The following is a 54,042-nucleotide window of genomic DNA, read 5'->3' on the forward strand; positions in this document are numbered from 1 at the left end:
GACTGCACTTGTGCGTGAGGGTGTGATCAACATGTCACTGATGATTTTTGACTCCAATCAATTTTAAAATAGATTTTATCTCTTTTCTCTTATAATTTGGTCCTTTTAAACAAATAAAATAGATACATATTAAATAAAGAAACAGAACAAGCAACGTATCCAACTATACATATTGTTTAAACAATACACGTAATAAAATGTTGAGTGCTGGCAACATAATTTGATTCGGAGGTAGGTACGGCGCACTAACATTATATTAGAATTTAACTATTCAAGCAGTGCAAAATAGTTTAACAAAATGGTTTTACTGCAACTCGGCTGGAGTGGTTGAAACTTACGATATTTGTCCGGTGCATTAGCGGAATTAGCAATCTCATATCCGTGGAACTAATACATATTTCTGGTGGTTCACTAGCCGGGTATTAATCAGTTTGAGCAGCGAGTACTTGCCAAATTAACTTATACTCACTGATATTCTCCTCGGCTTTTTATCCTCATGTTACCGTATGATTAGCTAACATAACTAACAAAGACTTATAATTAATTTATCGTATTTAATTAAGATTATAAGATGTTTTATGATACTTACTATAATACCGACACCATATTTAGAGGTATAATGTATCAAAATTAAAACAAACAAGTAGCCGGGAAATATAGATAAATCGAATTTAAAAATGTGAAATATGAAGCACGAAGAGCATAAAATCCGAGCGTATCAAATAAATTGATCGATCCCACGGGTTAAGCTCCAGTTGCCGTCGTAATTTGGATAAGCAAATGACTATTAATAGGGGTAATGAGTTTACTATTAAAAATAAATCATGAATAACATTTTATCATGGTGTTATCACGGTCAATTATTGTTAATAAATTTCATGACAAGTTTTAAAACGGCTACAACGCATATTGCAAAAAAATGTCAGCCAATAAATACTTTAAATACTAAAAAAATCAACGTCTTTAGGTGTTCCAAATTATAAAATAACACTTAGGATACACATGGAATTATTTCTCTGTAATTCAGAATCATATTAAACTATCGCTAACTTCATTATTAATTTTCGCGCTTTCAAAACATTTGCGCAATTAACGTCATAAAGCTTAATCCCGTGCGCAAACAAATTTATTGATCATGACGTAAACAAGATTCGGCTTGATCTCGTATTCAGATGCGATATATCGGACACTAAATCATGAACTCATTTGTTTCCATTCACTTAACGAACATTGTGCGTCGATGGCCAGTCGTGTGTTCGATGAAATCAAATAATTGCTTGCGGGGATTTCATTTTGGCTAGCTATTGTATTCTATTGTTTTAGAGCGGACCCGTAGTTACGTTGCGTAAATGAGTAGATACAATTTACAGAAAAAAATAATATCATAAATTAAGCTAATAGGTACGATTCATAAAGAACAATTTGTTAAAATAAACAAAAGCCTGAGCTTGTCACAGGGACATCAACGCATAATCACGTTAATTAAATAACACAATATTACCAATTTATGTTAACGAAACAGCCTTTTACTTCCGTATTTTGTAAAATCTTCAAATCACCAGTAAAGTCCAACTGTAATCCCCAAGTTTCCAATTATTTCTGTCGAGGGCAGTAATTAAGCAGTATAAAGTGGTTGGCAACCGTAATCCAACCACTTTTGTGATATTTAAACGAGTTTCATTACGCTTCGGTTATAAAAGCAGAGCTATTACGAGAAATGGACTGGAAACATCACGCTCGACTTCGAATGACCGTAATTGTCGACGCTCAAAATAAATATGACCGTCGCGACTCTTTGATTTTTCCAAATATAACGTAATCACCCATACTAGCAGGGCACAAACTATTATCTATTTGAGCTCATCAAGGAAATATTGATGTTTATATAAATATAAAAGCTCTATTGAGTATGATAATTTCATTTTATGTTCAAGCTTTTTAAAAATAATGATCTGGTCATTCCGATAATTATAATTTTGTTACATTTTATAATCAATCAAGGTATATCTGCTTTTTGTATCACAATAATATTTTAAATAAAATAAAAACAAAGTTATAAAATAAAAGCATTTAGCAGGTGACCCACAATTACCTCGCACTACGGTGTGGTCACATTGAGGCATTAGCAGCAACAATAAACATAAATATTTTTGCCCCGTTATGGCGCTGTTGGGCCAGTAATTAAATTCCATTGAATCGCACAAATCTTCACCCTATGACCGCCACGTTCACAGTTTTCGCATCCCTTGAATAGCAATTATAGCTAACTTGAATTTTTAAAGGGTGCCATTCTAATGCGTAATAAAAAATATATCATTCGTCATTATTTTATGTTCTAAGTTATGTAAAATGAAAGGGCTGAAATGAATAATAACAATCAATTTGTTTCAAAATCATAAAATAATCGATTTTATTATTTTATATTTACTAAAAAAAAATTATAATTAATCTATAGAAAACTTAAAAAAAAGTGGAACACTACCAAACAAACGTAGTGCTTATTATGTAAAACGTAATATTTTAAAGGTTTGGATTAGCTATTATGATGTTTCATGTTTGTCATCATTATGTACAGAACTCATTTTCCAAGCCCACAATATTTGCAGGAGGTTTTCTTTCCCGAAAGTTATCATCCCCACTCGTTAGCGTCGCCTCCTTATTATTTTCAGCTACCTACTCCAAATGACTTGTTCTTTTTCTTATGTGTAATTGAAATATATTGCCGTAATATCCGTCGGACCGGAACTCCACCTCTCGAGCACATCAGCTTGAGTTTTCATTACTTGGAGAAGTGATTTTTTTCATGAGACAGAATAATTATTCATTTTCGTACCCCTAGCCGAGTGGAGGTTCTTCAAAAGTTCTCTCGAGTGCCGTGACCCCAAATATTGAATTTTAAATTGAAGCCGCAGTACACTTTTCTATGTAAATAAAAGAAATGTGATAGGCATACCTTCCCGTTTTATTTTCGTAACTTTGACTTTCAAAATTTCATTGAAAGTAGGGTCAGATTTATGGGTGAATTTGTAAAAGAAATACGTGTACGTATTTTTTTATAAAATTCTATGACGTTGGCAAGGAAACATCTAACAAAGCGACCACGCGAACGTGCAGGCCACATCCTATTTTCAAGCTCAATCTGATTTATTGTGAAACGAGATATCGACTTATTTGAAAATTCGCCTCTAAAGTTGTTTGAAAACGAAAAGATATATAAAACAGATATTTTAAGAGATCTTACGTCGCATAACAATAGAATCAGCAAATTACTATTAATGTAAGAAATCTGCATACTATCAGCAAAATTACTGTAAATATATCGTGTTTGAAGCTTTCGTGAGTTCAATCGTAAAAGTAATTACAGTAAAAGGGGTTGTTTAAAATAAATGCGAGACCAGCGCTTGACGCAGTTGGTGGTAGACGTGGGTTCGCCTAATGGTAGGGTAAAACATTCTAGTATGCTAGTTATTGGCAGTTATCCATAACTCACGGAACATCTCGTGACCATACACAGAACAACTCCAAGCCGTAATAAATTTGATATATTTTTTACGTTTGCATAACTTTAATGTAGTGAATGATTTTTATAACTGTAATTACAGCTTAATTTTATTTATGTTTATATCAAATTGAAATGGATTGAACAATACACCTGGAAAACAGAAATTACGTTAGATAATACATTCACAAATTATTATGTGTACACTACATTTATTTATTATGTACCTATCTTTATATAGTATATTATATCATTAGATATCATCTTTCATCAATATGATCGCTATTGAGTTATCAAATTAATGCAAAGACAAAGGCGAGTTTTATAATCAATTTTCTATAAGCGTGAGATGAAAGCATTGAAAGCAGTCGTTTTTATTGGTATACGTCACCGGGAAGGGGTAGACCTCGGATTGATGGATGAGTTCAGCGGTGACAGCAGCAAACCCGCCGTGACAAGCATCCTTAATGCTGACGTAAACATATAGCTTATCATTATCCACCAATCTGTTCGAAGTATGATCTCGTTTAATCGCTTTTAATTCTGTAATTTCATTTTGACTAACAGATTTACACCGCGCGTGTTTTATAAGATTTATAAAAGTTTTTCGCCAGCAGACCATTTGACTTGTAAAATAAGTCTTCATTACATAAAACAAAATAAAGCTTCACGAAAGTAAAAGGCTGGCCAAGTTTTATTGTCTTCACAACTCGAAAAGTAAATTACCCGTACAAATTCGCTCAGCGCTAAATCTGGGGCTTATCAGAGGGCTTGGCTGAGATCCTTAAATTGAGAAAGAGCTATCGCGACGATTCCGAGGCCTCGGGGCGTCGACACCTTGCTATGACTGCTCAGATTAAAAAAGTTTAATTACTACTTATCTATTAGGAAACGGCCACTTCTTATATTCAAAGAGCGCAGCTGATATTCCTCGGAAATAGGCCAAAGTATTAACTGAGTTCTATAAATCCAATGAGAAAAGTGAGAAATAATACCTCGGAGAGTTTAACTTAGCTTGTAAAATATACTTCAAATACAAAAGCACAATATCGAAGCTAAATCATGTTAGTGGAAGTTTTTTTATTTAGTAAAAGTATCTATTTATCAGTATCAGTATTTATCAGTTATCTAACGCCGTGCATGTTCCATTCTCGAAAAAATCGAAAAAGTAATATAAAGATATTAATAAAGTTCTCTAAATAGGAACACCCATTACCACCTAACTTTAATTTTTAATTTATTCCATTCCGTAAATCAACACTCGGAACTAAGAAAATTGAAAAAATAGTTCGAACGCACTATATTTCCTAGTTAGAATTCGTTATATACGAATACATATAAACAAATCACTCAAATGGGGAATTTGGGCATACAATGGAAATCAATAACAACAAGTAAGAAGTGTACTTAATAGGATTATAACCCCAAGCCTCTTAACATCTCGTAATTTACACCTTAATAAGTTTTCCGATTAAGCCCGTAGATGTTTATAATGAAATGCCTTTAACTTCAAGAGAAATGTTTGTTATTCCACATTATATTGACTTTAAGAAAATATACAACTCATACATACTATACTAATCCGTTTATAAAATATTTACGATGTAAAGTAGGTTATTTGAAATTAAAGAATGTAGGTAGATAAAGATATAATAAATTTTAGTATAAGTGAAGGTACCTATTTTTATATGGCTCACAGCCAATGTGAGTGACCTTTAAATGATGTAAACGTATTTTTATATGGAAGCTTTTCAGTGACATAATATATAATTATTGAACCAAAAAAAATCTTCCACCTTTGTTCAGATAACTAATTGAGAATAAGTAACCAATTTTCATTTATTTTCAACAAATACAATCATATTCTCATAGCCAAAATATTAAAAGTCGATTACAATCCTCGTTAACATAACATTATAATGATTAGTCATGGATAACGAAAATGTAATTATAACTCCATAACCATTAACCAGTGCGATTAGTAGTGTGTGATCGAATGACGGGCGGCGCATTTACTCGTCGGATTATTAACAGTTATCGGGCTCAATAAGATTAAATCTGTGTAATTTGCATTTTACTATGATGACACGGCCCTTGAGCCGTAACTGATAATACGGATTTATCAAAGATTAAGTTACAATAATTCTGAATAGCCTTAAACCCTTAATCGCTTGTCGTTCCCTCGCATTGTAAAGGAATTTTGATTATATACGACCGTCATTTAAATTACAACAACGGAATTAAAACGGTTCGTTTCTTCGATATTTTTATATGTGATATTTTATTTGTGAATCCGAATATAAATTATTGCAAAAAAATACAATACAAAATAAAATACAATACAAGTGATGAATGAATAGATATCAATACATAATTTGTTTGTCCTACCTCCTCAGAAAAACGTCAGGTTAAAAGAATTAATTTAAAACAAATGTTTAGAAATGTTTTAAATATTTATTTAAGAAACAGTCCTATAAAAATGTTAGTCGTTATTTGGACAAGCACTTCATTAAGAAGAGCAAATAAAGAAAGCGGACTAAACATTAATACTCACCAATACGAACGCAATAAATCAAATGAAGTTAATTTATAACGCTTTAACCAGACCGTGTGATGATTCGTCTCACATTCTCTCAATTTACGGCTTGTCATTTGCTTGAACGGTCATCATCCTCAGTGCTTTATGGGGTTTTACTTTATCTGGTTACACTGCACCAATTGGATAGAACATGACACCTAAATAATTTAAGTATAGATGAAAATTTAAACTAAAATTATTTCTTTATACATGTATTTCTCTATTTGAATTAAAAAATAAACATATCCATACTAATATTATAAATGCGAAAGTAACTCTGTCTGTCTGTCTGTTACTCAATCACGCCTAAACTACTGAACCAATTTGCATGAAATTTAGTATGGAGATATTTTGATACCCGAGAAAGGACATAGGCTACCTTTTATTGTGAAATATGTACCACGGGCGAAGCCGGGGCGGACCACTAGTTACCTATAACTGTCAATAACGGTCAAATATAGTGTTTATTATTTATTCAGTAGGTGAATAGAACCCATGAAATAGTTACCTACCTATCTTCGCAAATCCTATACAAATTAACATGCCGAATGACAGGCGAATCTATCTATGCGACATACACTGGAATTGCTCTACCCTCAGCTCTACCTTACTAAAATTTAGTATAGCCGTAATTTATTCAATGAAAAATAAAAATTTATTTCCAAATTCGTATGACAGAAAATGTTCGTCATGATAGTATCATAATTGAAACGAGTGCATGAGCTCACGCTAGCAAAGTTGCGTGGAACAGCCCGTGCACCAACTTTATAAGAACTAAATTTTAGGAAAACTATAGTTATGAGTTTAAGAATTAATTATACTACATTATACAGCAAAAGTTCAAATGAGTTTCAGATGCTTCTAAACGAAACGTTTTCATTTCATATAAATATATTTAATTGCTTAAAGTATATTGCACTTATTTTTTATTATATTAGGTAAATGTGTTTCTTTAAAAAGTAAAGAACTTATGAAAATTCATTAAGTTGTTGGTCATAACTAAATCAATACTTAATTATTACAAATATTAATATTGTTTAGGTTCAATGTACGTGTAGTTTACTCAACGAGTATATTAAATTAAATATTTATAAATCTTTATTTGATTGAAATAGAAGGTCTAGAATCTAGATAATTCGGTGAACTAGAAGCTAGAGCGCTGAAGACAAATTGAATTTATAAATTCACGAGGTTGTGACCAAATATAACATTTACACATACGAGTCTTCTCGAAGGTACGAGAAACGCCTAATTGGGATAAATATTTGTCAATAACGTTTGATATATATATTCAAGGGACGACCATCTCAATTATAAAGTGAGCATTGGAAATTGAATATTAGGTCAGTAATTAATAATAAAATGAGGTTCTGCGGAGCCTGAAATCTATTAATTTGGCCGTAAAGCTTGGCCATTACAGGCGAGTCGCCAATTATTCCAGTCTCCCTCGGTAATTAAATTCTATGATGTTCGCCAATCTAAGACAGACGCCGTTTACGATACTCAAATTACAGTTTCATTACCCGTAAAAGATATAAGTGAATAAAAACTCGGTTACGATTATTTAACTCCGAGAGAATTCATTACGGACGCTTTTTAAGTGTTTTAATAAAATAAAGTTTATGGGCTTCAAATTGCCATAGACACAATTCATTGTTTTATGAGTTAATTTGTAAACTAGAATTCAGTTTGGTATAAACACCTCGATAGATTTTTCTTCTAAGATTTGCGTACAAAATACCAATCTATTTGTTTTGTATCTTGCTGAGCCATTATGAGTAAGATCATAGAGTCCTTGATTGGATCCCTTTTTTAAATATTAAAAAATGTGACGGTTTGACGTGACATCAACCCTTCTTATTCGTTAAAAAATCGATCAATGAAACATATGCAAAATGCATCCATCCTGACATGGAACTGTGTATGACTGTAGGAATAAGACAATTATTCGACTTACTTTTATAGTTTAGTGTAATTTAATATCAAATAACTCCCTCATTAAAAATAAATGTACCTATAAATAAATCAAATCAAAGAAGTACAGGTTGCTTGTAAAGGTTCGAATTATATCCTACTCAAAACCACTCACTTATGATTCCAATCGATTATTTTAAAAGGGCTAATTTGTGTATAATAAAAAAGACAGGGTAATTCTAAAATAATTTATTTAGTTTTGCGCTCTTTTATAAAACAATAGCTTATAAACTATCTTAACAAAGTTTATACAATAAACAAAAGTTTATACGTATTTAACTACGTTTAGCGATTTCTATACGGCATATTTACAATTTACAATATTTTTAATTTTATATGCAAATAATTTATATAAATTATCTGCAAACAAATAGGGTCACGTTATATAATACACGTTTAGGTTTTGTATAAGTTTTCTTCTATTTCACAACGCACACAATGTTTACATGGGTATCAGTTCGTGATTAATGACCATCAACGTTAATAATTAATTAATGTATGTTTATTAAAGAATTCTTGGTAAAATATTCCATACATGGTCGTACTACATGTGTAAATAAGTAACGTTAATACTTCTCAAATATAAATGCCTTTCATGTCTTACAATAAATGTACATACCAAATAAATCATAAAATACATATTTCATTGATAAATCATATTTAGTATTGATTCTTATAAATAATTAGAAATTGGTCATACACGCAACATTGTTTAAGAAAATTAATATACTTGCACCTACATATATATTTCAAACGTGTTTCTCTTAGAATAAATGATTTAAGTATAATTCCTATTTCTATACAATTAACATTTATTGCATAATAGTATAATGGCATGGTTTGCTATTCTATTCGATATAATTTTTATAATTGAAGCATATTTTAATATTAACAATTAACATATTATAATTTTACAATGAAACCAATGTTTAATACTGTTAAATTTTCTATTCACTGTATTTTATTGCTTTATTTTCGACTTATTATATATCCTTATATTATACACCAACTCCTCATAGCATACACAAAATACTATATCAACTTTGATGATCCTATTAAGCATGCTTCACAAGGCACTATTCTAGCGAGATTATCAATAAAACTTAACCGAAAACAATGGGAACAACTATTAAATTCGGTTTAAATCTTCGAACTGGGCCTAAAATTACATTTTACGGCGATTCAATCAATAACATGGAGATAGTAAAACAAAATATAAAACTTAATTTAAAACGTTACTAGATAAATCGAAAGTCGAAACAAATGTATCACACACAAAAATTTTAAGTAATTACTTTATGTTTAGAACTACTTTTATAGTAAATGCTGCTGCAGTCCAAGCAGATGCTTGGAAAATAAGCTTTAAACAGATTATATCTTAAAGCTAAATTGGCGTTCATATTGCTCTCTCCTTAATCAGAATTTCGGACGCAACACACGACTTTCTATAGGCTCGTCTAAGTAATTGCTTACGTAGGTACTTGTAATGAAAAGGTACTCGTGTTGGTCTTTTGTACATATTCATCCATAATATATTATTAATTATATTTTTAAGGAATAAATTGTTACGTGAATACGAATACGCGAACTGATATCACAGCATTTTTAGTGATTATCACCGTAATAATTGTTTACAAATATTTACAATTTATCGTTTCAACATAAATTTTAAATTTAATAGTTTTTAATTTTAGGAATAAACCATTTGTGGGAACTATTAAATGCTTGTTATATCTCAAACAGATTTGAAAACATTCCGGAGCAATTATATTTATCTATAGGTAACAAATATTTTTTTAATAATTGAAATATGTACATACTTATATGTATTAAGGCTTCCAAACAAAGATAAATATTTTCACTGTAATAATAATATATAAATTTAAAATACAAAAAGTAATGATATTAGAAAGGATATAGATCACCGATAACTCTACAAATTGGAATACGATCGTATTTCTGTTGTAACAGAAGTCAAACAAATATCAGTGATCCATCATCAAACGCAGTCAGCGGAACGACCGACAAATGTATTTTAACTGATCATTCCCTTACCAAATTATTATGCTTCCCCCTGGTAATTTCACAAGCATAAGCTAATAAAATGTTCGAGTCATTCCATCCAAAACATATTTATTTCTGTCAATTACCATATTTCGATTCGGGAGAAATGAGATCGGTTTCCTTAAGCAAACTTTGTTGTCTGATCATTATTCAAAATAAAAATATGTAACTGTAATCTGTAAGTACGAGAACATAAAAAATACCTATATATAACTGCAACACAATTGCATTGGAAAATAATCCGTGATGAAACATTATAAATTAAATACTACATAATATGTGTTCTTTCAATCAAGCAATTTATTAACCCCCACGTATATTCGTTTATAGTCTGTATATAATGCGAATACTTTGATTGTAGGCAATAAAAACAATGACTCCTATCACCGCAGCGAAGCTACAATCTCGTTGCTCATAGTATTCTGTTGACTTGATGAGTTCATATTTTTAGAACATTGCTGAAACCATAAAATTGATTAAATACATTTTTAATAACAATTAACAAGTTGGTAATTAAAGCAAAAGTAAATGTAACTGACGATTACAGAAGCTCACAACCATTCCAAGTATTGTTTAGGAGTAAAAGAGCTTTTAATTAATATAACGATACTATAACAAGTTTCTGTGTTTCGACTCAAAGTTTCTAACAATAACGTCATACCGAAAATACTGTTATATCAATTACACACTTTTGGTTAATTTCATCCGGGTTTAGCTTTGAATGATAAATAAAAGAAATTTAACTTTGAGAAATTAATACCTTGATACTTGAAAATGATACCTAAGTAATAACTTTTTGATTAGCTTTTATACTTTGTATTAATGTAATATTTTCTAAAGATCACAAAATGGCCCACATATTGGCGCATTACTAAGAGCAGTTGCGAACAAAATGCGTATGAAATACTCACCATTTGCCGCGACTCCCAAGCTTTCATCGCACTCTTATACTTCTCAAACTCGTGACACCAATCAGAGTACACTTGTCTGTACTCCTGTGATTTATTTGGCTGCGTACATCTGAGCAGACAACATGTAACTTTTAATTAACAAAATTTACTTTATCCTACTCGAGACTTGGGAAAGATTTTAAATTAACGGAAAATTTTTTACGCAAGAAGGAAGGAATTTCGTAAGTGCATATGGTTTATTAACATCGACTGTAAATAGCATTTCTCAAAGGTATTTCTGTAGCGTTAATTTCAAAATGTTAGTATGAATGTAATTTTAATATAAATTGCTAAGCAGAATTATTATTTTTGAACAGGTATAACCGGTAAATAAATAGGTAATTTATATATAAGTTGAACTTTTGGGCAAGACTTAATTGGAGTTTGATAGTGTTCGAAGAAATTACCTGTGAATATCTATATCTAAATTATAGGAGGCAACGAGCGTCGGGCCGAAGTAGCATTCATATCGGCCTCTATCAGAATCAGTCACGGAAAGCAACACCAAGCCGCGCTCAGAAGTTAGCAGAACTCGCTCCCAACTGAAACGATTTGAGCGCTTTAGATGTTGTTACAAGCTAATTTTGTTTTGAACGCTCCACAATTTTGGTGCAAGTTGTGCACGTTAAATTTGCTGAATTTATGGCTGTAAGGTAACATGTTTTGTAGATTAATTAACATTGTATGTCAGCTGATGCATCTAATTAAATCTTACTTTGTCTTTCGAGATACTATGTAATAAGTTGCTAAATAAACACTAAATGTACTGTACATTAATCACACACATATTCAAAGGCACATACTTGTAAATTATTTTGTATCTTCCTCTTTCCCGTGAATGGTGATACCACGCCACATTCTGATCGCGCAGAGCTTCAGGCGTCTTCCCAAATGCGGCTAGATGCACACTTTGTCCATAACCAACCCTTACAGTTTTCAACGGGGCGCTTGCCTCGCATATTGATGGAGTGGAATTAGTAGCATCATGTAGAAGGCCCAGGGTGTAAGGCCGACATGCTCCTACTTCCTTATCCCAGCCACAATAAGGATCCAATACGCAACGCACGCAACTGTCATACCTGTTTTCAATTTAGTTTTAATTGATTTAATCAACAGCAATTATGAGATAAAAGGCTGTTCTATATATTTTTATAATTCCAAAAATTAATATAGAATCATAAGGAGGCTAACAATAAATCACACAATACAATTGCTTCCAATCTTGTTAATTATTACACTAAATTTGAAACTATAGTAGTTAAAAAATATACCTGTGGGCACAGGCACGTAGAGGCAGTTGCCTCAGTCTGTTGTCTGTGGCCAGATAAAGCGCGTGAGCTTGCCTGGAGAGCGCGAGCGCCCGCACGGGCTCGTCGCCCGCCGCGCGCCATATATCTACAACGCGCGATCCGCCGCCGGCCCACTGAACTATTTTGTAAACTTCGCCCGCACCTTACAAGAAAAGATATTTTTCTATAAAATCTCAAGTTGTTTATTTTGTTTTAATCAATATTCTAGCTAGACCTCAATCCTCATACTCTTGTAAGTTGTTCTGTTATATTGAGATTTAACTAAAAGTTACAGATGTCATAAGTTGGTTTAGATTATAGGTCCTAATTTTTTGTCATACCTAATACATATTTTAAAACGTTCCTACAAAATTGCATAAACACCATTGCTAAGATCTGTAGATTGATAAAATCCTCGGAACGGTCAAACCTATAAGATCAATAAATCCATACTTATAAGCCAGGTGTAGTTAAATAAAATGAAATCGATTCACTACACTTTCTATTTGCTTTTATTATTCAGTAAAGCTCAGAAAATAAAACTATTTCATTTAATCTAAATAAATGGTGCATAAGTAACAAGGAGTTATGTTCCGATTTTCGCTAATGTTTTACCCCAAATCGATTAACTCACTAGTGCCAGCGTAGAACACGGTGTACGTGATATCATCAGCCAGCATATCAACAGTCTGTCTGTCGACAACCAGCGTCGTGAGCACCAGGTCACGTTTGTAGAAGGCGGGCGAGTCGCCATCATGCCGTACCGCCGCGTCCATTAGCGGATGTGACCTGCGAGAGAATCAGCGAGGTCATCTTTGTCTTTGGAATAAAATCTTCTTACTACCATTAAATTGCCTTCAAACGAAATAGTTTCAAACTTAAAGTTTTTTTTTTTTGTATTTCGTTCCACAACAACTGACCTATCTTGATTTTCAAGACATTAAAGTCGGTTAGTTACCTTGTAAATTTAAACGCTCTAGCCAGCTTTGTTCTACTTTGATCCTTATCATTAAGTCAATATTAGTAGTTGACGTCTTGCATACATGGTTGAGTGCACATTATAACCTCATTTTCAACATAATTTAGGTACATTTTCGTACGACATTTCCACGTCACGTCAACACCATTCGCCATTAATCCATTACAAAAGCAATAATTTATTTGAACTAATTTAGTGGCACGCCGTCAATTAAGACGTGGGTAGGCGTGTGACTCGATGTGACCCAATTAAGGAACACACGCGGCAAAACTAATGTCAGGTATAAAACCTTGTTGAGATTAGTCTTGTGGGGATAAAGCTAAATGCTCCGTTTTTTCATTAAGCATGTTTCAAGGGAAATTTAATCTCATAAACAAGATAGCATCGCTAATATTTTATTTAGCATTAGCGCAGACAATATACCTAATACTTTGTTTTACTTTCGCCATTCTTTACATATTTTCCTAATATAAACTGCTTTATAAAAATAAATCGTGGAGAATGTTTGCGCAAATATATTTATCTATAGTCCCTTAACACAGAATACTGAAAAAGTTAACTTTGTATTAAATAACATAGAGATACAAAACTTAAGTAATTAAATTTTTAAAACCTTAAGGAGATAATTGCCCAATCTATTTTCATTTGGTTGATTAAAATAATCAAAGACAACATCTTATCTTAAAACCCATAATAAAAATACAGGTTCCTAATAGCAGCATTTCTTAAAAGACGTACCTGATAAAATTCAGGACATTATCTGGTAAGGCCTCAGTGTTGTTGACACAAGTGCCGGGTCGGGGCTCCGGCACCCTCGCACGGAGGACTGGCAGCCATGCCGAACTAGATGTTGCCTGATAACAAAATTTAAAAACTATTAAAAAGATAGTTCCATATGATATGGTGATATCATAATAAAAATTACCTTCCTACATTTTTGAAACAACCTTTACTACTTTTTATTTTAACAGAATATCTGAAGACTATTTTCCTTAAAATAAGTAAACATAGAAATGGTTTTACCGCATTGAAATGCAATGTTAAACATAATGATTCAAGTAAAATGTTTGCATGAGTAATGTAACGGTAATCTTAGTCATTAACATTTGCACAAATATGAATACTTTGTTCAAACAAATCCGTGGTAATGCAAAAACCGGTCCTTCCTCGTAAGTTGAAATTATAAGTCATAATAAAAATTCTTGCTTTACACTAAAGCCTACTAAAATACTTATACATATATTATTTTATAACAGAATTAAGTAGATCAATTATTTTTACCGGAAATTAATCTATAGGCTCGGCGGCATCCTTTACATATCATGGCTCTAGCCTCTATTTTTATAATATAGGAGAAAAAAATAGGAACAGATTGCGTCATATGTTCAAAAATCGTAAGTATAAGGGCTCATTTATGTATTAGGTTTAAAAATTTGGCATCAAACATTTTTTCATTTCAAAAGTTATGAAATATAAAATTCCGATTTTTGTTGCCACTGGTGTGATGAATAAACTGTGTGAACCTTATAACATCTATTATAGCGACTGTATGCTTCATATAATAACTCACTTGTTCTTTAAATCTTCCTGCGAATGCTTCTTGAATATTTTCCATGGTATAGGTACAGATTGCAGACCCGACGAGCCCATCACTGGCGCCCGTTGTAAAGGTAGCATAGAATTTTGTCGGATCACCCGGCATTTGGTACACACTTTCTATACAAAATATAAATAAAATTTGTAATGAGGTGTGTTAAATCAAGGTAATACCTACATATACTTAATGTATTTCTATATGATTCTAATAATATCTGAACTGTAATATCATGTCAAAACAGACAAATACGTTCACTGAAGTAAAAGTTCAAAATCGGATTTTAAGGAAATAAATTCCTAAATGTCTTTTATACTAAAAGATCTATACATAGTCTGCTCCAGTTTACTCTTTATGACGGTGTAAGAAAATTCAATTTAAACAATGTAGCTTTCTTAGTTCAACGAAAGAGCTATAAACTGAGTTTACGTTAACTTGAACTTATATTATTTTTGTACTTTTAAAGTGAATAACTTACGTATTTCATCAAAGTAGAATGGAAACTCTCCAGGTATGCTACAGTTGAGCCTGGCTTTTAAATAAGTGGCCCAATTTTGGCTCAATATGTGCTTGCCACCAGTGTCTTGTTTGCATACTCTTGCCACGCGGGAGTAAACAGCTTTACCGCAGTTCATGAACTCTACGGCAGTTTCCCGAAAAAAGAACAAAACATAGTCCCCAACATCGAACGATCCCACAAAATTGGTTTCTGAAATAAATGGAAATTTAGATAGGCAATCACGTTTAAATGTCTTTGCAGATCATGAATTCACAAAGCACTTTGTGGGTTAATTACGAAACATGTGAGTTACGATTGCAGTTCTCACTACATCGACATCTTTTACGCTCGCAACACAATTGATGACTCGCTCAGTATGAGCGCAATAATGAAAGCGATGAAAAAGCTTAAAGCGATACTCACTGTCCAACCATTTCGAGTCATACTTCAATGTTCTCTTAAAATTGAATCGCTTTTGACCCGTTCGAAAATCGAAGAGGTCGTTTCTGAAAATGACTGGATCCGCTTTCGTGAACTCGGCGTTAGTGCCCGCGTAGAGCGCTGGCAGGCCGCCGGGGTTGCCCTTCGTGACCCACACTGCAGTGCTGTTGTCAGCCGGGTCATAGGGGCACTTGGCCACGCCGAGCCCTACTCCTGGCACGTACTCGTGGCGCGGGAGGTGTGTTAGGTTTAACTGTGCGGAACAAAATCGTCATATGGCAGCCGTTTATTTGTCACGAGTTAATAACCGAAACGAAACAATTTGGCACTTGTATTTTTTACAATTTTAACTGATAGACGAGCTTGTATGTAGGTTAGGGTTTCGGTTATTAAACTTTTATTGTAGTTTGTAGCCTCAATCAAACTATACTGTTAAAAAACAAACATGCTACATTAATTGAGATGCGCGATTGGACATATATTTGTGCCTTAAAAGTTATGTATGAACAACGAGTATCATTTACGCTTAAGAAATTAAACCACAACTAAACATGCCGCAACCTCGATATTTTATACCAAGCACGTTACAAAATGTGTAGTAATATTAGAAGCAATTTACTCACATAGACCACCCAGTCTTTGGGACTATGAGCGTTTGTACCGCACACGTACAACCGCTCTCCGTCGCCGAGAGGCTGTAGCACTCGTATGTGGTTTCTACATTCAAATGGCTCTGATTTGCCTTTGCTCACACACCTCGCTACATTACTTGCTTCTAATAATAATGCATCTCTCTGAAACCAAATTACACATTAGAAAAGTTTATCTCGAGTATATTCATCTTCCTTATGAAAAGTCAGCTAACACATTACGTGAGTACATGAATCCGGCATATTGGGAGTTGAATATTTCATAAAAATTTTGTTTATATCTGTTGGAAAGCCGACTCAAAGTTTCAAACAAAATTTCCCTTGTAAATCCGCTGGTAACATTTCAGTATAAATGGACGAGCATAAATCCTCACAGTAAAAGAGAGCCCTCTTAAACTTAGATATCATAAGCGTGTGTTTTTCCCCTTTTGCGAGTCGTTTACTTTATGAATTCAAGTTCTAGAGAAGTTGTAAAACATACTAACCTCACAATGTGACTGACTAATATCTGTCATATTAAGCCTAAATATTCGGTCCCTGAAAACAAAAAATATACTCAGATGAATATTCATATTCTGTAAGTATCAGTCTTGTGTTTTGTTTTCTTCATAATGTATGTTGTTACGAAAACAAGAAATATAACATTCTATAAATGTTACAATAATAAAGAACACATTTTTCTTTCTAATATATTTTATTGTATCATTATACCTATGTCCCACTCTTCCTGAAGCCTGAGCTAAAGTATTTACTTAGTCATTTCAATTAAATTACATTATTTATATATATTACTCACATAGCACCGACGTATAATGTATTTCTCTCTTCATTGATATATAAAGTGCGATAAAAAAGGTTACCGCAGGCGAATTCTCTAATGTGATCTGAAAATAATGAAAAAATATTATGTATGAGTCAAAGATAAATTTTCACGTACCTAAATAAATATTTATTTGAATTTTAATAAACATTCTAAAGGTCTAAAATAAAATCTATTCAAAATGTCAAACGCTTGTTTGTGCTTACGATTACCCACAGCTACGAAAAATACATGACGTTAGGTACTTTATAATTACTGAAAGTGAAAATGATAGTTCTGTAACGTATTATTATTTTCTGTCAATAACGATCACACGTTATTTTTCAAACTTTTAAATGTAAAGCAATCAAAGTAAAATGCCCCGTGCACATATGAAATAATAAGTCTGGTTGCAATTTCAATGAGTATCTAATTACGAACGGTTGCAATAGCCAGTGATTATTGGCAGGAGCGAACACGCGAGCTCTCGTGACCGGCTCATAGCTACAACGACCACTACTTAAACATATTAAACTTCACCAAACCGATATTCTTTAAAAGTTAACACTATCATTTCGATTATCTAAAGGGTCCATTATTCAAATTATACCTTATTAGGAGCCGTGTTGTCTCTCTTCTATTTAGGACATTTTATGTAATTTGATAAGTTACGCGGTACATAATAAATTTGTGATATAATTGAAATAATTCTTGATAAAGTTTCAAGTAGGTATCATCAATAACGTAGATAATTATTGGTTTGAACGGCACTTCATAAGTCTCAATTTTGTGCTTCTTGTTAATGTTTTCACATTTATTTTCACTATGAGTACTTTACAAAACAACACCTAATTTGGATAAAGATAGATACTATAAAATAATCTGAGATAATGAATATTTTTGTGTGGAGTATGAATTCGGAAAGTTATTTTATAAGATTATATACATAAACGTATAGATACTATTTTTTTTTAATTAGTCTCTTTGTTTAATTATAAATTGTCAATCGACCCTAAATATAGATACCTAATGAAAATTTCGTCATACATCAATTTTTACAGCACCAAGTATTGTCTACGTACATTGAACTCCTAACAATTTATTTAAATAAATAGAGCTATAACAACAGTAGGTACAATACGACAGATTGATGAGTGTTAAAACCAATAAGAGTGGCTAAATACAATGGCGATTACAGAGCTAATGAAGCCTTTGTTTGAAAATCTAACGAACTGTATAAAGTCATTTATTTGAACGAACATGGCGCGACCGATACAAGCGATATATTTATTTGCGGGTCTTTATAGCGTAAATAATATTATAAAAGATACATTATCTCGCCAGACTATCCATTACTTCATCATCCATACTTTTATTCATAAAATGATGAAGGTCTTCATTTCGCAGATGTCGATGTCGATTTAACACATGTAGATATATATAGGCAGGTATACAATTTGTTCATATTTATTGTGCGACATTTATCACAATAATAGAGTCATTATTTCTTTTCTCATCTCCTCCCCTTTATTCTGAAATTTAAATAAATCTATCCTGTATATAAATCTATTACATAAAAACAGTATACCCATGATTAAAGCAAACAAATTATTATTTAAATTTTCACATTGATCAGTTTTATTTTCCATAAATTCAATGACTGCAAACGGTATTATGGCGTTGGTTAAAATGTAAATCCATAGTAATGAGGTGAAGTATCGCGCGACGCTGGCACTGACGGCCGCATTATGTAGATAACATCGGACGCTAAATACCGCAACAAGTAAACTGTCGAAGCCGACTGCCGACTGTTTGGAACTGCCATGCTTACCGCTCGTTTAAAATTATTTCCGAAATGGTTTTATTAAAAATTCTAGAGACCGAATGTTAAAATAATGATAATTTCCGTAGCTATCATTTTTAAATAGCTGGGGCTTATGATATTTGAGCTGCAGTCTACAGGGATGTTATATCTTTTTATATTTTACTGCAATTTTAAAATTTGTGGAAAAATTCAATGAATTTATATCATCTTTACCTAGGTAGGTACTTTTTTACTTTGGGTTTTGATTGAAATAATCAATATAGCCATACTAATTTTGTAAATGAGAGTTTGTTTGTATTTAAGATTAATTGAAGGATTTAATATTTAATTAAAATAGCATAATATTTTTTTATAAGAACTGGTTTCGTTGAATTTGAAAATGATAAAATATTCGTATTCTTTTTGGATAAAAATTGGAACAGTGCATAATAAGAATTGGACGCAGAATTCCGATCGCATTTTCTTATACAATGGTCCCTTGATTGTTTCGAATCTAGTCGCGATTCGTTGCAATGCGCCCGGTCCACAATAGCAGTAAACTGTCCCGAGCACTTGCCAGCTCGGCTCGAATACTCGGCTCCAAAAGGACTACAAATGTTAGTCAACATTATACTTGCACATGCTGCAGCTGTTTTAAAACTATCTTATTTGTTTTGCAACTCGCATCCACTCGGTATGCCTCGCCACAATTGGTATTACAAGCCCTGCAATTAAAATGTCCCAGTTTATACTGTATTGTGTATTCTTAGTTTGCTATTTTATGTAGCTATTTCCTTCATGAAGCGACTCTCATTTAAAGTTATCGCCGTATTCAAAGCTTTGATTCATATGAATTGCAACATGAATTTGTTACGAAATTTTCGTTGATTTTTACAATGTAATGTTAATTTTAATGAACGTTCTACATTCATTAAATTTATTGCATAACATTAATGGATTATCTGTTAATATGTAGGTAATATTAAATAGAAACTTTCTATGTGATTCATTTTTTGAATTGTAAAGACTTAAGTCCATGCTTAAAAACTTATGAGCTTACTACGACTGAGCCGTACGTTTGTCTTTGATCTTAGAGAAAGTTAAAATATTGTGACCGTATTTGCAGAGCTCACAGAGTCGGCAACTTACACAGTGGAATCCCACTGTACACTCAAAAGAGCAGCGAGCAAACGTTTGAATAGAGATCGGACAAAAATGTCCAGTAGATGACTATTTTCCTGACCATAAATCTGTTCTGGAATGAAAATAATTGTCTTAATCAAATTTTTTACTAATTGTATTAAAGATTTTAATTTACAATATGCAATTGGCCGAAATTTTATTTGTATATTATCCTAAATGTAAGTACTTGTAAGTAAAAGAAATATTATTATTTGTGACAATGAATTACCTAATACCTAATGATTAATTCATTGTTCTAATATTATTATTCGGTAAATTCATAAAATATAAGCATGATAAACTCATCACAAATTTTCGGTGCTGATTTAGTTGATTTGTGTAAATATTTTACCGCCTTCAACAAAATTGAATGCGTTTTAAAATAAACAAAAGTTAATAACGATGAAAGCGAAACATGCTTAATCAACTACAGAGTGATCTGCACCAATTCTTTAAATGAAATCGTATACTTTTTTAAATAATTTCTAGCAATTTTAATTGATTTATTGGCAATCTAATAATGCCTTATATGACATAGAATTGTTTTAATTGCTCTCCTGGTGCATTGCAAATATTTTTAAATTAATATGAATACCTACAGCTTGTGTTGATGTTGATGATGTTACCTATATTGAAACCAATCAGGAAATGTATAAATACAGAAAACATATAAAAAAACTAATTAAGAACACTTTAAGAAAAAGGAATCAGTGCAATAGATTTTCATAAAACGAACGTGGTTTTAAATGAAAATACATTGCAACCTCTGATAAGAATAAATTTAGTTTGGGTGAGTTAGGTCATGTTGGTGTTGTTTGCACGTGCACCCGAGATGCGGTGGCAAAGATATCCTGACCGTCTTCGCGTAAATCTGCCTTGTACATTGGCTGCACAGATAATATGTGGTACGGAAACACTATGTGGTTACTTTCGTTTTGCACTCCCAGCTTTTCCACATTGATTTATTGTAACCACAGACATTTGCGCGCCTTTTTAGCGACGCTTTTGTTCTGTAGTTTTATTTTTAAAGTATAATGAATGTTCTACACGTAGTCGCAAGTTGGTTTTATTGTAACTGAATGCAACGTAAAGTGGTCTGCGAATTATCGATTTATTTTTAGAATTTATTTGGTACAGAGGAAGTGTAATAGATAAAGCGCGCTTATAGAAAGACGAAGAGTAAGGCAAAACTGCACGATGCTACATTATTATTGCCAATAAATTTATGCGACGTTATGTTTATGCGAATAAATTATTCCAAAGTTGAGTAATGTATAATAATTTCTTATACGTGACAACATACTCATAGAAGATGATTAGAGGTATGCACTTTATCTATTAAGGAGAATCCTGTGCCTCCCAACTAATAGAATTTTTAATCAAGTTGCTTGTGGCGGCGCCACCACGCCACGAGCACGCCAGATTAATGTAATTGGACGACGCCGTCACAAAGGCAAATTGTAATCCCCCTCTTTCATTATATATGTCCGTAACAAGGCACCCAGACTATGTGTCGTATTTTTTCATTCTCATCTACATTTCCGTAAAGCGCGTTTCACCTATCAACAAAAATAAATCTTCCTCTCAGAATAATGTAATTCAGCGGCGACCATTGAGTATTCATTCACTTGTTATGGATATTTGACCAAATGGTGCTTGAATGCTGTCACAGTGACAACTTTCCGAGCTTCCCCTTAAATCGGCCGATTGCGGCATGGTCGTTAGGAGCTCGAAGTGTCGGGACAATTAAGTTGAAGCGGCGATTGTGAGCGGTGCCAAAGCGGATGTAGGTCAGTAAAGCGAAGTGGACCTGCACCGTGCACTGTTGAGAATCCGAAATAGTACTGTCAGCCTCCGCTGTCCGTCCATCGTTCTCGTTGGCTCGCGTAATCGTGTTCCTAAGAACTCACTGCGTCAACTTCTAGTAATGACTCGCAATTTTGGAGATTACCTTAATTTGTTTCTTTAGGATGATAATTTAAACTGTGAATATTTTTATCTAAATACATAAACTTCCACTTTTTTACCTACGTAAATTTATACGTTAAAAATCTGCCTTAAAGAGCTATGCAATAAAATGTGGACATTATGCCAAATGTCTTTTTAACACGTAATTTTCGCCGTAGAGACATAGTCATATAACTTTTATAATGTAAATAACGAGTCATTCTTTGTTCTTGCTCACGTGCATACATAATAGCGAAACTAGTTTTAGCGAAGTATCTCTTGCAGAGCATATAAGCTCAGGTAAATTGTGCTCTAACACCCTGCTATAAAGAGTATTTATGCTAAACGAGACTATAAAGTTGCTACTTGCCAGTAAGAATATTTTGGACGCTGTAAAATATGAGTGCGGATGCCGTGAAATGAGCTTTCAGTTTGAGTATCACACATAAGCGGTCCTGCTTTCTTCTGTAATTACCTCATGCATGTTGTATGTTATAATGTTTCTTGTCGTAAGTTATTATAATAGTTAGATGAAACCAGATTCTTCAGGATTTTCAACGGTAGTTATATCGTCCGTTCTGTATCGTCATTCTACGTCGCTCAGTTGAAGTTTGTTCAACACTCTGAATATACAGGCTTCCAAGAACATCCACTGGGGCTAACAGCCAGTCAAGCAGTCGGGTCGAGGAGCCTTCCTTTGCATTGGAGAAATATTATCTTCCTTTTCAGAACACTAAATATTGTCAGTTAAAACATTTTGAATTTATGGCTTAAATTTTGCACACCAACAAGCACATGATCTTTTTTCTTAAAGAAAGAAGACAAATTTACGAAATTCGACGAATCATATTTTCTACAAACTTTTGAAATGCTTATTAATAAGCAATACCAATTTATTTTGTATATTTTATACAAATCCTATCCGACTTAACGAATGATAATAACATTTTTTAATAGGGATTGAGCGTTTTTACCTGTCAAAGATGTCTAATAATCCCTTTATCAAAGAATATGTTAAAGCCGGTCATTATGCGTCGGAGACATGGGAATTTATCGGTAGCAAACACTTCGACTGATATTTACTTTAAAACCAGTCGTGAGTAAAGAAGAGCACTTAACGATAACGCCGATAAAGAATTCATATCTTTATTATTATTCGACAGCTCTCACTGTTATAGGAGGGTGTATTTTTTTTATTTAAGATACATAATAATTTATGTTATTCCCTATATTTTTCTTATATCGAAATTTGCCCACACTATATAAATTATGTACTAACCTACCTAGAAAAGTGCTTCTGTTGATGACAATTTAAAAAATATAAAAATATTTTTTATAGTAAATGATACTCTAATATTAGGAAATATAATAAATCTAATCAGTAAAAAAATATTTTAGTGACAATTTCACATTTTCTAGGAATTCAAGCCAACTTTATAACAATGTGTTAGAGCAGCGTCTGATTAGCAATGTTCGCTCAATGTATTTTTGAGCATTACTATCTTGACGGATACTTTTTTAATTTAATATTTCCACTAGCTGCAAACATGATAAAATAGTGAATACGGGCACCGCGCCGCTCCCACGTGGGCAGCCAACCGTGGCACTGATACCCCCAACGTGTCACCGACTCTCAAATAATAACTCTACCCACATTACCTGCCTTCTGCACTAAAGGAATCGTAGACCGTACAACACACACACAATCAAACCGTAATGAACATGTTTACATGCGGGCGCCACACGTTTATTTCAGCCAGCTTTTCCTCCGTCGTGAAATGTAATGCAATAAACATCCTCTACACAAAAGGTTTAATTCGATGTACTTACACTTTTTGCAAAAATAACTGTCTCGACTGAAATTTAAACATTTTAAATCTGGTTCAACCCGAGATGGAATGTATTGAAACAAAGTTTCAAGTCACGTTTTTCGATATTCAGCGTAGGACGTATCCATTTTCGTACAGACTAAATGTTTGTAAGAGCAGTGAATTTATTAGAGCTATTTTGTTTTAAGACAAAAAGTAGAATGCGTATGACCACAATATAAGTTCTAGCTTTTCTTTGTTTACTTTTTAAAAGTTCCGATACAAACAATTATGAAGTATGGAATAATTAATTTTATTGATACTTAATCATGATAACAATAAAGCCTAGCCACTCACACTCAGCAAATTCTATATGATTTCTGTTGTGTGTGTGTCCGTTACATAATATATTTCAATAGGTATACCTCTATTGAAACACAATTGTTCTATGTACTCATGTCTCATTACAATTGGCATGCAAACCAATAAAAACTTATTCGTGCTCGCTAATGAACTGATTGTACTTATTTAGCTTAATTTTGCAACAGATATTTAATAATAATAATATAAAGGATAGATTATAGAAAAATATACTCAACATGAAAAACTTTTAGTAGAAATTATAGGTGTCACAGAAATAAATAACAAGGCAGAATATTTGAACTTGGCAGCTCTAAGTATTAGGTAGATACATTTCGTAATTACCCTTGCGTACCGTCTACAGACTCACATTTCACATTTCCATTGAATTATCCCATGGGAAATTGAATAAAATTAGATGGTGTACGTTTATTTGAGGTATGATAAGATATTAATAAAAGGAATTGCATTTGAGCACAAGTAGTTACACTCAGTTCAGTACCTACCTGATAAAATAGCTCACCAATATGACATATATTTGAATCATAATAAAGTTGTTTCTATTGATACGTCATTGATAACAATAGTACTAAATAATGATCCCTTCTATATTACATATATAGATTCTTCTTCTATTCTTCTATGTGTTCCTCATTTTTAACTCAATTATTTGGAGATGTAATATATTTCTTTTGTATCTCGTTAAAATTCCACTCGTTAACAGTTTTAAAATAAATGGTGATGAAGATACGTTTCCGGGGATGCAAAGTAACATAAATTACATCAATAAGCACGCATGATGTAAGACGGGGGATGCCCGCGAAATGGCGGAATTCCATCCACCGTAGATACGCTACTGAATACAAAATTCACATGTACTCCAATTATAGGAAAACGATTTGGTACGAATATTCTTGGCAGACTTGCAAATTTCGGCTCGAATCAGCAAAACATATTTATTTAGTTAAGTATTGGGAAGTCCCGGAACACTATTTCTATCAACTTCCGCTTGAAGCCGCTTGAAGGATAGATCATAGAATAGAATTTATTGCTACATAATACATATATGTATTTGCCAATAATGTACTCAAACCCTTTCTTAGCTCATTAAAAAAATAATAGAAAGGTTGATATAAATTAAATGGAAATATGAGTCCAATAAAATCAAGCATTATATCGCCGGTAACATAGCTGAATGTAATTTTAAAGTTAGTTTTAACGGACGTCACGCACATGAAACACATATATATGATGGGCCTGTCCATGTATTTAAAGCGAGTTGTAATTTTAATTAAAATGCCATAACTTTTCCCAGCCAGTTTGTTTTGTTTACGAGGTCATTTTACACTCCTCAGCGATCACAAACGAGAATTAAAAATTACAAGCGCCTTTGCTACAAAGTAATCATAAAATATATCAATGGTACTTTGTTGATCGACGCATTTATTTTCCAGCATGCCTAAAGTGGTATCTATATATATACAAATATTATAAAGTTGTAAAGTTTACGAATTTGTGAGTTTGTGACTTTGTAGGTTTCATTTTTGGATCTACGGGACTGATTTTAAAAATTATTTTTCCAATACAATGCCACGCTATATTTTGTGTGGCTACATTTACACTGTTTTTATTCCTGTTCTACCGATCATGAAATATTTTACTATGTGTATCCTAAAGTCTACACGGATCTAGTCAGGGCTATCAGAAAAATAAATTAAAAAGCATAAGTATATAAAATTGCATAGTAGGTATAACAGTTTCGACATGTCAGTTTTGATCCGAAGCTTTGATGTTTGATACATATTAAGTATATATAAAAATGAATCGCAAAATGTGTTGGTAAGCGCATAACTCGAGAACGGCTGAACCGATTTCGATAATTCTTTTTTTATTATATTCGTTGAAGTACGAGGATGGTTTTTATGTAGAGAAAACGTAAATATGTACCACGGGCGAAGCCGGGGCGGACCGCTAGTTAAGTATATAGTTAAAACATATATTTGGAATCAACATTTAAAATTTTAATTTGATTACAATTATATATTTCCTTTTTTTCTAGCGCAGAATAAATAAGTTAAACAAACAATTCCCGTCGTAATTGCTGTTCGAGTGTCCAGATTTTTCGGAGCATTAAGTCGCTGGTTTAGCTCGCAATAAAATTTACTGCGTTCGTAATCCAACAGTTAAAAGCTTTTAAAAATCACTACAGTCGACTACCGAATACTTTTGAATTAAAATAACCCACTGGGTTATAAGAGAAATGCCGGGACATACCTACCTATCTGTTTATCAAAACTGAAAAAGTAACATACCAAGTGCTAATCCAATTGTAAACTTTTCTAAATACAAGTTCGTTGAGTAATATTTATTTAAATTTGAAGTAGGGGTCGTAACAAATTCTCAAAGACCTTTAAACGACGAACTGCATTTGTCAACAGTGGATTGAAAAAGGGGAGCTCGGGGCTAAGTTGAAATACACGCCCTCGCCTTTCTGCTTTTTAATAGTGTCCGACCGAAACTGGTTTCCAGGCCGAAACCGAAACCGAAACCGAATGTTCGGCCGTGGCTTCAGTTTCGGCCGAAACCGAAACCGAAACCGAAACTCACGTGGTCTAGTATGAAATTTCTAAAAATACTGAACTTTGGTGCATTTTACCTATTATTTTGCCTTAATTAGGGCATGAAAGGAAAACACAGTATATTAAATTTGTTGTAATCATTTATTTAATATAAAATAAAAAAATAATATTTTTAAAATATTAATACATAATAACAAATTTAATTTTTATTATTTTTTCAAATTAAGTTCTCGGTAAAATCAGTCATCTAAATCAAATCAGTAATTGTTGCTGTTACTTTAAATACTAAGTTTTGGTATTTTGAGATCTTTCTCTTTATTATAGAGTCTTTAATACTTTGGATTGGTATTTGTACTTAGAAGAATAATAAGTCTCTTTTAGGTACCTCTTATATAAAAATAATAATTATTAATTACTATTACACCCAGTTCCAAACTCAACATAGATAATCAAAAATTGTTTCCACCAGCGTGGGTCAACCAACGCTTTGACAGCGTCCGTCAAAGCGTTGCCGAGGAAAACGAAGTTAGGCGAGCGTGAACGTGTGTGAACTAAGTTCACTGAACTTGCGAAATAAGTTTCGGTTTCGGCAAATGTTTCGGCCGATTTTGGCCGAAACCGAAACTGCGGCCGAAACTTGATTTTTGGCCGAAACTCGGCCGAAACCGAAACCGAAACCGAAAGTTCGGTCGGACACTACTTTTTAATTAGCTCCAAATATATTTTTTAACTCTTAGAGAGGATCAAAATAATATGTTTATTAAAATAATGACTATTTTAGCTTCAATCAACAGTAGCAAATAAAACATCATTTAAATGCATTTTAAATGTTTCGTTCTGTTCTGTGTGGCGTCTCGTTTGATAAAAATATCATAGGAGAAAATATTTAAATCATCTATCTTTCAAATTTAAAAATTTACATTTAAATTAAATTAGACGTACTTATCGCTACTACTGACACCTGTTTGTAATTAAAAATTAAAGAATAAGTATTATCGTATGTAGGTATAGGTACAATATAGATTTGTGGAACGTATTTTTCATTCGTTATTAAAATATTCAATATTTTTACTGGGTACAGAAACATTCAGGTTCACCTTTTAAATATACTTACATATTGATATCAAAAATCAAAACTTGTTTTAATTAATAATTATATATTAACTTTTGTTTAAATATATTTAGATGCGTGCTGTTCTCATTCGGTCATCTGAATTTCGTAATAAATTAGTATGGTTAGGTTAGCAGCCGTGTTGTGTATGAATCATTGATTTATAGCTTTAACTGGTGTGGAGATAAGAACATTCTTAGTACCAACGCTTCAGAAGATAGATAATTCAATATTCAAAGATACTCCAATTCACTGAATAAATATTTTAAGGCGGAAGTATTATGTGGGTAAATCTTGTGCGGTTTTAGTAGGTATTATAGATATATGCACAGAATACCACCGAACTTTAAATACATTGCAAAGTCTGGTCACGTACAAAATCCGACACTTGGCACAGTTCACATTCCCGCCACACTCCAACGCGCTTTTCTTATAATAGAACTTTAAACTTTTAATTACACTTATTCCTCGTTAAGCACATAAATTCTGTAATTTATATATGTAATTTCATTGTTTCAATTGTTTGGCGACTTTAAATATTTGATTGCTTCAAGAAAAATCTGTTATTAATTAATATTTTATTCAATGAATTCTATCTACCTATTGCTAAAAGTTCTTAAATATTTTATATTTAGCTAGAAAAAATCATTTGATATATTATTAAAATGAACCTACGCACTATTATAATTTTTTTATGATTATTATAAAAGACCAGTTCAGTTGTGAAAGGAAAAATATACTTTACCGATTTTATTAAACGGGCGAACAAATGAATGAATTAGCATTTACAAATTCATCCAATTAGTAAAAACAGGCAAAAAAATCTCCTTCTATTTGACTAAATTTTAACAGAAGCAATAAGAACAAAACTGACAAATTTAAATGAAACTGAGTCGAGGTCCAAGTGGGACAATTTCTAAAGCGATAAAACGGGAAAGAAGCAGTATTTAAATTGAATACGCCGTAAATAAATGCCAAATGAGACAAAGAACTTTGAGGGAATTTGCAATCCAAACAAGAATAAAAAGGAGAGACGTATCTGAAATTAATTATATACGGATAAACTAGGCGACCCGTGTATTAAATAAGTGGATGAGTTTATGGGTTAACGTTAAAAAAGAAAATTAATGTAGCAATTTGTATGGCAATTATGATATTTCATTTCAATGTAATTCAATGAATGCAGTAAAGTTGCGTCATTCTTTTTGTTGACAACGATCGTTATATGCATCTCATTCTCCAGAGGTTAGTACAATGAATAAAGCCATAACTTTATTATCCAGCTAAACGTGGATAATAATTTATTATTCATTGTAATCTGATATATTTATCACCCATCATCTGACATCCGACGATGAACTCAATTCATTCGGGAAAAACAACAAAAAGCTTTTATAACTTCATTTCAAGTACATTAACTGAACTAACTTTTGTAATATTATTATTTCTATTTTTGATGCATGGTTAAATTAATCATTTTATTATTTTTGGTAATACATATCTACAGTAACTCTTCCAAAACCAAATAATATTAATAAATAATAGATAATATTCATTTGCATGCATCATCTTTTTAATAGGCACTTTATTTGATGGATTGCTTTAATGTTTTTTCTTATTCTAAACAAAGTAATAAGTTTGGCCATTAAACGGACCGAAATCAATAGATCAATACATGCTTGCAGGTCGGAATACATTTTATGGGAGTATTTATTACGGTCACTTTTACAGAAGTGTTTCGATCCTATAAGAAACGTGTTGTACGAGACGCAGAGGTAAATTTATAGTCTGTCCCATCACGACAGCAGTGCGGCGAGTTTTAGCCAGGACGGAATGCTGACCGCTGGGAGTTGGGACTCCGAAATTGTTCGAAACTTTTGACGAGCCACTCGTTTTTGAAATGCTCCGTTTTTTCCTTGAATTTCAAGTAAAACATACAATTATCAACATTGTTTTTTACCATATATTAAGCTATATGCTTTATATATACCTATCTAAATACTTTACTAAAAACTAAAAATAGTTTACTAAAAAATCGAAATTAAAATTTGTAGGTACAAAATTTTTTTCCTTGTTAAAGCAAAACGTACAAACAAAATCAAAACATAAAAGTTGGACATTTTAAGCGCTCTTGTTCATATGGCGGTAAAGTGGAAGTAGTGTTTAAAACCAATATTATTTCAACACACAAAATGCAGCCAAAGTTTAGAAGGTTTTCACTGTGACTGGACGTTTAGCAAAGTTTAAGCAGAAGCAGCGGAGGCCATGTATATTCCACTATTCGAGCTTTGCATGTTTAATCCCTCTAAATAAATAAACAACAACCGTTCCGCGTATCGTTGGAAAATCCTGAAAGCAAATGTTAAATATATTTCGCCGCATAGTGTCAGCTTGTAAGCCAAATATTCATAATGTGTCTGCCTCTGAAATTGCACGTTTTAGTCTTATTAGTACGAGACTTATTAAAACGGGAGATTAAACGGGGTGATAAATAATATCCAACCTTTCATAAATATTAGTGGACAAGTATATTTACAATGAACGGAATTGGAACAGGGCGAAATATATTATGAGATCATTGCTCATTGCATTGCAACTGGGTGATGCAAGAAACATGTCGTGCTCTATTGATTAAGCCATTGTAGTCTTTGAAAACTGAACCATATTTATAAAAGCAATGTACAATGCGTTTGCATTCAGTTAATTGAATATTAATAGTTTCAATATGCCACACTCTTTGGTTGAAACATCGAAGATTTGCTACTAAAAATGTTTTATGAAAAAAAGTTATTTAAAAAATTAGATAAGTACCCCATATAACTATCAATAAACGTTAAAATTAAATGTTTAACGATAAATGAAAATAGGCGTAGCTCTTACATTTAAATGAGGCAACGTACCAAGCTGTGATTGATTTGGCCTGACGGAAATAATTTCGAACTGTTTGAGATTCACGAGGGATCGCACTCTTGCCATTTACCTTTTCCGCGTCAACGTTTACTTTTACAGTTCTTGAAGCTATCCCGATGGCTTTTAACGGCATGAATTTGCCTTGATTTTATCGATATCGGAACTTTTTGCGTTTTATAATTATTTATTAATTTACTTAAATATTATATTCAAATTATCAAATTCAGTTATCTTTCTCTACAAATACTTGACAAGTTAATTTAACAAGAATTTTTCTTAAAAGTCTACAAATTAATTTTACTAACTATGCATTATTGCACCCAACAAAGTAAAAATTTTATGACGGCCATTGTCCATTAAGTATTAAATTGTTGTAATTCAGCAAATGCTTTATAAATTGAATGCGTTATTAATGAGAAGCAGTTGCAAGCTAGATGTTTATGATTGTGGTGGGATGGGATGAATGTAATTCCCTGGTGTGTTTCAATTAGGAGGACTCGACGCAGGCGCCGTCGGGACATCCACAAATGAGTCAAGATACTGACGTGGGACGTTAGACAATACTCCATATTTAGCTAATATGAAGCAGAGGGACATTTGAATTAATATAGAGCAAAATATTATATATCACGTGGAATACATAAATTTACCTACTGTTTTTGTTGAAATTTGTTTATCAGTTGGGGAACAAGTGAAATAAAACTAGTTTTATACAAAAACGTGACGATATTTATGATGCCATTTTTATGTAATTAGTACTATATACTATGTATGTACATAGCACATTTTAAATGTAGGTATAACTAAGCTTTATGCAAATCTTACATTATCTACACATACAATTTATTATTCCGCATAATTAGTGTTTGAAACTTCAAAGGTAGGGTGAGGAAACCATTCCCTTCATGTATAGAATTTACACAATGCCAAAATTTGACCTTCTTTGTCACAAGGATGAATGCGCGTGTATCTCTTATAATGCGATTGCAATCAGAGCATACCTCAATAAATCTTATGATAGTAAACTCCAAGCGTTATTTAGAAAGTCAGGACCCGGTTTCCTTTCGGTGAGTATCGTAAGGCATGGATGGACAATTTATGGGGACGTCGCCGTAACCCATTCGGTCTCAGCAGATTTACGATGTCAGTCCCTCACGAATACAATCACAGCCACAGCAAACACGAACAAACAAGTGACTGTAATATATGTTTACTTTCAAAGAAAGTATTGACAAGATGGACCTTTGTATGTCCATGTTAATCGATTGTATTATAATACATTAATAAAATTTAGATTATATTTAATTTAGATTCCGATAGTCTAGCGTTGGAGTCCTCAGTGCAGTTTTAAATTTTACACTAATTATATACACATATTATATACATCATCATAATGTAAAGCTTATTTGATCACTGTGAATCTCATTTCGCGATACGCTTTATATATTAATTTATATAGTTAAGCATACTATGAAAAAATATTCTAAAGATATATTTGAGTCTACCAAAAACATCTAAGAAAATACTGCGAGAAAGAACCTTAGCAATTTAGACGGCAGGCGAATTTGCCACGTCACTCTAAAGGAAGGTGACTGACATAGAGTGAAGCTTACATACAATTTATTTAGACCTATGCCTAAAATATATTTTCAACTTCTTGATTTAGAATACAAAAACCCTTTCGAGATATCATCAAGAACATTAAAGAAACGCATTTCTTCTATACAACCGAGCTTATTAAGCTCAATTAATTATATTGGCATCTATATATCAATAAATAAATTAAATTAACAAGATGATTTAAAGGCGTGTCGCACATGCTATAAATGAGGCCACCTAATGCAAGTTAAATACAGGAGTCTGACGGCATGCTGGCCGCGGTTACCCGAACCCATTCGCTCAAAAGCAATTTCCCAACTCATTGTTCTAAAATTGACTCGCACTCTATTCCGCATCCAATTTTTACATGTCTATTTGACGATTTGATTCAAAGATAGTATGACCAAAAATAACGTTTGAATTTTAAGGGACATACAAGTACAATATAAACCAAAAACTTTTTTCAATTTATTTATTAAAAGTCACAAAAAGCTCACAATAAATGGTAAAGTGTACGATTATTTATCTGTCGTCTGCCTATTATTCGAAATGAACTAATCACCCGTAACAAAAAAGCTTTGAAACGTTCTCGTAACAAATTAAATAATTTAATTCAGAAGCAAACAATAGATTCGTTAAGTGTCAAGATTATCTGAAGATTGTATTTGATAGCTTTGTTCGTGAATATCCAATCAATTTTGCAGATAAATTCAGTCTGTGTTCTACGGGCCGACAACTTTGTTGTATAGGTGCGCTACAAGCTGATCGCTGGAAATACCTTAGTATAAACTATAAACCGTATTCACTCTCCGGCAGATGCCTTAAATTAATTTTGCACTGTGATCGGTGAGCCGAGAGATGAGCGATATCATTCAAATCTTGAGCCCATCTACGTGCTTTATGACGTGCCTGGAGTCCCAACTTCCAAGATCAATTTATATGATAGATAGGTACATCGAAGACCTTCTAAATGTCAATTAGAATACAATTATGCTTAAAAATATGAAATATCCAGATTACTATTGAAATATCACCTATCGCCATGTAATAGCTATTTTTTACCTAAGTAATATAGTAGTATACCTACTACGTAAAGAGAAAAATAATGTCAAGATCGAAAATTAATAAAATCTTTAATAGTATTTATTATTCAGTGTCAAAAGTCACAAAATCATTCGAATTGAACGCAACAATAATGAACAAAAGTAAAATCAATCACTCAATCGAAATATTACAACAATAAAATATTATGAAAAAATGTTCAGGATACATAGATTAATTCAGTTACGTGATAAACGATGCCGCTTAATCGTTCTTTGTTTATTTTATCAAAAACAATCAGAAATAAGCCGTTGTTCCGGCGCGGAGCGACGCAAACGCCCGACGACGGAAGCTCGACCAACACTGATTAATGAGCTCACTTCACCGACTTGAAAATGAACCTATTACTTAACGGACTTATCGTCGGAGAAAAGAAACTTCCCTAATTGTCGACTTTTAGCCCGGGAAGGTTCTTATACAAGTGCGTATAAAAAAGATAACATAAATTTACGAGCACATAACTAACTTTATTTTATCTGCAGATATCTACCGACTGCTAGTCGAAGCTTAATATCTAAGCCTTCGTTCAAGCAAATATTTGTAGAATTTAGACAAACGGGCTGCCATGTCAAGACTGATAGCTGTGATTGTTCCGTTCTATGGATATATAGGTACCTATAGGCAGCCGATCCTATCGACAAAGACCTGACAATTCATTATGCAAGAGTCAAGCTCAGAACGTTCTCAGTATCAATTAGACATCAGCAATTTACATTGTATTTACTTTAATTAAGCTTCGCTCGAGTGCCTAATGTTGCAGTAATCGCTTCATTGAGTTCATTTGCATAGATCGCTAGTTATTATTGGGCGAGGCATTCTATTCTTATTGACCGTAGCGCAATAATGTTTGCCCTTAATGGACAATAAAGTGTTTGGATAAAATCAAATATATGTATATACAAATTACATACCTTGCTATGTCGTTAAAATAAAAAATCAGAAGATTAAAGATCTTAACTAAATACACAAGTTATTTTATTAGATAACTAGTGGTCCGCCCCGGCTTTGCCCGTGGTACATATTTTGCAATAAAAGGTAACCTATGTCCTTTCTCGGGTATCAAAATATCTCCATACCAAATTTCATGCAAATTGGTTCAGTAGTTAAGGCGTGATTGAGTAACAGACAGACAGACAGAGTTACTTTCGCATTTATAATATTAGTATGGATTATTTCTGTTTAATAATCCTGTACAAAATTAGAAAATTAAAAATCATTTTTTTGTTTAATTTAATTGCGATAGTAAAAACCTTTTTAAAACACTAGAATACACAAAGCAAAACGCACAAACATATCAAAGAATAGAAACATGTAGGCAGGATGCAATCAAAGTTGCAAGTTTGAAACGGATTTTTATGAACAATTATTATTTTCAAAGCGCTAGAGGTGAAAGGCTGTGGTGCATCATGCAGTTGGCTTGCTACCAAAATGTATCAAAGCCAGATTTATGCAGAGTGGCGACGAAGGCTGTGATGCTATCGCCGACCATTGCTTTCTCACTGTATTGTATTAATGTTATTTACAGGGAATCGACTATGTACATCATTAATTATCCTGTCTAATTGACAGCGGTGTTTTAGTTTTACCATGGCATTTAAAATATTCAAATATTCATAAGGTGAGTTTTAAGTGAAGAAATATATAATATATAAGCACATAGGTATATTTAAAATAGGAAATCTCATGTAACAAAGTGTCGAAAAATAAATACAAAATGATCGTAAACAGTTAAACTATTATACCCATAAATGACACAATAAAACACTTTTATCTTATTAAAAATGAGAGCCTGTGATAAATTATCTTTTTTCATCAGATGTTTAAATTATGCGTTTATCATTTAGGTACGTTTACAGAGTCCCATGGGATTAAATTGAAACGACTGGAGCGGTGCCAGCTCAGAGCAAACACGCGGTGAACTTTCGTCTATTTCTATAAAGACATAAAATTAGCAGCTATAAAGGCAAAACATTTGACTTTATAGCTGCTTTTTATATAAAAGATTTTGCTGTTATCATATTTAGTTTGGCAGATTTTATTCGAGAGGTTAAAATTCTGTTACCTACTGCTTATTTTATTTTATGAATTTAATATTTATCTACTTACCATATTTTCCGGTGCCATGTAGAGCACTCTCAGTTATTATTACTTAGTAATTGCAGCTGGTAATAAATATTTCTTAATACAAAAATTTACAACTGTTTTGTATTGCACTGAAATCTCTGAGATTTGTATCTTTTGTCTTTTGATAAATACCGTAATAACTAATATCGTGCAGCTTCCACATGACAAATGTTTCTCTAGATATTGTTACCAATTAGGAATTTCACCATGAATTGCACTCTTCGCAACAACTCGCGTAACAATTAAAAGATATTATATAAAAATGGGCGAGATTTTAAATTTCTCTCAAATTACATAACTAATCCAAACCTCATTAATTTTTAATCATAAAAGAATATGAAAATAAAACGGCTGAATTAATTAGATAGGTACCTATATGACAGAAACAATAGTAATTAAATGCGTGTAAAATTTTAATGACATCAATATCAATATCTAGATTTTAATTATAACTTTATGAATACCTAGACAGTAAATTAAAACTATATTATCATTACAGTGATGTGAAAATCTACACTCTTTGACACAATATATTCAAAGATACTATAAATTAATCAGCTTATACGGTATTAAAACATTTATTAAACAGAAAAATAAAATAATCCATAGTGATTGTGATTGCCATTGATCTCTATTCGTGTTTAAAAGAACCCTTCATAAGTAGAATCAGAGTAAATTATTTTTCAATAGGTAGGTACTTACCACTACATTTTGTAAATTCGTTGGTACAATAATGTTGAAAAACAATTTAAAAGTGTTTTTTTTATAATATTATTTACGTTCGTGATATTGTCTAATGCTCTATGATTTTTGTTTATAAACACTCAATTTTTTTTCTTAAACTTATTTCCCAAAGATCCATCTTTCGAAAAATATCTGATAATATCTATAATTAAGTACAATAAAGACTATTTCAGTAATCATTAAAAAAAATTGTTGATTTCACCGACACCAACAGTCACATAACATACAACAAGCTAAAGCTAAGCTCATTCAATATCGAATACAATGTAATCTTCAGACATTGCCTAATAAATGTCTCGGTTGAATGAATTTACATTGAATAGAAGAAATATGCGTTCTCAGATTTACGAAGAAACAACTATCTTACATGTCGCACTAGATCCCCTTATCACTTCCGACAGATTACCGAGATTTCGTTCAATAGAAATAAAATATCCACAAATGCGGTACAATAGCATTTTGGTATCTCACTTTTTGTTATGTAACAATACAATAACACTATATATTTTACGTTGTATAAAAAATTTAAGTCCTCAGTAATGTTGGAATTCAATGAAGTTTAAACACCGTAATAACTTTGATATATTGATCATAATCTAATCTAAGCTTTATTTTAATGTTCAGGTATAAAGTGATTACGACAAAATATTTAGGTACCATGATAATTTCAGTGTTGTATTACTGAAGATATATTAGTATTTATTATATATTTATAATTTTATGTCATTGTTGGCATTTTCTTGGAATTAAGAGGTTGGTATTGTATCTCATTAGAAGTTAATTATCGATAGGTGCAACTTGCAAGGAATTAAAAAAGCCTTTAATTTAATTGTCCGTCTCTAACATCGGAAGAAACTTAATTGAAAATCAATCCACAATCAATCTGTAAAAAAATCTTATAACAAATGTAGGTATCGAAAAGAAAATCTGCGTAATGAACCCTATTCTTTATTTGATTCAGAATCCGTGGCTCCTCTCCAAAGTCCAATAAAATAATTTGATTTCCTCTTCAGTGAAGCCTAGTAGATTCACTCATTTGACTTTATTTGTTCCGTTTGTTTCTCATGTACTGGTTGGAGCCCGTCCAACAGTTTTACACAATCATTCCACTCAACTAAGCGTCGCCATAAACACAAGCCGGCAGGTATGAATTGCACAAAAAATTGGAAATAATTGCCGCTCTGACGTTTGCCGCGTTGATGGTCGTATCAATTTTTAATTTCTCGCGCCTATTAGTTTCGTTTTTTTTACTGTATTGTTAAATTTGATATTAAAATATCTCAAAAATAATAAAGCTTTGGTGTTTGCAAATTAAATACGTCACAAGTTTTTTGTTTTCTAAAGATAGTCACCAAAAGTTAAAGAAGAATAGAAAAATATATTTTTGTTTGGAGTAGTTTTAAACGGGAATAATTGTTCTTTGAATGAGTAGAAGTTCACTATAAAACAATAAACCTTAAGATTAAACAATGAGTTATATGCTGGTAACGGGTTATATTAGTAGTAGGTACGTATGAGAGACAGAATTTAACGACTTGTTGTTAAGTTTGTATCGCAGTTAAATATACCTTCGCGTATATTAATTACTTCTTTACAACCTGTCAAAGACAAGACAATCGAAACCACAAAAGGTGTCTGAAGATAACGAAGCATTCACAAACGACAAGCTATTCATTTGTTAAAGTAAGCCACGTGTGAATAACATTCATTATAGTTTATAAAATTACAATGGTAACCTATTAAAAACTCGAATTTCTATTACCCGAATCTTAAAACCCCGAAAACGGTTGTTAGAACTTTTAAAAGACAGATGTAATGAATGACAAATTTTCAAAATTCCTTTTTTAATTTCCCAGATGAATCAATTTCCAGGTGCACCAAATCCAGATTTTTAAAAAGTATTTTTTTGTTTCCCGTATTCTCATAATACAGATCTCATTATACCAGATTCTCAAAATACTTTTTTTTGTTTCCCATCGTACCATTTTCCAAATAAACTATTTCCAAATTTTCATAATCTTTTTATTTGGTTCCCATATAATCGTATAACATATAAACTATTGCCAGATTTTCATAATCTTTTTATTTGATTTCCATACAATCGTGATTATACTTTTACTATCGACTGAAAATAAACATTGTTAGTAAGTAAATTTATTGTTTTACTTGTCCATTACAGACCGGTTTTAGTGACAAAGTCGACTCAGTAGGTTAGGTTAGGTTTGAACTGTGACCCCCCATGCACGAGCCGAGCGAGCGAAGCGAGCGTGCCGCGGCAGCGGCCGGCCGCGGCGAGTGCCAGAACCGACTCGCTATTGTTTTACTTGGCCATTACTGAAAGGTTTAAGTGTCAAATTCGACTTAGTAGGTTAGGTTAGGTTTGAACTGTGACCCCCCATGCACGAGCCGAGCGAGCGAAGCGAGCGTGCCGCGGCAGCGGCCGGCGAGTGCCAGAACCGACTCGCTATTGTTTTACTTGCCCATTACAGAAAGGTTAAAGTGTTAAAATCTATTCAGAAGGTTAGGTTAGGTTCGTGCTGCGTCCCCCTGGAAGGATTACGTTTTGCTGGATATCGTTTATTTGAATTTCAAAAATCTGGACATTGTTTGCCTGTATATCAATTAACTGTATTTCAAAAATTTGTGTTTTAAAAATCTGGCTTTCGTGCATATGGATGACGGTCATCTGGATTTAGTGCATTTAGATTTCGTATGTCTGGAACTCATTCGTCTGGATTGTAAAACGTCGTACAAATAAAGAAATGGGCAAATGAAATTCGGAGTTGCGATTATATGGCAAACAAAACTTCGAAATTTTAAAATTCGGGGTTATGAAAAAATGTCCAAACGTTTTCTGGATTATGATATTCGGAATATTAAAATTCGAGATTAAGATAGGTAACCAATTACAATGTATCTACTGAGGAACATAAATCTCTCATAATTCCTCTCTAAGAGGTGTCAGATAAGCCTAGTCAACCCGTACCTAGTGCCTCTTCAATGAGTGTCATGTCGTGTGTATTTGTAGACACAGAATGATGTTTGAATACATTTTACAATATACAAGCTGTCATGTTCAGTACATATACTTTAATTATGCCTGTGATGCCTGCAATAATTACATGATTGTCTATTTTAAATGTAATTTACCTATGTACTTGTGTTTTCTCTACGAAAATTCGTGTTTCCACAACTATAACGATTTCTAAAAACTGAGTCAAACTTTACCACTGTCGCATGAAATATTTAATGAAAATGTTAACATCAAGGGATATTTCTCCCTTTGAAACCCGAGTACTGTGTAATTCTATTAGAGTGCGAGCTCAGTGATTTATTTAGATAGAAGGTTGAAGCCGCGTCAGTCAACTGCTGCATGTCAGTTCAATTTACTAACCTCGGCGCGACTGCTTGCGACGCCACACGCCCAATAAAGCCCGTTTAGCACGGCACAGGAAATCCCCTAACGATTCCGTGCAATATTGGTTCAACTTTACTTGGATTTCACTGTAAACATTCACCAAGGACGCTTTCAATTAGAGCCGAGCTGTACTGAGATTAAATAAATGTGAATTTGCATTTACTTCAAGAAACTCTCGAGTTAAATGTGAATACGTAAAGAATCGCTTAAAATTTATCATGCAGATTAATATCGTCTTAGATAAATGGCCCCCATTAACACGATCTTTTACAGGCGCAAGTATTCTAATACTGTATGCGAATATTCTTTATAAGCAGGACGTTATTATCGCTGCTAGCGCGAGTATATGTTAAGGGTGATTTATAGCAAATTTTCTCGAGAAGCTACAATTTTACTACGTGAAAATGTGAAAATTCAAAAGCTTCTTTAAAATTATTGCGGCTAACAATAAACTTGATTTATGACAACTATCTCGTGTAAGTATGACCTGTTTCTTCATAATTACGTTCTTAAAGGACCGTAAAAATGTTATATTTAAAATCCAACAAAATGAACTTCCCATTTTGGTATATAAAATGTTTTAAGATTGGTTTCGAATATGACGTGCTTTTTTAATCGAATGGAGTTAATAGTTTGATTATTTGGCAATAGACCCAGTAAAAGAGTCTGTACAAGTAAATAGTGATCAGTGATCACCATTCAACCGTTAAACTTCATACAATACACGTTTAATGTACCATAGCATAGTAGGTTTTTGTGTCCGATCAGATATAAATACAGCCAGCCGCCCACGGATAGCGGTACAGAATATCGAATGGAGGCTTGCAGTAAATACATTCAAATTAAAGAGAGATAAGATCGAGTGAACTGTCAGAACGATTGCTTTACACGATCAACGACCACACGCTAAGATGTATAGTTGTGTTTTATGATACCGGTATAATGTAAGTGCTATTGAAACATAACAATGAAGCCCACTAAATAATGTGAGAAGTAATTTGTAATATCTATTTGTTACGTTCAAAAAGTCACAAACTGAGATTATGAGAAATATGTTTTTGTATTTAGGAAGTTTTTCTAGTAGTCCGCACGGTATATTGTGCGCTATGACAAAAGCGTTTACCAAAGCAAAGAATAGAGGCAGATTGTATTATGTGTATTAACTATTTATTAACAAGACCCCCATTACTGTTTTGCTTACAAAATTTATCATGTTATTACTTAATTGTAGTGTATGATTAATTAGCTCCACAATTTCATTTTCTAAATTCGTTACATATAACCGGTGACGATTAACCCGTCAGCCGTTGGTGACATGCGCTAATCAACCACATTTCCCGCCCTGAGTCCTGACACACGAGGACCCACTCCGCCCTACGTGAGATTAGATTAAACAATTAGATTTATAGCTTTTGGTCTCTGCTCGTTTCATTACAATGACCGTGAATTGACAGCTATCTCCATTTATATTAGGCAAACGACAGCTGCGAGACCAAGCATTAATAAAGCTGAGTTAGAGCAACAAATAATTATATGAACAAATCTTTGAAATTAATACAATAATCAATCATAAAAACAACTCTATGAATATCAATTACCTATATTCATTACAAATTCTATAAATAAAATAACAATAAATAAAAAAATAATAGATACCCGTCATATGCAAATAAGCGGCGTTAAGTTCCAAGACCATTATGGAAATTCCGATGAAATGATGTAGCACCGACATTATAATAAAACTGTGAAACTTGTTTAATAGTTCGATTAAAGTTACTCGTTTATGGCTCAATTTAGTTGAGTCGCGCGCGGGAGAGTCGATTACCTGCGCGAACGCAGGCGCGCGGCGAGCCGGTTTGCAGTGATGCCTGCCCCCTGCCTCTCCGCAGCGGGCAGACAACTGGAACCGATCGCACACACAAACCTTTTTTGTTTAAGGCTAGTGACGCACGACCGACTCGAATCGCCTGCCAGCCGACTAAATCTTTTATAGGTAGTTATTCAAAATCAACTCTACATATCCTGATTTAAAAGACGTTAACGTTTTATGGTCTGTTTTCACACTGAATACAGATAAATTACAGATTTCAGACGACTTCTGACATAAGCTAATTATACATAAATATTAACTGCAACAAAGGTTTTGTAAAGGTAGCAAAGACTAGATAGCTATTAATAATACAAATCTATTTAATGAAAACCTACATAATAATACGTACCTATATAAGTTCTTAAGCGACAAAGAGATCTCACACAATCTATGAATTACATATTATTTTGCTTCTAAAATTGTTTTATTGGAGGTGCGAAATTTAATATTTTAACAAAAAATAGGACTATTTCAAATGAGCTTTTTCTTCTAAACGTTGCATTTTATTAAAAGTCGTGCTAGATAAGGAAAGAACATTCACCATTACGTTTAACGTAAAGACATGAATAATCGTAATTTGGAAATTCTCCCGTATCTAAAAGCGTATTTTTACGTAGACGTGTCAATGTCAGGAATGCTTGTTAACTCGCTAATGATGGCAAATTGTCCTCATCTCGCCTATAGATGTCCAAGAAGAATTCGGCTTTTGGTATTCACTGCCTTAAATTAAATATTATATAGGCATGGGAAATGGGAATACATTTAATTCAAATATGCGAGCTTTGCCGAAAATGGAGAGTCCGATTAAATTTTGGTATGTACTAATGCATTTTTATATTAGTCATAATAAAGATCTATATCATAATATTGACTTAAGTATTGACTTATCATCGCTATATTATCTTTTGTATTTATACTAGCATGAGCTTAATGCGGAGTGCAAAATAAAAATGTCTCCAGAGATATGTAACAAGAGAATCATAGCAAAGGTTTAAAAAACAATTCATAACATATTAAATTGATGTAAGTACAATGACCACGTAATAATCAATTCCTTTATCCCACGAAAAGCCACCAATGAAAAGAAATCGCAAAATTATTGCTTCCACCGAGACCCTCATACATTGAAATTGCTTATTCAGACTTACGTTGCAAATGTTTTCTCAAAACAATCCACTTGTGCCGTATTTGCTGTTACAACGGTACTCAGAAATATTGAAACAATGCCTCTGATTGGAACTCGCGTTGGGTGGTCGATACACATTAAATATTACTTGTACATAAATATCTGTGATCGGTTTGATTTCGATATAGAATAGCTCTACAATAATTTTTGAATTTAAAAGAATCAATTACTTATGCCAAAGATTCGCATAGCTTGTGTTCAAACGTTATGTTTTACAAATATTGTCTTAATTTGATATTGTTTAATAAGAAAAAAAAAACATGTATAAATATACAAAGTAGGTATAGGTATGTAGAGCGAACATATTCCCAAACTTGCCGTGCTTGGGCTTGCTTGCAGCTTGGTACTTGTAAGATATTCTTACAATTATAAGAACAGTGTAAATGAAAAGCTGTATTTGTTTTATTTTATTCATCTCACGCGAATTTTGAAAAACACATTTCAATTTAGTGTTATGATAGTCTTTTGTTCTACAAAAAAATGTTTAAATAACATAAGTTGCATCGATTGAAAGCATACTGTAATCTATAAAAAAACATAGGAGTAAAATATGTTCATAAGTAAATTTCAAGGATTACTTTTTCACTGTGAAGCGTATTTCTAAGCTTAACCGTCACATACGTGCTGTAGGTGTAACTTACTGATAAGAACATGAACCATAGAGCATGGTACTAGAATGTGACGATAAAGGCTAACCAAGCCGTGTTCTATCGTAGGATTTGTAGTTAATAGGTTAGAAATTGTTCTCAATGCGGTCATGTGGTATCCCACTCATAGCTGTGTATGACAACGGATTGGCCGGAATAAACGCAAGTTTGCGTGTGTCATAGTGTTTGTTCCCTTCCCCTTATGTTAACTTTTTAAGATTATAAATCACTTGTAATGCTTACTGTAGTGTATCTATGAAATAGATATATACATTGTCTCACCACTACACTCAATAGTGCGGGAACACGTCCATTCCAGTCCGGCATCGGCCGTCGACTGACTAATGACAGCTATAAGCTGTCCCCACCACTGGTGTACGTGAGACAATGTATATATCTATTTCATAGATACACTACACTTACTCTTTCATTAGTGTAATTGGAATTTCATATTGACTATGTTTAATTTTTTTTTTTTAATACTTTTAGAAAACTTTCAAATAGGTATCCTATCTGTTTTTTAAAGGCGGCGCATGAGCATCGCATTTTAAAATTAACGCTTATAGAATGAAAAGGCTATGAAGAAAGTTAAAATCTTAATAAATAAAAATAAGTTTTGTTTGTTGGATTATTAAATTAGCTAGCTTCCGCCCGCGACTCCGTCCGCGCGGATGTCGGTCTTCGCGTGGATGGTTTATTTCTCCATTTTGAGTAACTCTGACAATGTTATCTTATAAATATCTATTGGACCCAAATACGGCTAGGTCTATAATAATACGCAACGTGTGTTCGCGGTTCTACAGAACAACGTCTATGGATAAAACTGAAAAATTAAGATTTTTTTTTCTACGTATTTTTCCAGGATAAAAAGTATCCTATTTTACGCCCAGGATAATAAGGTATAATTATACCAAGTTTCATCGAAATCGAACGCGCTCTTTTTTTCTCGAGATAAACGTTTGATTTTGTCACGATAAAAGTGGTTTATCGCAGATAAAACCAAAACTAAAAGTAATTACAAAAAATGCTCTGACAAATATCTTGCAAATGTTTTAATATAATTGTTTATGAAAAAAAATCATAATAAGTATTACCATGTCAAGTAGAAAACGTAAAAGTGTGAAAATTAGAGCTAACTTGGTGATTTTTTTTATCGAGTAAATTTTAATATTTTATGTTTTTGATTAAACAAAATCGTTGAACATATCATCTAGTTTGATATATATTTTATTTTTTAGATTTGGTCTTGCATATTACACGTATCATCTAATAGAAGATTGGTTATTTTGCTTTATGCGCCCCCTTAATCACATATTTGGGTTTGGTATCGATCCAGTAACACCCCCTGCTATTTATTTTTTCAATATTTTCAATGTACAGAATTGACCCTTCTACAGATTTATTATATGTATAGATTATTGAAAAAATTACAAAAATATGTGAATCGCGTTCGCGGCGAGAAGCTTGTTATTATTAAGATTTTAAAGAACGTATTTTTCTGTAACCACAGAAAAATATACCTAATGCAACTAACCGTAAAAACATTGTTGATTGAGTTAGGTTGTTTATTAATTAGGTATTGATTTCAAATGAACGATTTCGGTTTTAAAATATATTTTTTATCACATAGGTATATAATTAATAAAACTAAACGTTATTTAATATTTATACCTATAGATGTTACTCACATGCTATGCGTTAATAATAAATCGGTTAATAAAGTTTTTTTGTACTTTTAAATAAACATATTGTATCGTTTACTATGTCAAATATTGCAACCAAACTTACAAAATAATATGTAGGTATAATAGGTACTAATTTGAAAAAAATAACTGTTCAGGTAAATACATGAGTCATGAAACCCACTTTAATAATGTTGTCGTTAAATATATAGATAGCGTTATCTCCTAATTAAACATTAGATAAAAACCATTAATACCTACTGTTTCATAAACGCGCGAATGCATTATTAATATTTTAGACAGTTCAACAAACTTTAAGGTAGGTATGATCTAACTACAAACCACTGATAACAGTTATTTTGGTATGAAATAGAGCATTACTCATAATGTTTTTAACGAGTTACCTCTATGATGCCGGACTCGATGATGAGACACAGGACGACAGCATGGCTGTTCCTGGTAGGTGGTCCAAGAATCGGCCAACACTGATCCCAACACGGCCCACACCAGTCCTGCAATCCACTGCCTCTGACCTCCAGCCATCCCGCCGTTACCCGCCGGGGCACATTCACTCGATTAAGCACTATGAACCAAATCCAACAACTGTATATTCAATACGACCGCTTATTGTATGCGTTAAATCAACAAACTATTCCGGAAATCTTTAACAATGTTTGTCTATTTACATTACGCACCTAAATCGAGTCCCGGTAAGATTACGCTTCCGTTCGAATTGAACTGCGTGTAATCGGCAGCAGCGCCCAGTCTTACATTCTCATGGGATACGATCGCTCCATGAGCGTCGAGTTTGTTCACATCGACTGATTTATTTGTTTGGAGAGTTGTGTCGCGATCGCGGTAGCGTACTCTCGCAGAGGTGGCGGAGAAGCGACGTGCGCCGCCGACATCGCGATACCGTGAACTGAAACTCGCTCGCTTTCAAACTGAGTGCCTCGTTACTACGCTCAACTCGTCGAGAGACAACGGCTCTACCGAACTTAGCTTTTGCCTTCAGTGAATCCTTCGAGCTAGACAAGGAAAGAGCGAATCAAAAGCTCACCGCGAAGCTTTAGCGAATGGGAAGTCTCGCTCGCTTCACACGCTCATGGAAAAGTTGTAAGTTAAAAACTTTTGATAATTTCGCCGATTCAATACCATTTCGAAGACCTAGGGGAGATTTGTCTACGCAGTGACCCCTCTGTGTCGTTACGAACATATTGTAATGAAGGGGATGTTCTTTATAAAAACGAAGTAAATTTACCTAATTTATGTTCTCGTAAGGATACGCACGAAAAAGTTTTATGTTTGTAAGCACGCGAAAGGAAGTAAGCGTTTTATATTTTGATACACATGTATATTTATCGGAGATGTATGAGTCACGTCAGATTGGACGTGAGCGCGCCGTAAATTACACAGGAATTCTAAACAAGTTGTTATTACGTCATTGTGAAATATCACAGTTTCAGGAAATTATTATCATTATTTTTATTGCATGGGTCAGAATAAAGTGATAACCATTTATTTGTGAAGGCAGCTTTTTTCGAAATCTATTTTCGAAGAAAAAGTATTACAAAAATAACTAACAGACAGCGCTTAGTGAATAGTGATTAATGAATACAAACATACTATTGGCGTTTTCATTGAAAGGCGCAGAAAATGTTCACACAATATGATAAAAGGTTTAACCCTGTCTGACCGTGATTAGGTAAAATTAGAGCTCCCTTTATCAATTACTCATTTGGTCCATTCCCAGGAGCGGTCCCGTACCTTAGCACATTACATTTACGATCTCCATTTCTCTCCTCTTTAATCTTAAATAACTTAATTATGACACGACGATCCCTCTTACATAATTAGACAGCCGAGCTTGAATAAGCTTTTAAAAATGATAATGAAGTGTTATAAATTATAATTGCACGATGAATATGAACGACTTTATTAGTATGAATTTAATAAATATGTAAACATACAATACTAAACATACAATAAGTTTATAATATAATTATATCATAGCCACTTAATGTTTCTGTAAGCTCTGATAAAAATAAGTGAATATAAATGTTGTGACGAATACTTCAAAAAATTAGTTATGTTGAAAGAGCTTTCAATGGTGTTTCTTAATGTATTTGTTAAATAAACAAAATAATAATATATATCTACTACTAATACTCTTGTGAAGGGTGATTTCAGAAAAGTAATTCAACTTTCCAAAAATAATCCTATATTTGAAAGTTGATGTCGTTTAGGCGAACGGCCTTTAACATCTCCGTCCATTTTCATCAGCATTTTAAGTTTTTCAATAAAAACTTCTCGGCGCTGTGAAGATTCTTAGATTTATACACTTATTTTTAGCAAATGAAACCTATTTTTACATTTAAAATTTCAATATATTTTAAGTTAGAGGCAAAGTTTTTATTTTTTTATTATAAACCGAAAGTATTGAATTAAAATGATAATTGATACTGATTTAAATTATATATTCTACAATATAAAGAAAGTAGGTTCACATTTAAACGTTACAATATTATTTAAATTGCCATTAAAAAAGATATGGAATGAAGCAGACACAACTTTCAATTATTATTTGTTCACTGTGTTACTGATCTTGACCCATTATCATTGGTCTAGTAGCAATTACTATTATAGCAAAGTACTTCGATAACTAATCAAAAATGGTTCGTGAAGATGTGCCTTTTCTAGTAAAATCATTTTCTCCAGTTTTCAAAACTCTTCTTGGAGAAATGTATAAAATTGTATTACAGGTAAGTAAGTATACAATTTTAATGCAAATAATAGGTACATACTCTAGGTCCTAGAGTCTAGGATTTATATGATCTTGCTTACCTTTATTTTATTTAAATAAATGAAAACACTATCTATATATTATTACCTACTATCAAAGCTATTTACCAGTGAAGCGATTTAATAACTTGTAAAGATAGTTTTTTTTAAATATAAAATTCCAAAATTTTTTAGACTCTTGTAACTCTCACTATGTATATCTAAAAGAAATACGTAACTTACGTCAAGTAACCCTTAAAATATGACATTTTCCATTACAATCTTAGATAGCTTGGATACCATTATAGTATTTTAAATTCTTATAGACTAATAGTCTCTGATTTAATCACTTTCGTCGCATATATCAGAAAAGTCACGGTACTTTTGGTGACGAAATAATAAGTATTAAAGTAATCTGACCTCCGCGCCGCGGCCGCCCAAACCCGCCCAAAACCTAGAAAATAAGCATTGGTAACATAATTACAGCACCCAAACGAAAAAATTATTAGCAACCTGTCCACGGGTTGAAAGTAATTATATAATATTAATGTTGCCTGATTGAGCGAGATTAATTTAAAAACACACGAATAACATGACTTCTTATTTTACTCTTACTGATATTATTTAAGTGTCAATTAATTATATTGCGTTGCATTATGTATTTATTATCTGTAGTGTTAAGTCCAACACCCAGACTGAATAATGTAAGAGCATTTTACGTCCGCTTTCCGTACACGTCCCAACATACTTATTCGTAGCTTGCACATCAACCGTAATTCTGTTTCGCTGTTGCAGTCCCGTATTCGGTTTAGTGCTAGCGTAGCACAATAATTTCTACATAAAACAAAATAACACGCACATTGTGTCGTAAAGTTTGCAGTATAAACAGAGTATAAAGTTGGGTCGGACATTTAATACCTATATTCAATTTGTTTCCGCGGTGCTGCCGGGCCGTCGCCCATCTCGCTATGATTGTATCACTATAAACAATGCAGCAATCATTCCCGATGCATTGACATTTGCAGTAACTATGTCATGAGCTTATTGTAGAATATAATATTTACTCGTATGTCATGTTTGGATTGTGCATTTTGCATTGGACGCAATGTGTTCTGTTTGAGAACATAGAAAATATACTGTGTTTAATTAGCGCATAATAAAGTCTAGTCTAATAACTAAGGCGTATTAAATGTTAAATCTAAGCTCAATGTCCGATATTTTTTTTGCTTCTGTACACTAAAGCATAGTATCGTTGAAGGTACATTAATCATTTGTAACATGCAAGGTTTTGAAACAGATGTGAGGAGGCGTGTCTTTAGTTCAGTGCAAGAAGTCGACTGCCTCGGTGAGGATGGGAGGAGCGCTGTAGATAATTGATGATGTCAACGTGAGGCACCCTGCTAACGTACCTATGGCAATCACAGTTTTCGATTTCGATGGAAACAATCGATAACAAAATAATAGAAAATACATATATTAAACTGCTCATTATCTATGGATTTAAAAGACTAGGTACTAAAGGTATTAGCCCAAGGATTATATCGATCGCCGTTACTGCCCGAATAACTTAGAAAAAATTAAAGTTTAAACAAAGTTCAAGAAATATAGATTACGACTGTTCATACATAAAACGGACAGTAAAATGCAGCATCCTCATTACTTAACTCATTAAGATACAAAGGCTCATTATTAAGCCAAATGCTAACAATTCACTCTCAAACACGGAAGTCGACGATCTGCCATCATTTAGGCTCCATTGTGCAAACTTCTAATAATGCCTTCAATTTTCGCCCTCATTGCTCTAAAATGGCTAATGCAGCAAAACTGTAAAATGCTAATTTATTACAAAAAGATTTTCAACGAAAGTATTTTGCGTTGCATGATAAGCGAAACCGTTTAGTGACAATGGTTGAGCTTAAACTACGATTAAAACTTTAAAAACCAATACTATTTCAAAATAGAGGTACCGGCATGAAATAAAATTACCGACAAACAACAGGAAAGTAGAAAAATTTGACCTTATTCAAGAGGGTTTTTCCGAGGGACAGTTCGTTAAACGATATTTACATGACTAATGGCCCTCAATTTGAAATAAAAGTGCAAAAGCAAGTGAACTTAGGCACAGCAGTGAAGTGGTCCAATTTGCATGTTTTATGCAAGCGGGGCGACCGCGGACAGTGCACGCGCACATATAGGCTCTTTGAAATTTTTATACGCTATTCCCACAAATCGGGCATCGCTGCATTTTATAAAGCCTCTACTCTGCATTGTCCTATTTTGTAGGACCGTTTTATAGCGCTGATTTAATAAATTAAAGAACATGCACGTTGTCTATAAACTCTACACTTTATTTACCCTATAAACAAAGATATTATGGTATTCACGTTATACATTTTTTTTTATTATTCTGCAACAATACTTAGTTTTAAATGCAGACGATAACTTCAGATGATATATAAATGAAGCCACTTGCGAAACACTTGTTACGGAGGTTACGCTACGCTGGAAGTAGAGATTCGCGAATCATATCTATATACTTCAACAGTACAGTCCATTTTGTATCTTCATTCCTTAAATACTGTTAGATCAAGAACCATTTGCTACGTATGCTAACGTAATTTGCCGTCCATTTATCACTCAACATGATAGCTGCGGCGTCCATAACCCGGTGGAGTTTTATGTTTGTTTGTAATAAACAGCAATGGACATTCGAAGCAAATTTTAGTGAGGAACCATCGGTTGAATACAGTGCTAGCAAAATTGCATTGTTCGTTTTATTGCAAGTACGGATGGTAGAGCTCGTAGCAGAATTATTTACTACAGTAACACCACATGCACTTTATTTTTTGCAGTTTTAACAAACGAAACCATTTCATCTCGTGCCTGATCCGGCTTATCGTGTATCGTTTACATGATTGATGGAATTTTATTATTCCTAATATTAAATATTTTTTCGACCTATGATAATAATGAATAATTTATTGCATTTTTTTAATCAAATTGTATTTCGAAATGTGAAAGTAATAAAATAAGAATCCTGTTTCTCGGCGTAACGATATAATATTTTGTGTTGTAACGATAAATTTTAAAACTTAACCGTTCTAAATACTGACTAAAAACGACCGCACAATCAGTCCATTTAAATATAGAAATACTTCCCTATTCATCTAAAACCGTATAAGGATTTTAAAATCATTCACATTGGAAATAATTGCCATTTCAATTTAGCTGCAAAGAACATGATATAATGGCCACGCCATGCATTTTGCTTAGTTCCATTTTCTTTGTATCGAATTTGGGGACAATGGTCCGTCGATTGCATCGTTTTGCAATTGTATTTTATTGTAACCATGGCGTACCATTTCTTTCTTGCTATTGTTTTGATTAGATCTTTAAGTATTTTTTGCAATAGGTTACTTTAGGTTAATTAATGCATTATTTCTGGGAAGGTGTCTATATTTGGCAAGCACCGCGCTGACCAGGTGCACGATATCACATTTCATCAAGCTTTTTGGTTCTACGACATGCCAGTTTCCTCAGTATATTGTGTTCCTTGACCGATTGGAATGATGATCGTACTAATTCAATAAATTTCAATAATGTTTACAGGTTTCTAAGCTCCCATTCTCTCAATCTTTAACTTGCACTAATAAAGTGTAAATACCTTTGTTTTAACTAGAAAACCGCAAAATATTAAGAGCTACAGCGTGCATGAAGCAGTAACCCCATACGTATTCGTCAAGATTACTTTGATAGGTTTTGAAGAATAGCAGCAGCCAGATGTAATTTCCTCTATGTCAGTAACACCCGAGCCACGAGCGACGCGTGCTAGCAGACTCTACGTTAATATAAGTAACGTATCGACTGTGCGTTTGAACTAATATATTAAATATACAACGTCCCCTTATATTAATTTTCCGACGATTTGTTTGATAAGAAAATGTCCGAAATCATCATCATTTTCCCCTTGAGCTATTCCCACTATCATTTAACCATATTATTTTATACACAATGTCTCATTTAAGAAAGTATATTTCGACTTTCATCCATTAAAAACTTGCAATAGTCAATGCCGACGAAACCTAGTTTTCAATAAACTTCTTCACTATTACCTTTAGCGCCTCTCTACAGATAACAGACCACACAATAGACGATCAAGAGTCTAGACTCTAGAGTTAATAAAAATCATATTATACCCTACTAAAACATTTTTAAGTAGTTTTCATAATGCTGCACCACTGAATATTGAATCGCATTAAGGTGACATAGAAATGATTTCAATCGGGCCGCCACCTCAGCATAATCGGAGAAAATACGCCTCCAATTGACATCTTTCCATTTTAAAGCCGCTTGAAAATCTTATTGATCTTAATTCTCCAGCGTGCATTATTCGTAGAAACCGTAAAAACTCAACGTTTTTTATTATTCTTGTTTCAAATGTGTGATAGATTTGTAACTATATGGTGTACATTTGTAATTTCATGGCATTTAAAGAAAGAAAGAAAGAAACATTTATTTGACTCCACAATATAAAATTTATATTAATAATGAAAACACAGATAACAAGCAATTTCAAACAAATAAAACTGTTAAAATAACGATAAATAAAATAAATGTGAGCAAAAGTAAGTGGAGCCAAACCAGGTAGCCACTCAGTATATGTTGCGACACAGTTGCAACACTGATTTTCAGATTTAGACTCACAACTTTAAAAATTCATTCGTAATAAGACTTAATAAAAATAAAACGTCGAGGGGCTTACTAGTCACATAGGATGCATACAGAATAAGTAAGGAATAAGTATTATAGAAATGGAATTTCTCAACTTGTCATATTAAATCTCGGTACGTAAGCCGGGTGTCAAACATAATGTCGTTGCTCTGAGTCCATGGACTTGCAAGTTTGATTAGACTCCCCTTAAATAGCGCTAGGAGTCTGTATGTCTCGTAAATGTTTACGGCGGGCTTAAACCGTGCAATCTGCCACGTCTAGAAAATTTACTTGCTAATTCCTCTATCACTGTTATGACCATGCTGCGAAAGGAGTTAGGAGACCCATATCATATTTAAGCTATTATTTTTGTTATGATACATTATATTATATTATGTCTTATTGCACGCCTCATAAGCGAAGCGTTGAGGTGGGTACTACTGTCACTTCGCGTAAAACATCTGATTTTACAAACTTAAAATGTCTCTATGTATCATACATTGCACTTGTAAGATAATACATACACACACATATTAAGAAAAAACACTATTTTTAACATTCATGATATTTTTGATGTCATTTTTGTTATTTAAACTAGTTAAAAAACAGTTTAAAAAAGTTCTGTCTTGGACGTCCGTGTGTCTGTATGTGCGGAGGATTTTCTTGTTAACACGATAGCGACCGAAATACTTTACTAATCGAGTCTTTTTTTCTCTTACGCTTGAGTATGCTCAGGAATAGAACCCTTTCATTTTTCAGGGTCTGATTCAATGTGGTTTAATTGTTATTAAATAAACAAAAATAATCTTATATATAAAAATGAATCGCAAAATGTGTTGGTAAGCGCATAACTCGAGAACGGCTGAACCGATTTCGATAATTCTTTTTTTATTATATTCCTTGAAGTACGAGGATGGTTTTTATGTAGAGAAAACGTAAATATGTACCACGGGCGAAGCCGGGGCGGACCGCTAGTAATTAATAAATAATTATTAAAAAAAAATTATGAGGCGTGTACTTTTGGATTTTCCAAACTATCTTTTTAATTAATCGAGAAAGTTTAATTTGTAACTTTGCAAGAAATTTTGACTCAACGATGTTTTTACGACAAATTAAGGAAAAAAAACAATATCTTCGGAATCACGAGAAAAGATTTTCCATTA

The 54,042-nt window shown here is 32.9% G+C and overlaps 1 protein-coding gene across 3 annotated transcripts; it reads right to left on the reverse strand.

Annotated features, from left to right (window-relative positions):
- Positions 1-8,225: 8,225 nt before the first annotated feature.
- Positions 8,226-46,326, reverse strand: LOC149482278 (semaphorin-2A-like). 3 transcript variants are annotated; one of them, XM_089704471.1, is made up of 15 exons: positions 46,084-46,326; positions 45,793-45,971; positions 17,314-17,401; positions 17,003-17,054; positions 16,491-16,661; positions 15,850-16,120; positions 15,406-15,636; positions 14,904-15,049; positions 14,072-14,187; positions 12,989-13,143; positions 12,337-12,517; positions 11,869-12,144; positions 11,473-11,607; positions 11,027-11,135; positions 8,226-10,573 (listed from the first exon to the last, which is right to left on the reverse strand). In XM_089704471.1, exons 2-15 carry the CDS (start codon positions 45,929-45,931, stop codon positions 10,499-10,501), a joined length of 2,145 nt encoding a protein of 714 aa, XP_089560597.1. In that variant the 5' UTR covers positions 45,932-45,971; positions 46,084-46,326; the 3' UTR covers positions 8,226-10,498. The 3 variants fall into 3 exon arrangements, with proteins under 3 accessions (XP_089560597.1, XP_089560596.1, XP_089560598.1); XM_089704470.1 differs by having other exon boundaries at positions 45,793-46,326; XM_089704472.1 differs by lacking the exons at positions 45,793-45,971; positions 46,084-46,326 and adding an exon at positions 41,660-41,983.
- Positions 46,327-54,042: the final 7,716 nt, after the last annotated feature.

Source organism: Colias philodice, chromosome 15 (genome assembly GCF_061535455.1).
Source record: "Colias philodice isolate Cphi_HAF_F1 chromosome 15, ilColPhil1 Martin Lab GWU primary, whole genome shotgun sequence".
Lineage (NCBI taxonomy): Eukaryota > Metazoa > Arthropoda > Insecta > Lepidoptera > Pieridae > Colias > Colias philodice.

What these genes read in the sequence shown, in the direction of transcription:
- LOC149482278 (XM_089704471.1), bottom strand. Translation starts at nt 45,931, where the DNA reads ATGGCTGGAGGTCAGAGGCAGTGGATTGCAGGACTGGTGTGGGCCGTG. An exon ending in TTAGTCAGTCACATTGTGAG is followed by an intron (nt 16,662 to 17,002) that starts GTTAGTATGTTT and finishes ATTTGGTTTCAG; the next exon opens with AGAGATGCATTATTATTAGA. An exon ending in ATTCTACTTTGATGAAATAC is followed by an intron (nt 15,050 to 15,405) that starts GTAAGTTATTCA and finishes TATTTTGTATAG; the next exon opens with AAAGTGTGTACCAAATGCCG.